Source organism: Aquila chrysaetos, chromosome 6, assembly GCF_900496995.4.
Source record: "Aquila chrysaetos chrysaetos chromosome 6, bAquChr1.4, whole genome shotgun sequence".
NCBI classification, from domain to species: Eukaryota; Metazoa; Chordata; class Aves; order Accipitriformes; family Accipitridae; genus Aquila; species Aquila chrysaetos.
In genome coordinates this window covers 37,342,245-37,409,285 of record NC_044009.1, presented here as the reverse complement: position 1 = coordinate 37,409,285, position 67,041 = coordinate 37,342,245, and the positions used below count along the sequence as shown (strand labels likewise).

The window sequence follows — 67,041 nt, the reverse complement described above, 5'->3', positions numbered from 1 at the left end:
TTTTGTCCCAGGCAGTGAATTACTGTGAGACTAGTGCCCTTCCTGCTTCTTTCCAAAGACTTGTCGATATGGAGGCAGTTAGATTAACGTGGATTCATATCTGAGTAGATTAGTCCATCCAAATTCATTCCCTGTATGGAAATGAGAACTCAGAAAAAAGAGAGAGGTTGAAGCAAATTCATGGGGCTAATCCACTTAGAAATGCAACTTTTCAATTAATTTGGTGAATTAGAAGGGACATCATGTTTGCTTATCTTAACTACTAAAGCATGATTTCTCTTCCAACAGGCAGCCACTTAATGATGAGGGAGGGTTTGTGGTTGTGTGTTTGATCAGGGTGAATTGCCAGGGGGTTCAAAAAGCTCCCTAAGCATCCTTTCACATAAACAGGTGAAGTGTGACTGCATGTGACCAAGCAGCCCAGAGGAACAAGGCTTGAGGGGCTCTTGTGGAGCCCTCTTGGTCACCCAGTTCCAATAACATTCAGTCTTCTTAATTTCTCATCATTACGTGGTAGCTGAAGTCTGCCAGAATGCATTAAAATAAAGAGAATGCCTGAGTTAGGCCAACAATGCCTTTGTCCCCATGTTAAAAAAATGCCCTTGCTTCTAGTGTGCTACAACATAAAACCTTCCCCCCAAAATAGAGCAGCTAAAATCCATTGTGGTTTTCATCCACTGAAATTAGGTATGCCATGGATGAATTTGACCTGGAGCCCTCTAAGGTAAAAAGTTTATGCCCAGGTGTGATCTGCCTATCCTAGGGCTCCTTTTCCAACCATTTCATCCAGCTGGAAATTTAACTTCACAACATTAAAAAGGCTAACTACTGAATTTGATAGTACATTCTGCCTGGCAAATAGGATAAAAACCCACCTCCCAGGCAACATGTTCCCTCAGGGCTTGGTTTATTACAAGTTCCTCCATCAGTAATGTATATTAAGACCAATGTATTTCAAGGTGCCTTTGACTATCTCCATATGTACGCCAAATTCTTTCTGCTCCTACAGTGATAAGGGAAGTGAATCAATTATTTCTACTACAAAATAACAGCAAACTGTCTCATTGTGATATAACACAAATACAGCTTAATTTATTCTACCCCGGTTATCTGAATCACCTGCAGTTGTGATTCTAACAACCCCAAATATCGTAAGTAAACTGAATGGCTTTGACAGTGTCAGTGCTGGGCATGAATCCAACAGCTCCTGGGGTAGTCAGCCTAAGGAAAGCATGCCTTTTACTCATTCTTTCTTTCTAAAACACATTACTTGTCTTAAACTATGGAAGTGTCAGCTTCTAATGTCTTTCACTATGATGTATTTAAATATATTGTAGCGAGCTGCTTTTATAATTACAGGCAATTGCTAGAATATCCTTCCATCATAAGGGAGAGTTTCCTTAACACTTTAACCATGTAAAAGTTGCATGCAGAATTAATAAACACAAGCAATTTTAACCTTCATTAATTTATTCAGATGAGCTCTCCTGTGACTTAAGAAATGAGCAGAAATAATTCCTAGTATCTGCATGTAGTAATAAAAAAGTGAAATATTTAATATAGTAAGCAGTATCATCCCAGGGCACATGTAGTCATTGCTAAATGACATCTCAGTTCTCACCAAATATGTATTGGTAGAGCTACCTTTAATGACTCAAAGCAGGTAATAATACTGACTCCTCTACAATGTGATTACACACTGATGAACTCTAATATTGAAACAGGCTCTAAGGCAAAAGTTTCATGTGGTGGTGGTGACTTCAGCCAGCCCCACAATTACAGCAGGATTGCTCAGAGGCTCCAAACCCACCCTAAAATCAAGTCTCTTGATGGCTAAATTTGCCATTTATTTCAATAGAAAATTATAAAAATTTGAATGTCTGCCTTGCCTAATACAAAAAACCCACAGAAATCAGCATTTGTCATCTTGATGACTCTCTTCCCTCCAAGGAATTCCTGCAAAAAATTACTGACAGGGAAAACTTGAAATTATTCTTCCCCTGCCCCTACATCTGACACTGTCATGTATCTGCTAGTGTCATGGGTTAGCATCAATTTATACAAATAAAACCCAAACTTAATCCCTTCTTCTTTCCTCTCAAATAGCAGCTCCCTCTTTCACACTGCTGCTTTGTATCCCAAAGCTGTACAAACTGGGAACTCACAAGAATTAAAAGCTTTAAAACAAGACATCCCATCCTCCATGTTGCAATGCTCCATTTTAAAAGTGCATTAAGGCTGATACTTCTCTAAAGATCCAAACTTCCATCCCTTCAGTCTGATTTCAATCTGCTTCCAGGTGCAGGCAAATAGGGATTTAAAATGGGATCCTCTCTTCCAGCTCAGAAAGAGCCTTGTTCGGCAGCTGAAGACTCTCCCCATCCTCTCCCGCAGTCCGGTTGGATGGATAAGGAACAAATCCTGTGCTTTGAGGATTAAATTGGACCATTAACCAGCACACGTGTGTGCCTGCATGCCTATGTGCATGATGCTGGGCGGGGGGGGGGGGGGGGGGGAGGATGAAGCAGGGAGGATGCTAACGGCTTATCCTTGTGCTTCCGCAGAGCAAATCCTTCACATATTGAGTTATCCTGGCTAGCTTGTCCAGAACAATCCCGCTGCATGAAAGCGCTTTCCAGGGATACTGAAAACACTGCTAGACTGCTAAGGGCTGCAAACAAAGATTTACTGCACAGAGAGAGGTGAGAGAGAGGGGAAAACTCTGAAATGAAGAGCATGGGAAGAACAAGATGGATGAGATTCTGCTTCTGCAATAACCCATTCTGAAATAGCCAAAACAAGACTTCTGGGCAAAATGTTGTTGTTTTGCTGTGTCCTATAACACAGTCTGCGTTTTCCCCCAGTTTCCAAGGTGCCGTTTCATTTTATTGGCATCTACTTTGTACTTACTACCTCTTCCTAAAACACTGGCTTTAACTTTTTTCCAAGCACTGTTTGATACTCTCTTGCTGGGCTCTTGCTTTCCCCAAAACAAGCATATCTGACGTGAAGTCTCTGGGCCTCTCCAGGAACCCAGGCGCTCTGGAGTTCAGTTGAGCCAAACTATTTCTATTAATTTTAAAAGCAATCAGGCCCTACACTGCTGACACTCCTCTAAAATGTAATAAAGAAATCATCTGTTTTAACAGATTTAACAACTAATCCAGAAAAGTTGCGAGAGTTATTTCAAGACTAGAAATATGTGTCAGGTTTTCAATTACTTAGCAGCGGGAAATATTTCACCTCCCATACTACTAGGCTGAGTGGCCCTCGCATCGCCTTCTTCAGAAATCCTTTGGCTAATCCATGGATTTAGAACTCATGAAAACATCATCCTAAGCAGAAACCCAGATTAATAGATTTTAAATGTAGGAAGAAATTTTTAAATCTACCTTCCAAAAAAAGTGCAATGTAAAAGTATATATATATGTATTTATTGTTTAATTTCTGCCATACGTGTATGCAGAAATTCCTCTGCAGTTTGGCGGTGCTTGCTGGGTGCACGCTACCTGATTCTGCAGGCTGCAGTGCTTCCTCTGTAGATGACTGGGATCATGTTGCCCTCCAGTGGCTGAACTGAAAAACGGGGAAAAAAAGCTCATTGCAGTATTTTTCTTCCGTCTTAGAAATGCATCCAAAGTCTGCATACCATGAAAGTGCAATGGCAAACACTAAGAAGTTATATCATGCCAACTTTTAATACATTCATATAAAATTAATCCCTCCCCCTTCCTTATAGGTATGCAATCTGAAGCAATCTTCAATCACAGGAGTTCATGCTATTCTTTCTCTGGCATGCCAAGCTTATATAGTGGGGCATGTGAAAGCATTTAATAAGAAGCCAATCCAGCATTTTGTTTTGCCCTTATATTTCAAAGTGTGGCCAAAACCCATTTGCACAGATTGTGCAAAGCAATCTCTCAATAATACATGCCACTGTAACATGTAAGTACTTCACATAAATTTTCTTTTTTTTTTTTTTTTTTGCAATAGCATGTGACATAAATGCTGATAAACTTATATGTGGCAACAAAGGCACAAGGATTTTAAAAGCTACAAATGTCTATGAAGTCTCAGTGCCCCTCTGAGATGCCTTGCAGCTGATTCTTCAGAACATTTAACATAATAAGGCATTTTCTGTGTTGAAAGTGAAGCTCCTTTCATGAACGCCTGTAAGTGCTCAGCACATACACAGATCTGACTATCTCAAACTGAGCACTAAGAAAATGTGATTCTCATAACCAGTGCCTACTGGTGAGAGACTTGGGTTCAAGTGATTTGTAAATCAGAACACAGGTGACCTGCTGAACAAACCCAGAGAATTTAATTCTTAAGATGTCATTCAGCTACCATAATCATAAGAATTTCCTCTTTTGCTCTATGTCTCCCAATTTTTGTAACAAATGAGGCAAGAGTCTTATGACTCCTTTAGTGCACAGCCCTAATTTTATCCCAATATGTATTGAAAGAGATTATGGCATTGCGGGACTAAAAAGTACCTGCTCCTGTAGTTGAACCTGTATCATAATATTTGGACACAAAGTACTTGGTTAAGGTTGCAAGAGAAACATTAATGTCAGAATTTCCTTGCATTTTGGAGCTGTACTTTTGCAACTTTAACGTTCTCTTTACTTCTTAAAGAAAAATACATTAAAGAAATAAAACGAAATTCCATTATATAGACTCCTCCTGACAGCCACATGGGTTTCAGCTGGGCTGAAACCTTTGGAAGTACAGCATATGCTTCTGCCTTTTTAGCTAATTAAATAATTGACAGCTGTGGAAGACTGTCCACTTACAAAGGTCACCTGCAATAAGGCAGCAACACAATTAACACCAGCAGCAAAAAGTGATTCAAGATAAAACAGGAAAAGTCAGAGCATGGTTAAACAGTGGAGATGTTTTCAAATCAGCTGAGTCAGGTGAATTTCATCCAAGGCAAATATAAAACTAGCTAAAGCAATCTCAGGAACAATAATGATTTTTGTTGTAATGATGGGTGAGATATAACATCCACTTTTAAAAAGGATTGAGGGAATGCAAAGATGTCAGGGAGTTATATGCTATTCCTGCTCCAGTTACTGGAAACTAGTGTAACAGATAATTAAACCATTTGTAAGTGCTCAGAAATTAGTAAGCAAAAGGAAAATAGGGGGGATTAAAGAAAAAATGGCGTTGAATCAACCCTTTTTGTTGTTGTGAGAGAGAAACAGGCTTTTTTTGATAGAAATTATTTACCTTGATCTTAATAAGGCTTTGATGCTGCTTTAAATGATGTTCTCATAAGCAGGCTAGGAAGCTATTGCATATTTTGATGTATGATAAAATAGCTGCAAAAGCAGCTACAACATTATATATAGAGCTGTGTCTAGTGGTTGTTCCCAGGGGTGGCCATCTCAGGCTAAGCACTGTTCCTTCATGACTTTGCTGAAGACAAAATGTGCTTATGAAATCTGGAAATGATACCAAACTGAGAGGGATGGCAAGCACAATGGCTGAGAAGATGAGAACTAAAAAACGATTGTTGGAAATTTCATAAATGATCTGAAAGAGAAAAAAAACAGGATGCAACTTTTTGGGCAAATGTGCCATTCTGTTCATCTGGAATAATGAACATCACGTGGAAGAACTACGTGGAAGAACTACTGGCTGGGCAGCAATCCTGTGGGACAGTATACGCCTGCTACAGAAGAGCGTGATTCTCGGTGTGACTCCATGGTAGTGTGAAAAAGGTAAATACCACGTGGGGAAAAGGGGTTGTAATGCAGAGTTGACTTGTGACTTCATGCTTTCCCTCTTTGTGGCGCTTAATAAGGCCTCTGCTGGTGTATTACAGCCAGTGGAAGTTTTTACTCTGCCTGAGAAAAGCACATTAACTGGATAGTCTGAAGAAGAGAAAGGGACTGGTCGGGGGAAAGAGGAGGCTGTAAATTCAGCAGCTGGCGTCGGGGTTAGTGAGGAGGAAAAGCAATAGTGACACTGTCTTTTGGAAGAGGAACTATGACCATGGGCCCTCAGAGTCTCTCAGCTCTGTGCAGAAGGATTTGTGGAGCCATTTCTGACGTATTCCGTCTCCTCTGTGGTGGTGTGGGACTATGAGTTGTGGGTGTGCTGCTTTGAAGTAGTTTGTGTATCAGCCATGATCCACCCATTGGCCACAGTTCTGGAGCCCCTGAGCTACAATGTGCCTGGTAGGACACACCCCGAGTCAATATACACTCATAACTCATTACCTCTCCTTACTATTTAGCTTTCTAATTTTCCTACCAAAACAATTTCTTGGTTTCCTAGTAGACTCATTTCCTTCCATTGCGTGAACTAAACAGAAAGTGGACTGAGCAGGTAGACCAACAGATGGGAACTGTGAAATCCTCAGATGGATTTTTTTTTTTAAATTTTTTAAGTTTATTAAAGGCACAGTTTTGTAATGTGCTAACTGTTTGTGAGTCATAGACAGCCAGAGGACAAGCCCTGTGGACTTACAGCTGATCCTTAAAGTCAAAGACCAGTTTCGCTTTAGAGAGTGAAACCAGTGTTTGAGTGTTTTCCCTGCAGGCATATCCCACAGAAGCACCTAAGCAAAGACTGTGTGTTAGGCTTGCATCTCTTGGGAAGGACCATCAGGAATGACTAAACTGACATAATAAATACTAGTGTTGGTCTGCACCACAGCTTTGGCATGCGCTTGCAAGCAGGTGTTTGGAAAGACCTCTCGGGAGAAGACAACTGTGCACACCTCCTGAAGCCCAATGCAGGAAGATGCTAGCAGATGTGCTTCTAAGCTCTGCTTTGCTTTGGGTGCCAATTTCCTGTGTACTTTGTCTTTCAGCTTGCTGCCAGGCTTGTACTGGTAGAAATACAAAGCCAATTGGTGTCACAGTGTCCTTGCCCTGCTTTGTTTATCTCTGTAGGAAATTCAGTTCATAATTCCTCAGTTTGCAGTTAGTGCCCCCTTCTATGTATGAATCCAGGTGAAGAATAGGTAATGATTGCAAAGTTAATTCTTCTGTGGAAAGTTCTGCTTCATGTATCTATTTCAATAAAACTATTGGGCTTGAATCCAGATGGCTACGGTATTCCTCTTTCCACCAGGCATTTATCCAAAGTTTTACCCTGTGGGCAATTGCTCTAAGAGGGAGAAAGGCCAAGTCATCTTTCTACTTTTACATCGAAACCATTCACATTTGCTCAGAGCTGCCATAAGCAGCTGGGTCCCAGCTGCAACTCCCTGGATAATACATTCCTTCTTGTAACAAATCAGGGAAGCCATTTTCCTTGTAAAGGCATCGAGCGAAGTTAAACACAAGGCAAGCCCCTCATTGCTGTTTCCCAAGAGCATGCTTATTTAATCCAGGCTTATTTTTTCAGGGGGAAGAAAAGTAACCAAAAAAGGAGTAAGCAGAGGAGTGAGAACCTCACTGGGACTAAAGTCTGACTCACTTTGTTGCAAAGGAGATTACAGCTGATCACCCTGGATGCTGAATCCTCTGAGATGTCACATATCTATTATTTATACCCAGAGACTGGCATTCTGTAAAATGGAAATGGCCAATTAATCACAAGCATCTTTTGGCTAGCATTTACAAGCAAAGATCTTCAAGTCTTAATCCAGGCTAACAAAGCCCCAGTGCCCCCAGATGGAGTTCATTAGTCAGATATGATGATTACCTATAAGGGAGCTCTGTGCAGACTTGCAAAGGAAATGGGGATTAAAGTTTGTTTCAGAAATGATTAGCCAGTTTTCCTTTGAATAGCGGAAATAGATCTGAGGAAATTTGGCAGCATGAAGGCACAAAAGGGGGAATGTTTGGGTTTATCGTTTGTGCATTTTGCTGAGAGAGTTATAAGACCCCATTTATGCCAGCCTGAGAGTTAATGTATAGAAAGATCATAGATGCAGTTTTATGGTTACAGGTGTCTTTTTATTCAGACTTTGTAAGGGAACAGGGTGCTGTACCTGGGTTGGGCACACCAACCTTCCTGCAAAGCAGAGGTTCCTAGTTCATACCCAAATTAGGTTTCCCTGAGTAATGTTTACAATTACTGCTCTAGCTATGACAGTTTGGACCAAAGCCTGGGATTCAGCTTTTATGTCAAATCTAGGATACAGAGAGGACTATGAAGGGGTTTGTGTCGATATTCTGTGCCAGCAGTCAGGGCTGGGGTTTTACTTCCCAACCCCGGCATAAAAATAAAATGTTCATTGATTATGATGCCTGGCAAAATGCTTTTCTGCTGGTGTGTAAAGCCCTTGCTGATGAAGTTGATCAATTCTTGTTTCTCCACTCTTCCCATGTGGGTGTGGGCGTGCATGTGCACATCTCTTGTCTTATGCATAGACTGCAAGCTATGTCGAAACCAGTTAGGGTGGGGGATTGCCTGATTGCTAGGCCAAAGGGGGGGCTTTGGTCTGTGCTGAGCACTCCTAGGGACTAAGATAACATCAGGAATAATAATAATAGTAAGCAGACCTGATTTCCTTGGCTGATTAATCTGAAATCTCCTTAGAGACATTCAGAAGACAACACACAGCTTTCTCTTGCAGTTCCTGACTGTTTTTTTTTTTTTATCTACAGGTTTCCCATAAAACGTTTGTCACATTGCTAAGCTGCTCTGTTCCTTTGATATGCAAAGCGCTTTGAAGAGAGAATCCCTCAATTACCAATATTCCCAAAGCATGGCAATGTAGTAAGGAGGGAAAGGGGATTTTTGTCTTCAGACATCACTCAATATAAAAAGGAAACACTTGTGTTTGCAGGGTCCGTCTTCTGGTACAAGGTTTTTGAAGTGTTCATGTGAGATTTACTCTTTTGTAGCTATACTAATATCACCACTTTGCACTCTGTTTTGAGAATAATTATGGATAATAATGTGGTTTTTGAGGTACACTGAGAATAGAAAGGACACTGGTAATGATATTCTCAAAGGATACAGGGAAAGTAACGCAGAACAAGAAGTACTCAATATATGTGATGAAATATTTGCCATTCTCTGTACATCTCTGCTGATGATTTAGTGTCTAACAGGTGCCAAGATATATGTGATATAGCATCTATTATAAAATCAGCAGGCTTCAGTTTCGTCAAAGACCCTGGATGTAATTTGGGTAAGAAATTCTCTCTATTATTAATGTTGGGAGAAAGCTAGCGTTGTGCCAATGTTTAAATAAATAAATCCTGTCCCACTGGTGATCCATGGGCAGAATGTGGCTTATTAGACCCTTCCATTCAGCCCAAAGCCCTGTCCTGGTGGCAAAGGGGAACGGCCGTTCTGTGGGACTCCTGCGTGCCAGGAGGAAGCTGTAGAGCCCTGGGCAGACGGGCCCTGTGGGGTGGGTGACAGATGGGGTGAGTCAGGAGGTGCTCAGGGGCAGGAGAGGACAGGAGGGCCTCTCCGGCCCCAGAGACTTGACCCGCTGCTGCCCCTCCTCAGAGACCTCAGCCAAGTCTACTCAAACCAGGCTTGTCCTTGGCTACACGCTGCTCACCCTATAGCCAAAATTGCAGCTACAGTCATGCCTGTGAGATGTGGCACTTTGCGGAGGGCTGGGGGGATGACCTGACGAGAAAGATGGCGGGGGGGGGGGGAGGGGGGGGGGGAAGGCACCCTACATCTCCCGCCCCTCTCACCCAGCTGGGCCATACCCGGCCCAGCTGCCCCCTGCGGCCTGCCCCGCGCCAGCCTCGGCCCGACTCGAGGCCGTGTCCCCCCCTTGCTGCTGGAGCCTGGGGACGGGGCAGTGCCCGGCCGGGCCCCTCTCATCCCCTCGGCGCCTTCCCCCCTCGCCCGCCTTTTGTCTCGGTCCCGCTCGCGCGGCCGCCCGCCGCTGGGTGGCGCCTGCCCTCCCGCGGAACGCGAGGCGCCGCCGCCGCCGTGTTCCGGGGTGGGGGACGGACGGACGGGGACACAGAGCGGACAGGGCGCGTCGCCGGCCGGAGCGCTTAGCGCGGCGCACCGCGTCCCGGAACGAGCGAGATGGCGCGCAGCAGCAAGGTGAGGGGAAAGGAGAGGGGGGTCTTCTAGTATCCCGACAGCCTTTGGGCACCCTCCTTCTCCCCCCCCCCCCCCCCCACTTCGTCTGCTGTTTCCCCCGGCCCGGTGTGGCGGGAACGTGCCTCAGGGGTGGGGTGCCACGGAGGAGGTGCTGCCCGCTTGGGCCTGGCCGCGGCTGAGCCCCGGGGGGGGGCCGTGACAACGGGTCCCTCCTCTGCGGGCCGGAGCCGCCTTTGCCCGCCTGCAACGCGAGGGCTGTTTCAGCTTTGGCCCTGGGCCCGTGGCGGTGGGTGTTTGCGCGGCCCCCGTCCTCGCTGTGGGGGGTTCTGAGGGCGCCTGGGGGTTGTTCCGGTAGTGCCTTTCTGTGAGCTGAACGTGGCCGGTCCGCTCATGCTCACCTGAGGGAAGGGGCTGTAACTGCCGTTAGGCGGCTTGTCTGTACCGCGGCCCGCGTGGGGCGGAACTGGCCCGGCTTGCCATCAGTGACCTGACTTCGGTGTTAGTAGCAAACGGCACGGCAGCCGCGGCTGCAAAATCCATCTCTGAAACCGAGTAACTCCTCCCTGTGCCGAGCTCCGAGTTGCTGCTGGTACAAACCAGTCTAATTCAAAGGGACTTCAGTATTCCTGTCTCGGGGGCAGCTGTGGTTTTAAGCACAGTGCAGCTACCACAGTAGTAATTGCCATTGCTTTTGCTAGAATAATAGTAGAAATGGTTTTGCCCTGTTAAAAATGCAGTTTGTTTGTCTGGTATGTTTAAGGAATCCTGTTGGTGAAGGCCACGTTAAGTTCTCTTCTGATACAGGGACGTTTAATATCTGTTAAACACAGGTTTTGTCTGTGCTGCAGGCTGAAGTGCTGCTGTAGCCATATCTCTCTCAGCTTTATTACAACTAGCTTCAGCACTAAGAGGTTAGAGATAAAGGCAGGCTCGTTCCATTTTCACCCTTATCAGTACTTGAGCAAAGCAGATTGATGTTAGCTCAGGTGTGGCAATGTTGTCCTACAACCACACATGCTGAGCATCTTAAAAGCATTGCTTAGTATACTGCACCTGAAAAAGGCAGTACTGGATGCTCAGAGGTGAGATGCACAGAAATTAATAACAAATGAAGAGACATATAGAGGGAGATTACCAAAAGAGAGACCTGCCCTTTTCCTGAAGCCGGGTTCCACATACCTGAATAGGCAGCAGGCTTGGAGTTTGCTGCCTTCCAGAAGAGCATGTTAGCACTTGACACTTGATTGTTTTTTCTTAAGCAAAACAGCAGTTCTTCACTTCTGCACTTGTTTGGTTTCTTTGCTGTCATCTTAGCAGCTGTGAAGAGCATTTTACCTGTTTTGGACAACAGGATTAATTCAGCTGCCAGCCATTGTGTGTCTTGAGGCAGTATAGCAACAAGCCGAGGGTCTGCAGTTGATGATGGTGGTATACTAATTCCTCAGGCTGGCAGATGAGCAGTAACAAGGCTCTTGTGAGAACCTAGTGCAGCCTCAGTTACTGCCTCTATTCCACTCTAAGCTTCTGCAGACCTAGCTGACTCAGAGACATTAATTCCTGGCTTCCCAGCAAGCCACCAGTGAAGGCAGAGTGAGGAATAGAGTGCTGAGACTAGTATAACCTGCTGGACATCTTGTGGAGCCCTGTTGCTCAGCCTTCTTTCTTTCTTGCTTTCTTCCTCTTGTCCTGTCCTGGGAGGATGCAGGGAGTTGAACCAGTGCTTGTTAAAATGACAGGGGAGGTGCACAATATATCCTGGGGAAAAAAGGAGAATAAGAAAATAGTTTTAGAGCTGCTAATACAGAGCATTAGACAGCTAATCTGGGCAAATTATTCTTATAAACTTGTGTGGTGGGTTGACCCTGGCTGGAGGTCAGGTGCCCACCAAAGCTGCTCTATCACTTCCCCCCCCTCAGCTGGACAGGGGAGAGAAAATATAATGAAAGGCTTGTGGGTCAAGGTAAAGATACGGAGAGATCACCCAACCAATTACTGTCACAGGAAAAACAGGCTTGACTTGGGGAAAATTAACTTAATTTATTGCCAATCAACCAGAGTAGGGTAATGAGAAATAAAAACAAATCTTAAAATACCTTCCCCCCACCCCTCCCTTCTTCCTGGGCACAGCTTCACTCCAGGATTCTCTACCTAGCCCCCCCAGTGGTGCAGGGGGATAGGGAATAGGGCTTGGGGTCAGTTCATCACACGTTGTCTCGGCTGCTCCTTCCTCCTCAGGGGCAGGACTCCTCACACTCTTCCCCTGCTCCAGCGTGGGGTCCCTCCCACGGGAGACAGTCCTCCATGAACTTCTGCAATGTGGGTCCTTCCCATGGGCTGCAGTTCTTCACGAACTTCTCCAGCACGGGTTCCTTCCATGGCATGCAGTCCTTCAGGAACAGACTGCTCCAGCGTGTGTCCCCTGTGGGGTCACAAGTCCTGCCAGAAAATCTGCTCCAGTGTGGGCTTCTCTCTCCATGGATCTGCAGGTCCTGCTAGGAGCCTGCTCCAGCGTGGGGTTCCCACGGGGTCACAGCCTCCTTCGAGCATCCACCTGCTCCAGCGTGGGGTCCTCCCCGGGCTGCAGGTGGATATCTGCTCCACCGTGGACCTCCCTGGGCTGCGGGGGGACAGCCTGCCTCACCATGGTCTTCCCTACAGGCTGCAGGGGAATCTTTGCTCTGGCGCCTGGAGCACCTCCTTCCCCTCCTTCTTCACTGACCTGGGGGTCTGCAGGGTTGTTTCTCTTAAATGTTCTCACTCCTCTCTCCGGCTGCTGTTTCTGTGCCTGCCACAACTTTTTTCCCCTTCTTAAATATGTTATGACGGAGGCACTACCACTGTTGCTGATGGGCTTGGCCTTGGCCAGCGGCGGGTCTGTCTTGCAGCCGGCTGGTATTGGCTCTGTCAGACATGGGGGAAGCTTCTAGCAGCTTCTCACTGAAGCCACCCCTGTAACCTGTCCCCCCCTACCAAAACCTTGCCACACAAACCCAATACAACTTGATATTAAGAATTATCTATTTGGGTGACAAAAAGAATCAGGTTCTTTTGGTTGATGTTTAAAAAGGTGTTTGGAGTTATTTGCATGGTCATATGCAAACGCGCTTAGACCGACACCTTTTCTTTCTGTTCATCCCTTTTGCTTTGCAAAAGCAGACTATGCATCTCATGTTGCTTGACAGTCTTCTGATTTATTGTCCACGTCCTTTTGGCAGCTTCACTTCTTAGAGAAGTGGATATATTTTGTGTTTGAAAACAAGGTGACTGGCTCCAACCTAGGTAATACCTAACTTTCCTGTGTTCTGGCAAACAATAATTTTTTGCAGGCAGTGTAATTTAAGCTACTGGCAGTCCACCAGGCAAGATTTTGATGCATATTTAAAGAACCTTGGTTTAATCAGTGACAATGAATTTGAGCTGGCCTTTTGTCAATGTCCTTGGAGATGCAGGGCATAATTTTGCTGAATTTCTCTTGTAGCTTCATTCAGCTGGATGGTAAAGTTACTCAGGTTAATCAAGATAAGTAGAGTCTGTGGAAGAACTTTAGAGGAACTTGGCAGCAGTTGAATGAGAGAAATTACAAGAAGCAATTTTATTTTATTTGTATACTTGTTTATAAATCAGTTAAGGGGAAGACTTGGGCAGTGTTATATATAGATCAGTTAAAGCAATGGTCAGAAATGCAGACACATATGCTAGCTTGTAGGATTTAAGCCCGTAAATTGAAAACAGAATTCATCCTTCTAAGGCATTAAAAGCATAGCTGTGTGCTGCAGACACTGGTGGTTGCTGCAGACACCTCCAGTAGCATAAATGTTCTGGCTCTCCCTGGAAGCTATAGGAGTGCTGTCATTTTTACTGTTCTTTGCTAAGACCAAAGAGTGGTCTCTACAGCTATTATGACCTACTGTGAAGAGTGGATGTAGCTGTAGAGTTTAGGGAACAAGTTTGTATCTCTACCTTGTGTTGTGCAGATATACTGTATTGTGTTATGCTTGTAAATGTCAACCAAAATATTTCTGTTTTATTTCCTAGTGTAGAAGAGCCCTTAGATCCCTAATAAGTTTGCAGGGTTGTATAGAAATTGCCCCTCTTGACAGATTATTGTGTAACATAGGATTTTTTGTATTTTCCACTGAGTTGCCTGGAACATGATACAGGATTAAATGATCCTCAGTTCAGTGGAGTTGTACTGGTGCTGTCCTCCACCATTGTCTCATATTAACAGTTACTGTAAAAGAAACCAGTAGCGATGTAGTTTGATTTTTAGGTTTTGTATGTACCCTTTCAAGTAATTATGCTTATATTGGCCCTTTTGCATTCTTATTCAGTATTGTCTTTCCTTTCTAGGCAGCCATAGTGCTGTGCCTAGATGTAGGCTTTACAATGAGCAGTTCTGCCCCTGGTGAGGAGTCTTCACTTGAACAAGCGAAGAAGATTATGATGAAATTTGTGCAGCGACAGGTATGTGTGACTTTACATGTGATAAAAAACTGTTAAAAAGGTAGAGGAAGCAATAATGTCTATGAAATATTTTCCTCATTTACTAATAATTGAAATAAATGAGAAATGAGTAAGAATTAGTCTGGTTTTATGCAGGAGTAACAGTGCTCTTTATTTCAGCTGTACTTTTGTGGATGAGATGTGGTGGTTGGATTGGTTGCTCTTTTTCTTCAGGGCAGTAGAAGCTTTTAGGGAAAACAAGTACTCTTCTCTTTCTGTAAAATGTTTCAACAGTGTTAAGATTTACCACACTGAAGACTCATTTCAAGGACTGAGTCAGCCAACTTTACTTGTTTTATCTTAGATATCTGCATGTCAGTCTGTTAGTTTAATTATATCTAAACCAGTGAACTTTCTGTAAGATTACATTTTTGTAGGATAGCACTTGAAAAGTAAATCCACTGTACTTGACATTGTTTCGAAATTAGTTAAGCTTGGTGCAGTCTGCCTAACATAGTTGTGTATGAATCTACCTGTGTTTTTATACCTGTTTTGTGTTTTCTCTGTTTCCAGGTTTTTGCTGAGAGTAAAGATGAGGTTGCTGTAATTTTGTTTGGCACTGATGGTACTAGGAATGACCTTGCCAGTGGGGATCAATACCAAAACATTACTGTACATAGGTCACTAATGCTACCAGATTTTGATCTGCTGGAAGACATTGAAGATGTGATTAAACCAGGCTCTGAAAAAGCAGACTGTATCCTTTCATTGTAGAGCACTTTTTGAACTGATTCAGCTACACAGAAGGCAGGAAGTTAGTGTTGTGAAATGGGCTCAGATTTGCCTCCAAAGTTTTAACTGCTATCAGAGTTCAGCTAATTTGTGGTTGTAAGTTTGTTCAAAAGCAGATTAGCTGCTTTTTGACGTTCTTTTAGGCTAGCAGATGGAGTCTTGGCCTTAGGGAATCATTGCTTTTATGAAGTGTTCTGTTAATTAAAGAGAACAAAGATAGCAATAATATAATTTTAGGCCTCAAATAAGGCATCTGACTTTAAAAATAGTGTTGCAAAACTTGGTTTATCCTTTTTCATCAAATAAAAATACTATTTACGAAATATGTCAGCAGAAGTACCAGGAGCCAGACAAAACAGAATAGAGGTTTATCAAATTGATTTCTATATAAAGGATTTCTAACATTGCCCAATGTCACTTGCTGGTTTGAATGTCGTTCATGTTTGAATGTATTCTGTTGTAAGGTGCATAAGGTGAAGAGTTTTAAAAGAAGGCACTTTGTGTGTTTCATTTACCTACTGTTCAACTTCCTGTGTTGTCTTCCCTCTTTCTGGCCGCAAAATGATTATTGTGACCTCTGTTCAGACAGTCAGAGCTGTTTCAGAGAAGTGTGCAGCCAGTCAACTGCATCTTAGCAGAAGCAGTCACGTTTCTTCTCTGATGGGTGGGCAGGTTTGTGTGCAGTGATAAAAATATGTTCCTAATGAAAATTGTGATGAGGAAGAAACTATCAAGAGATTGCCAGATGCAGATGTTTTGAAAGAAAACTCGCATCAGAAAATGGTATTGTGTATTGAAAGTGCAAGTAAATTTTGTTTGTGGATTCAAAGTAATGTTGTAATGATTAGGTTGCTCTTTCATTGGACTTGAGCCTCCTCATTGAGAGTTAGAAGATTGGGCCCTGAAGCAGTCTTTTTACTGTTCCATCAGGTAAATGGGGAAGAGACAAGATCACAAAACAGACAAGTTATATAGGAACCTCTTGCACAGTAGATATTTGAAGAGTACTTGTCTCAAAAAATTGTTCGCTTGTTAATTAAAATGCATGTTTGTCAGTGATTGGGAGGGGGTGAAAACAGAAGATTGTTTCATAGGAAAACCACTTTTGTGACATGATTTGTGTTCTAAATGAGATTTTTCTTAAATTTGCTTAGTCCTGGATGCAATTATTGTGTGTATGGACTTGCTTCAGAAGGAAACAATGTGAGTATGTAATACAAAGCCTTTTACAGAATTCTGACCTTGCACTTTGGAGCTGATCTGATTTCTTGTCAGTATTGTATTTCCAGTATTGTGTAAATATGGAAAATACTTTTATAAAAAAAACCCAAACATTAAAAACGAACACCACACTACAGGAGTCTGTCCCTGAAGAATCCCCAGGAGACACCTACCTTCTCCAGACAATCTTAAGAACTTTCTGATGCAGCTGGGAACTTTGCAGTAGATTCATGAGAATATTAATGCCATTATACAAGGCACAAAGACTTCACTTAGTGTTGCATTTCTTGTGATCTGTTTTCAGAAAACATTAATTCAGATGTTAAAACGCATAGAAAAGGGCTACCAAATTTATAAGGGTGATGGCATATCTTACAAAAAAAAAAGAAAACAAAACTAGAAAGGTGGGTTTGTTCAGCCTAGCAAATTAAAGGCTGTTGGAGATAAGGTCGCTGTTAGTAAATACACAGGCTGTGGGAGATAAACATGCACTAGGGAAAAGCACTGTTTAAGCTGAAAGAAAATGTTGGCACAAGTGTTACAAAGTTGTCAATGAATGTACTTTGACTGGAAATCTGATTGTTTCTAACACTGGGTGAACTGATGGTCCAGAAGAAGGAAGATAACCTTACTTCCTCTTAAAACAGAGATTGAACAAGTTGTTAAAAAGATTATATGATCTAATTGTGAATGCAGAAGACTAGACTTAGTGATGCAATTTGTATTTTTATGAATAAAGTCTAATCGGCACGGAAAGCTGTATCAATTTAACGGTTAAAACCGAGTTGTGAATTAAAATCAGTGTATTTATGGCAGTATAACCTTGAATACCTACAGAGCAACTGCTTTTGTTATCTTCTGGGTAAGTTGCTTGTATGCACCAAACCCTTTGGTACAGAGTTTACCTTCAGTTGAGAAAATAATGTCAGGTAAAAATTCAAGAAAAATCACCCTTATGCTTGAATATCCAGATAAAAACTGTATCAGTTTAACTGAATTTTGCTCTGTAGCTGGCAGAACTTTCTGATGTTTATTGGTACTACTTCTTAGCGTATTAAGTAGGCTTTAAAGTCCATCTTATCCAATGAATCTACTGAATTAGCTTACTAAAATGGCAGCCCCACCAGCAACAGTAATTTAAAATATGTTTTCCATTTTCACAAGGACAGACTTACAGCTGCAAAGGAAATATCCAGTATACTCAATAAACAGCCTAACATATTTTATTAGCATTTTATCTACGTTGGTGAAAATTGGCAGAATTCCATTCATTTGGGTGTAGTTAGTGATTTATACAGTCATAAGGCTAGAGTCCTCAATTTTAGGGAGTAGGAGTGAGTAGGGGGAATCACATAAAGATAAAAACTTGCCATAAATAATATGACCAATGATAGAATAACTTCTGTCAAGTAGGCTTGTTTGCTTATTTTTTTCTTTACAAGTATATTACTTTGGTAAAGTTTCAATTTTGTAAGGAAAGAATTAGAAAAAGGCCTTATAGATAATATTTCTGATATATGTAAATGTTCTTTCTGTATTTTAAGAGGCAAGAAATATGAGAAGAGACATATTGAACTGTTTACAGACCTTAGTAGTCCTGTCAGTGAGGATCAGCTGGAAATTATTATTGCTAACTTGAAAAAAACAGCAATTTCACTTCAGATTTTGTAAGTATGGAAGTGGCTGTTATACACTTTCTTAATAATGATCTTGAAGGAACTGGTGATCTGTTGGTGTATTGTTTCTATAGAGGTGTACCAGTATGTAATATGATTGTTTTAAGTACTTCTATCAATTACACATGCCATGAATTCCAGTTATGAACCAAGTCGCCTTGATTAAGTGATGTGCAAATACAGGTTAAGATGATGGCTTCTTCTCCAGTTAAGCTCATAGCTTAGAGGCAAAATCTAAAATGGGAGACAAAACATCTATATAAGCAGAGAAGTGGGAAACAATGAGCCAGAAATAGCCTCAGAAACAGTGCTTTTGTCACAGCAACAGCCTAGATCCTTTTAGGTAAGGGAGTTACTGGGAAGAAATGATGAGGTAGCATTGCAGATGTTTATAGCCTGATTCTGGTGTCAGTAGAAAAGCAAGTCTGAAGAGAAATGCTATATTCACAGTGATGGGCTGGGAAAATGGAAGCAATGTCTTAAGTGTTATGACAGGAATCCCTCGGCTATCTTGATATAGGTATAGGCATTGATCTGAAGAATCAATGGTGGTGCTGAGATCTGTATTAGTTGTTGCACATGATGGTAACACAGGAAGCTATAGGCCTTCTAGTAAGAGTTTATTTAACAGCAAAACTTTGTGTGAATGCTAATGTTTGCTGTTTATAACAAATAATTTCATAGGAGAAAGTTAAAGCTGCAGTTTTACTTCTGATTATTTTAGTATTTACTTTCACTTAGATCCAGCATTCTGTAAGGAGCAATGTTGTGAACTTGATAAATTCATTAAAGCCATTTGTGGACCCACCTGCAAGATAACAGAGGGCTTAGGTAGGAAAGCATGACTGAAAATCATGGGCTGATCCTCCACAAAAAAATTCTTTTTTGCCTGTGCTTGGGAGAGGCTCAATGTAAAAATGTCAGACTACTCCCAGGTTCTGTCTACACAGCAAAAGAAGGTACGCTTGCAGCATGCCTTGACATGCCCCTTCTAGCTTATTTGAGCCATTCTTGGCACTGGAGGCAGGGGAGACACGCCACCATGAACATGCTGCCAGCCACAGTACATCTTTCAGAGGCTTGGTATTTAGCCCCTGCTACCTTGTCTCCATACCTGTAGTTTGCTGTGCAGAGTAGCACAGATGCTACCACCGCAAGTTAATGTTGCAGTTTTATTCTGTGAGATTTCTGGTATGTCTTTACATTTTCTTTGTCTGTAACATAGCAAATGAAAAGCCCCATGGCTAATAGAAGCACTAGGGAAATGTTGCTGTTACAGTATTAGCTGCAGATTTACACCCTGTCTCTCAGCCATACGAGCAAACGATGCTTTGAGAAATACATGTACAAAGGTAAAATAGTCAGGATACTGGTTTAAAAATAATTTCTTGCTAAACCTCGTCCTTTTGTTATAACCAATGCTTCCATCTCTTATGCCCTGTTTATTGATTAGGTTGTAACTTGTGGTAGATAGTTGGTTTTCCTCCCTGTTATCAAGTCCCAAGCACATGCTGAGCACTGTGTAGCTTTGGGTATTACACAGTTCTCATCACAGGAGTCTCTAAGCACTGTATAATAAAAGTAGTCTAACTTTTATGTATCAGAGGTTTGAAGCTTTTTGCTCTTTTAACAGCTTTAAAATACAGTTTCTCTATTTGTCAGTGGATGCTGCTTCCTAAAAAGGTACCAAACACTTTGCTGAAGTTTGATCTTTAATTCTGCTGTATGTGACATTGTTGTGCATATTGTTAAGTCTCCTTATTATACGTTGCTCCACAGATAAGTTTAGTGAGGACCAATGAAGTGAAAGTAAGGTAGAGATCTGTAGGCTGCTTTTTTGAAAATGTAATACAATGCTAAAATTCTTTTACTTTGTGGAAATGTGGTAAAAGGCATCATGTGGTTTGTTCAAAATTGGATCAGATGAAAGATTTGAAAAATCTGCAGACATTGTCAGGGGCATAGAGTGGAGGATCTTACACATCTCTCTTTTCTCTGGTTATTATACTTAGTTAACTCTGTTATATTTTGAAGAGCAGCAAGATCATTTTATCTATAACCCCTGGCTAAATTTTAAAATCTGATTCTTGAAGTGCAGGAAAATGTGTCATCTTCAGTCAGAAATTCACCTAGTATTGTAAGCTATTAAAATCTCAAAGAGTAACATTTATTCCAGAAACACCTAATAGCCCCACTGCAGAGTAAGTCCCGTTTACTGGCATTTGGAGCTGGTACAGAATCACAGGCCTGGAATGGCCTTTAACAAGTCATCTAGAGCAATCTCCTGCTTCAGACTGGATCAGTTGTATGTATGTCATTGCTGAGTGGTGTTTGTCTAATCTTTTTATAAAGATTTCCAGTGATGGAGACTCTTCTATCTCCTCAGGCAGTTGGTTTTAGAGATTATGGTTTGAAATGCCTTTATCAGGTTTTTGAATATTTGACCTGACTCCGTGATGTGATTTGAGTGCAGGCTGAATATGAAGAACCAATTGTTCCCTTCCTCTCTGCAACAGCCTTTTATATTTAGGACTCTCTTGCCCTCTGACTCCCTTCTCTATGGGTTTTATTTTGTTCAATCTTTTTTCATAGATCTTGTTTTCTAATCAGCATTGTCTTTACTCCCTAATCCCTTCCTGTCTGTGGACATCTTTATTGACGTATGATGCCCAGAACTGATGCAGCACTCTGGTCAAGATGTTACCAATGCCAAGTAGACCTGAAATACTACTACCATGTGTTTTGCAAGCCATGTGGCTCTTTATACATCTGACTGCAGCTAGATAGAAGTCGTTAATCCTGATACAATTTTTGTTTTGGTTTTGGTTGGTTGCTTTAATTAAGAAGAAAGTAAAACTAACTGCTTCTGCTTGTGTTCGTAGTCTGCCATTTCCAATGGATGTTGATGATGGAGGTGGAGATGTCAGTGCCAGTGTACATTCTCATATGCACAGAAACTCTTTTCCAAAAAACAGTTTAACTGAGCAACAGAAGGAAGGCATTGATGTGGTGAGGAAACTGATGCATACTTTGGATGAAGGAGGAGGGCTGGAAGAAATTTACACTTTTAGGTAAACCTGGCTAATCCGCTTTATCGTACTGTAAATTTACTTTATGATTGCTTCCCCAAAAGATGAAATTAAGTAAGTAATCAGTCACTTGGCTTTCAATTTCACTGAAGTCTGAATTTTATAATGTATTGTACACTCAATCCCTTTCAAACAGCTTCTTCAGTGGCTTTAGAATAAGTAGAAGAGCTTACAGATTTCAGTGGAAAATGAATTTTCTGTATCTGTATTTAAAGAAGAAAATCAGTTTTCTCCCATCTTTAGTGTTGGTGGATTTTGGAGGGAATGTTTCTATAAATGAGATTTCAAAACCATGTTTTGGAAAGAGTTGGAATTTGTGACATACTGCAGGTAGAACATTTGCATTTAATGCTAGCCTTTGTTTCTTGGTTGCAGACTTCTTTTAGCTCACTAGTTTATCAAACTCCCACAAATGTTTTGAGTAATGTTATTGGTTTGAATCCTGCTTTTTAATCACAGACTACTGTGCCGTTGTGCCAAACAATATACTTTTTTTAGCAGCATTCCTAATGAAGGAATTGTAAGATGGTTTTTCACTTCATGTTTCCCCAATGAAAGAATAAAAATGTATGTGTGTGTCTGAAAAACTGTAGCTAATGATATATCCAAGACTTTTCCACATAGGTGTTGTCTCAGTTGGGAAAGAAGCAAAATGCATCTATGCACCTTATAAAAAGTCTGGTGTTATTGTCTTGGTAGTTCTACTCTACAATTATGAAGTGTGATCTTTTAGGCAACGTTTTTCAGGAAGCTTAGTAGACCATAGCTGTAATGTGATTATCAAGTGTAATTTTTAGATGAGGTTGGTACCTGTAGGTTTGCATGCTGTTATTTGTCATTTTATTTGTGGGGTTTTCTTCCTGCACCCTGCCCAACTGATCTGCTTTGCACCTCAGCAGCCAGTTAAACTGTCACTTGAGCATTAGTGTGGTTTAGTGAAGAAATACGTATCATTGTGTGTGTATTCCTTACTAGTCAACAGAGCAGTCTCAGTCTCTAGAAAAAAGCAGGCTTTGTCATTGCATCAAAAGACTGCACAGAAAAGCAGTATCTTTCTGGGCCCATTTATCCTTTAGGATAATCCATACGCATGAAGCTATATGTGGCTTGGCGCCTGCTTTATATGGGTTTTTTATTGCAGGTTCTTGCTACTGTATAAGCTGTCTTTGTGCCATGCTTTCAGGGGAAATCCAAAATCTTTGGATAAATAGGCATTTGGCAAATAAATTAAAGCTTTAGTTGTTTAAGTTGTATAAGGATACGTGGGGGTTTAGGTGCAGTTAAGTTGCTTATCAAGCTTTAAGAAGTCAGCCTTGCAAATTTGTCATGATAACTTACCAACTCAGATACACTCTGTTTTTCTATATCCGTTATTCCTGCTGGTAAAAATATTTCAACTCTTGTGAAAATAAATTAGTCATGCCAGGAAAGCAAGTGAGAAAATTTTGTTGTATTTTTGGGGGGTTGATATTCCAACTATCGGACAGGAGATACTTCTGCTGCCTCTGGGTTTTAGGGGAAAGGATTGGAGAGCAGAGGAGGAGAGACATGTTTTTAAAATACAAGTTGAAATGTGCATTTACTAGGGTTCTATTGGCTGAGTCTTCTTTGATAACAGGAAGCGTTTGTCTTCTATACATATAAGAAATTAAAGGATAGAGTTAATAAATTAAGCTTAAATGACAATTTTAGGCATTTGACACTTAGGTATTTGATTTTCACGTTCATTCTTGAATGTAGCTGTTGCAGTACTTTTAATGATATAGTAAGAGGTTCTTTTTAAAAATCCTATATTAACGTGTCTATTGCCAGAAAGAATAATTTGTCTTCCCTTCCTTCCTTTCCCCAAGGGAAAAAAAGATTAAAAAAGGAAATACAATGTTTATCTCATTATAAAAATTCCAGTGCATTTTCTCCTTTCATTTTGCTTCCATTAGAATTTTCAAAAAAACCCTGCTCATCCTAAGAAACTTGAAAAGTAGAATACCAATTTGAATTCTGTATTACTGGTTTTAGGAGTTGATCTTAATTTCTGCCAGACAAGTGCTTTAATCAAGAAAGAGGTAGTTTTGGGTTTTATCATCATGTGAAAAAGGTGAGGTCAATACTGTTTTATCTTTGCTTCATCGAGTGCTTTCTCTGCATTAGAATTTTACAGCAAAATAGCCAATACAGTTTGTTTTAGGTGAAAGCTGTTCTGGGTGCAAGCCTATTTGATTCCACAATAAAATATTATAAATTACTTTTACTGTGAATTTTTAATTTTTGAACTCCCTTGCTTAAAGTTGTGCAATTAAGTTAACACTTTTTAGTATAAAATCATTACCGTTCCTTTTTTTTGCATTTTATGAACTTGTGTGTATGCTGTTTAGGCTAGAAATACTCGAAGTAACTTGTTTCAGTCTAACAGAATGCCCTGAAAATAATGAGTTCATTAGTACTGTATAAAAAAAAAAACAGTGTCAAAAGTTAATTACCACACAAACAAAATACGGTTAATTGAAACTGGATTCTTTATTTCTTCACCTCCACTGCAGAAAACATTTTACCACTTAGAGAGCCTTTTCTAATTTGGGTTGTTCAGCTAGCTACATGCCCTAATTGGGTGAGTACAGATAAATGTAAAATGCTTAATAAGCAATTGTGTAGTTTCATCACAAGACCTAACATAACCATGTCTTTAAGCCCTAATGTCACACCATCATAAAGGCTTGAGATGGGAATAATCTACTGTACTACCTCTTTTTTTCATTCTCTTTTCTGACAATAGTTAATGACCAGATTATTCATACAGTTTATTTACTAATGCTTTATGCAGTCTAAGCTGAAACAATTGGACTCCTGCATCTCCTTGAAAAGAGTGTATTGTCTGTAATATTTTATTACAGTTCACCAGAGTTCATTTCTGTTTTTCTGATTCCTTCATTTAGAGAGAGCCTGGAGCGTCTTTCAATGTTTAAGAAAATAGAAAGAAGACCTATGGCTTGGCCCTGCCAGCTCACTATTGGTTCTAATTTGTCTATAAGGATTGTGGCCTACAAATCAGTAAGTTCATAAATCGTATGTTTTAGTGTGTTTTGGCAGCAAGTTAGGTGCAGCTGCATGTTTTTTTCCTTAAAGCTAAGAAAATAAAAGCTAAAACAGCATCCAAAATAATTACGGTAGAGATTTTGTGTGCGTAGAAGCCAGTACTTCTAAAACTGTGGTTCCCACAGCAACTCTAACTTCACCATATTGTACACATATGTTAAAGAATTAAAATCCATGATGTACAGAAATAGAACTAATTGCTATCTACATTGTGACACTTAATGGTATTGAAGTTGACGAATCTGATTTAAGAATGCTGCGATTGTGTGAAGCTTTCCATTCAGCATCAGTGATAAGTCTGCAGCTCAATGAGACTTAATATATATTTCTTAAGCCCTAGGCACGAGAGGAATTATGCACATGTGTATGTAAAATGGTGGGCGTAAATGTTTTACCAGCTATTGTGTTGAATTGCATCTATTGTTATTTCAGACTTGGGGAAAAAAGCTTGTTTGCTTTATACTGTTTGGCAGAGCATGTGCACAGTCTGTTTCCCTTACAGTTTATATGGGTCCTTCACACAGTGCTAGGAAGAAGTAAGTGTATTTAAACACAGGAAATGTGCAAAATTCCAGTTATTGGATAATTAATAGGTAACTATATAGTGTGGCAGCATTGATGGATCTTGTGAGATGGAGATTAGTTGGTTTCTTATTTGAACCCAAGACTAAGAGTCTGGCCAGTATTGCAAGGTTTCAGGAAGATGTATTATGAAGTTGAAATATATCTAATTTCTGAGAGATAGGCATACTAGCATTGAAAGAGATCTCTGCTGGCAGCTTTCTATTTATACTTATCTTTTTTTTTTTTTTTTTTTTAAAGTAGGATATTGTGCCAGACCTGTACAAATATGCAGTAAGAGTCCACTCCCAAAGGTGTTTACACACAAAATAAATTAAGCTTGGGAGAGTAAGCAACATGAACCGAGTGACTAGCCTGAGGTCATACAGCAGTTGGATCAGAGCTAGGAATAGACTTGTGATATCTACTGACATAATCTATTCTGTCTTTTCTGCCCAGTTCTCCATTTTTCTTCTCATTCTCATCAAAACCATCAATTTCACTTAAGTAGAGAGAAAAGAAAGCATTTTTCTTTCCCTGTATTTGGGAAACATTCACTCATTGCAGATACTTATTCCTTCTTTTCCCTCCCAGTCCCGTAATGCAACTGGGATCTTTTTCTGCCTTTTGGGGAAGTTGCAGTAATATAGGGTATTTTTATCCTGTAGTGTAGTAAGCCTGATGAAAAACTTGGGCAAACAAGCTGAATGAGCATTGAGTCTTCTCCTATCTTTAACATGTATCTTAATGCTCCATCAGAAGCATTTATGTAGGTGGAGGAAGTAAAATACATAGCAAGCAAGTTACATGTTATCCTGTGACTAAAAGACTTCCACAAATGACTTAGCCCATGACTTTAAAGAATAACCAAGACAAGTATGCAGTCAATATGATATAGTTCAGGTGTTAGGTCTCGTGCAGATGAAACAGTGTGCTGAAAGCACTGTGGTAGCAGTTAGAGATGCATGTTTGGGGCTGTCATTATTAGTCCCTTATTGGCAAAATAATGCAGCACTTGGTCTAAGAATTTTTTGCATGTTCTGGTAAGCACTCTGGATCCCGCTGAAATGTTAAATGTTCCTTTTCTTTGAATTCTGATATGAAGGTCACAGAAGAGAAGGTGAAAAAAATTTGGACAGTTGTGGATGCTAAAACCCTCAGAAAAGATGATGTGCAAAAAGAAACTGTTTACTGCTTGAATGATGATGACGAGACAGAGGTTCAGAAAGATGATACTATTCAAGGTATGACTTCTTTATGTGCACCCTGAAGACAAACCAAAGACAATGGATTGTAGTCTTAAATCACCTAAGTGCCTTTTAGTTTTATGCTTTGAAGCCTAGCTGTGATCTTAGAATGTAAATTCTGTAAGCTGATGGAAGACTGTTATGTGAGACTCTTTGTCTTCACATATTTTAAAAATTCTTACTTTTGCCAGTAATAGGAATAATAATAATACCACCAGGTGGAACTTGGAAGGCACTACAGCTTCCTAAATTATTCTGTGGAGGATGATACCTCAGCTCTGCAATGAGTAGTGGTGCTACCTCTATCCTGTTTTCATATGTTCAGTTGTATTGATAACATGAATACTTTCATAACACTGCTTTTTTCTAGATAAGCAACTGCTCCAGGTATTCTGCAATTGGGAAGATGAAACCATTAACGGAAGGTTTAGTGTTCAAGAGTCTATTAGCTTTGCTGTTTAAATTCCATAACAGGTTCTATCTGAAGTAGTGGTATGCAGAATACTTCTTTTATAACCTTCAGCTTCATTCTGAGTGGATTAAATTCCTTAGAAGACTAAAGGCTCTGGAAACAGTATGAAAGTCTACTTTTTAAAAATGGAGTTAAGCAAATATGTTTAATTTTTGGCAATATAGATACATTTTGTTACTAATTTTTTCTTTCCTTTGTTGTTTCAATCCCACACAAGTAGGGCGAGTGTATTAACTATAAAGGGCAGAACTATTCAGTAACAGTATAGAAAGTCCTGTCAAATGAATAAAAAAATTGTAAAATTAAGATAAATACTGTATTTTTTTTTATTTAACCTCTTTCAGTTGTAGCAATCATAGGTGTTTTGTAGCAGTAGGAGATGAAAATGTCCCAATAACAACATGATTTTCTTGGTTTCTTTAAGCAGAAATGATAGTTAAAAGCTAGTAGTCTGTTTATGTTTATAACTTCAAAACTTCTAGTAAAATAAAAAAATCCACTCTTTATAGTGAAGTATTTGTACCGTTCTCTGCTGATGTTCTGACTGCCTAAGTTGGTGAGTGGTTGCGGGGTGCTAGTAAAAAGAAGTGATAAACAGTTCAATGTGAACAAAAGAGACCAAAAATTTCTCTATCAATGGTGTGATATTTCTTACAGTTAAAGAGCTGCTGATGCCTCATGGACTTTTGTGGGCCTTTTGAGAAATGTCATAATTAGACAATATTTTGCATTTGAAGCACCTATACTGAAATTTCTTTCATTCTGCCTGTGTGTGTTTTTCAGCTTCCAGGGAAATGTATCTGCATATAGGTTTTTCATCCAGGGATTTATCTCTGTTCCTTCTGTTTTCTTCGCACCTGAGGATATCATCCTGTGATGGGTTGACCCTGGCTGGTTGCCAGGTGCCCACCAAAGCTGTTCTATCACTCCCCCTCCTCTGTGACCGTAAAATAAAGTGATGATGTTACAGGGAGGGTATTAGAGCTTGAGATGGGCAAGTAAATAGTTGGAACAGATGATACCTCTGAGAAACTAACAGCTTCCTATTTTGTGGAGCTATCCCTGTAATGTAAGGCATGGGAAGTAAAACCCAGAAATATATAGAAAGACCACTTCAGCGTACAAGAGTGTTTTGGTTTTCCATTGTGTGTGAGGGTGTAACTCACTTCCACTGTTAACACATGTTGTTCTGTGAATCGTTCCTGGTGTCATTTCCTGTCCATGATTTGTGGTATGTTTGGGTTTTTTTGTATTATGTTTGCAGGGATTGTTGCAGTCTATTTGCTGAAATCTATTCTGATTTGCTTAAATCTATTTTGTGAGCATAATTTTGTTGGGCAAGATGTTCAGTTCCCTTATTTTCTTTGCCGCTCACTATGAGGGTAGCTGTGTTACATAAAGTGATGTACAAGGAGTGCAACTGCTGTTCGTGAAGTACAAAGCGTGTCTATGGGGTGTGTGGGTTTTTTTGTTAACAGGGAAAGTAATTTGATGAGCATGTGTGGAGTGTAGCTGTGGGGCATGCATGCATTGTTAAAATATTCAGAGAGCTAATTTCAGTGTTAGAATTGTAGGCCCATATGCTTACCAGATGCTATTCTCTTGTTCTCCAGGGTTTCGCTATGGGAGTGATATAGTTCCTTTTTCTAAGGAAGATGAAGAGCAAATGAAATACAAAACAGAAGGAAAATGTTTTTCTGTTTTGGGATTCAGCAGATCCTCGCAGGTACAGTACTAAACTTCTTCCCATTATACTTCCTGGGTTGTTCAAGACAATTGATTTCAGTTTGAATTCACTAAAGTTGTGGGTGGTGTACTGGATTCCAGTATTGCGAATGGGGCATCTGCAGTCAGGTATACAGGGGTGACTTATTTGCTGACTCTAGTGCATGTAAACAGTATGTAGCCTTGTAAAGGAGAGAAGCTCATAAATGTGGCCATTGGGTCCTCAAGTGAAGCCAGAGCCACTGAACTCAGATCTCTGCAAAGTGGAGGCAGAGGTGTTGTAGTCTCATTTTATCTCACGAACTTAAATAGTGATGCCAGATCTGCAACAGAAGATGGTGTCTCTTCTGTTCAGGTCATGCAGAAGCCTTTTCGGGCTTTGTCCAGCCACAAGTGTGTTCTTTTTAACAGAAGAAGCCTCTCCCTCAACATTAAAGAAATGTTAAAGAAAGCCTGAGAACTGACTGCATTAGTTCTCATTTCCATAAAGATTAGTTTGTGAACTGTGACTCGCTTCTTGTTTCTGCTATAACAAGAACTAAATGTAGCAAAGACTTCATAAAGCTTAGATGAAGATAACATCATTCAAAAACTCTCCATATTTCAATGAGATGCTTGGTGTTTGTATGCACTTACCTGTACTTGTGGTATTAACTTTGCCATTGGTTTTACCTGGAAGTTGTAAGAAACTTACATTGAGCAAGTACCTTAAAAGCTATCCAGCACAAGGTGACTTTCTGCAGAAAATCCAGGACTTAAGCATTAGGAAAGCCTTAGGCAAAGGCTTAACAAAACCCTTCTTGAAGCAGGACACATAAGGAGAAAGTACAGAGATGTGAGCGCCAGTAATTGCTAGAAATATTATAGAATCATAGAATTTTTCAGTTTGGAAAAGACCTTTAAGATCATCGAGTCCAACCGTCAACCCAACACCACCATGCCCACTAAACCATGTCCTGAAAAGCTTTATTTATTTTTTCTATTAAGCTGCTCCCACTCTTTCTTCTCCAGGATATTGCACAGGGTGACTGAAACTTTACTCTTCTTGGAGTTCACTGCACCCAGTCCCCTTCACCACTCAAAACTGAAATGAAATCATAGGGCAGCTCTGTGCCTTCTGTTCTGAAAGCTCCCAGCCCTCCTGCTCTTCTCTGAAATGTCTCGCTGCCTGAACAAAACAGAATGATTGACAAAGGTTGAGGAATTGTTACCTTTACCAGGAATGAAAGATGCTAATGAAAGAGGAAGTATCTGTGGGAGTTTGCTCCCAAATGGATGTAACTAAACCTATTTTTACTTTACAGTACAGGTGGCACAGAGACCCCTGCATGTTGCTAGATATGCCCTTAGACTACTGCAGTGTAGTGGTCCAAAGCATATTATTAACTGAGGAGCCAGGAAGTTATGTTGATTTATTGAAATGAGAAGCCAGCCTAAATGAGAACTGTAACCTGGTTGCTCCTTGAGGACATTGGGAACTTAAACTTAAGTAACACAGGAGCTTGTGTACGAAAGTGATTGATCGAGGCAACATACCACACTTGAGCTTATACACCCTAAATTGACCAGGGCAGAGAGATGTTAGGGAGTGCTAAATCCTGTACCAGAAACTGGATCTAACAAGTGAAATGTTGTGTCTGAACCCAATGTTTCAATGAGACAATTTCTTGCATCTTTTAATGCGTTATTAGCCTACAGCCGGGTCTTACTTTCTTCACTTAATTCTGTAAGATGTATTTCACCATGTGCAGTGTTTTCTTATGCTGGAGGCTGGCCTCCTATTTTGACTTGAAGTCTGACTTTTATTGAAAACAGAAACTAAGAGGAAAACAGATGAGAAGAATCATGCTTTTGTAAGTGTGCTGTTATTTCACGTGGAATTTTTTTCCACCATTGGTCAGACAGTGTCGTAATACCTTCAAATACGTTGTAGGAATATAATTAATTGTAGGAATATTTTTGATTCACATAAATATGCCTCAAAGAATTAACAAATTGGTTTTATATTTTTTCAATGCACAAAATATTTATTGCTTTTGGTAATTTTTATGATGTGCTTCTTTTGTCTGTGGATTTCATAATGAATAGGAATTACATCTTAAATACAGTGTGCTCTGGCCTGTAACTAGGAGTGTGAGTAATTATGCCCAGTAGTAGCTGCATAAACCTCAGTGGAACAAAATTATTCGGGTTTGATTGCAGGATTAGAATTACACTGTATAGAGAATGATATCAGGAAGTTTTCAACTACAGCTGGAATTTTAAAGACCCATGCTTTCCTTATGTTTTGGCTCTTAAGTTTTATTGCTTGGAATCATAATACTGACACTATTCAAATGTATGTTTTATATTAAATTGTTTCTCTAAAAACTTTGGAGAAAAGATAATTTATTATTAACTAGAGAAACTGGAACAGCTCCAAATACATAATTAAAGAAGGAATATAACCACCTTATATTATTTTTCTGAGTTATTCACATCCCTCAGGAAAGAAGATCAGAGGCCGCTTAAACTTTGATTTTTAATTTATAAGCAACGCCATGTAAATCAAGAAATAATACTTGAAAATATTACAAAGGGATCTTTTTTTTTTTTTCCCAAACAAAAAAAGGTGTAGTGATACACACATCTAGTTATTTATACTATACCAAACATAAAATTTCCTGAGCTTTTAAAGACAGAACAGCAAAGAATGATTGCAGGTAGAATAATCTGACTTGAAGAATCGTGCTGTAATACATTAAATAGATCTGCTCTGGTGCAAGTTGTCACTGACTTCAACAGCATTGTGGTAATTTGATAAATAATGAAACTGCAGGTTAATTTGGAGAGAGTGTAATTTGAAGAGATTTTTCTTTAACAAAGAAAGGTCATTTTAACCAGTGTTCATAGTAGCGTGCAGTCTTTGTGACAGGTTTTCCACTATTGCAGTGTTTCTCTGGGTGTGCCTCAGCCTCCGTAGCTCCAGCTATTCCAGCAATGCACCTTGATGAAACTGTTCTGGGTTTGTGGGGTTTTGGGGGGGGGAAAGGCAGGGGGGCGGGTGTCAGCCATGTTCATGAACAGCATAAACTCTGCTAACAGAAGTGCTTCTTTGCCAGCACAGCTGTAGATACTCTAGGTTGTGGTTGAAGTAGCTTTATTAATTAAGGATGTGACTTTTTTCAGCTCCTTTTTGACGTATCTTTGCTTGGAAAATTTAATAGCATAGGTGCGACGTCAGTTAGGTTTAGGTCTTTTAACTACGTAACCACACTGACTTTTGGTGACTGCAGTATTATTCAGACTGGTAACAGCTGCAAGTACCATAGTCTTTAATTCCTGGCCACCAATAGGAAGGTATGAGAATATCCTGCTGAATATGGCTGAATATCCATATTGAGTGATAAATGGAGATATGAAGCATATACAGGGCTTTAACTTCTATGTGTAGTAATTAAATTTTGTGGCTTCTCACTTGAGTAATGTAAGTTGTTTCATAATTTAACTGGTCTAGTTGCATTAATGACATTTTCTTTAGATCAGTCTAACTCCTGACCATTTGAATCTGTAGATCCAGCAGCATTACTACATGGGCAACCAGGTTCTGAAGGTCTTTGCATCGAAAGATGATGAGGTAAGGTGAACTGAAGTTTAATGCTGAAAGTGCTTTGCTGTGGAACAGAATAGTAGTGGTGCTTGAGATTGTCCTGTCTTTCCATGTTAATAAAACAACTATTTTTAATGCAGCTTACAGATGTCTTGTTCCATTGCCCATTAGGATGAAAAGAAGTTGGATTAGACCTCAAATGAATACCATATCTCATGAATAATGAGAAACTGTTAAATACTATGTTTGTGCAAGGGTATGGGGAACCTGGAATTGGTGCTTAAGTCTATTCTCATGCAGAGCCACAGTGTGCCCTGTCACTGTGTTACTTAGAACAGACCCCCAAATTATTTTAAATATTAGAGGTAAAAAACTCACTGTAATGCTCTGATGTTTTCCTTTAAGGGTCTGACTTCCCTCCCTTTTTCTCTCTCATGTAATACTTCTGAGAGCTCTTCACACCTACTGGAAAAGGTAGAGTGCGCTGGATCTAAAGTTTTCTCAGCTTTGAACAGATCCACTATCATGATGAGATTTGACCTTTCTGCTTCTTCATTTTTTGAATATGAAAAATGCTTGTGTTGAAGTTATAGCTGAAATGGGAACTAGTCTTGACTAAATCAATGCTGTGGAATTTACCATGAAAGACGTATTTCAGCAGACTAATGAGAACTTGCATGACTAGACTTTTCTTCTCTCTCCCCTCCCCCCCAAGAATGCAGCAGTTGCGTTTTCTGCCCTTGTTCATGCATTGGATGAGTTGAAAGCGGTAGCTATAGTGCGTTATGCTTATGATAGAAGATGCAACCCGCAAATCGGAGTAGCTTTTCCCTATATTAAGGATGCATACGAGGTAATTTTTCACTCTTGCCTTTCTGCAGAGGGCCTCCGTATTGATGCTTTACAAATACTAATTAATAAATGATCATGTTTGAACCATATGAATTTGCAGTGTTGTGTAATACCAATATGACTTTTCAGAGTGATTTTAGGAAATAGTACCCAGTCTTAGGACAAGGAGGTAATAAATAGTTTTAAGAAAATTCCCTAGAAAAAAATACATGGAAAAATAATGCCATATGTTTCTATTAGTATTCTCTATATTACAGTTTTAAATAATACTGATTTATATTTCAATAACATAGTAATAATTTCATTTTGTTATCCTGGAAGTCTCAATTTTTTTGGTATCTAGAAACAGTGTAACCACAGTTATGTAATAAGTTACTACTGCTTTCTTTCTGTGTTACTACCTGCCTCTCTGCATACAATCTAAAGTTGCACTAGATTCTTTCATTTTCTTAAACTATGGATTTATCTCCAGGATGCTTGGTAGTGCAAAATTTGAACTTGATAGTTGGCATGGCATTTCAAGCGTGTCCAACTATGCTGTTGTCTTTGGGTTTCCAAGTCAGCTGGTACTGAGGGGAGGAGCTCACAGCATTTAAAGCTGTTGTTTAAATTCATATGGAGAATTAGGAAGACAGTAGCACGTTTATTTACTTGAAAAGGTTACTTTAAAAAACTGAAAAAAGAAAAAAATGAAGTCTGTTTCTTAGGAAAAACAAAAAAAAGAAAAAGTTCTGTACACAGCAGAATCATATTTGAAACAATTTTTTTTTAAATTCTGAGAGACCCAGAAGCAGCACTGCATATCAGAATTTTTGCAGCATATGTTTCCACTGATCTTACTTATGAGAGACTATTGAAAGAGCTAAGTATGTGTAGCATGGCTAAGCAATGACGAAGGTGGGGGTGGACATAGCAATCTTCAGACTTTTGAAGGGTATAAACATAAAGAATGGAAAAGAATTATTTAGGGTGGTATGAACTGGAGGAGGTATTTGAATAAAGAAAAAATTAGGCTGAGAATGTTAAAAAAACAAAACCAACTTTTGACTTGGAAACACAGTAAGCTATGATAAAACCTCCCAAAGCGCCAATATATGGATTATTTAAAGCTTGGCTGGTTGGAACTCTGCACAAGAAAAAGGGATTGGATGACCTGGGAGGTCTTTATTCCAACAGCAGAAAAATTAGGAGTGTAGCCATCGCTATATTATAAAATAATTCTGTGTTTTATTCTGCTTAAAGCTGTGTTGCTCTTTAAGTACTTTAAGTATTTTGATACATACAGATATTAGATCTTTGGATTTTTCTTATGTGTTTGTATTGCCCTGATAGGGCACTCTGGGATACTTCAGATTTTTTTTCTTCAGGCTCAGTTTTTCTTTCTTCTTTCGTCTTGCCCAGTGTCTCATCTATGTGCAACTACCCTACATGGAAGACTTAAGACAGTACATATTTTCGTCCTTGAAAAACAACAAAAAATGCATTCCTACAGGTAAGATAGTCCCTTGCTGGGCAACTGGACAAAGTAACCTACTTGTCTTCCTTTAAGACACTAAAAGAGTTAGAATATTTGGCTTTCCAATGAAAACATCAGCTTTGTCATTATTTTGGCGTAGGAAAAAAAAGCCCAGGCCTTTGGGAATACATTATGGTGATGTCATCTTGAAGTGTAAAGCCTGTATCAAAACTTTGCCAGCTTAGTTGTAGTCTGAGCAGACTTGAGGTTTGCACGCAGTCTTTTGAAACTGTCCTGTTAAATGACTTCTGGCTCAGGTTATGGGATTATTAGTCTGACAGGATCTCTGTGATAGAGATCTGAGATTTAGTCCTCCATATCCTTTGATCTTTGAACTCATTTGTGAGACTAAATGGCCAAACCTTGTGGGAGTTACAAGATGTGATTAGCTAGCTAGAATTAGAATAGAGGCATCAGCTCTGTTTGTACAAAGCTGGTCCTGTAGCCCGTTGCAGTATGGCCTGTTAATATAATGTACAAAGGCAAAGACTGTTTTTGCTGTGGTGTGTTGATTTTTAAAGCATGGACTTACTGGTGTCCAGATTCAGATGGAGGGCGTCTCTGGAGAGCCCATGCAGCCATACAAAACTTGACTCACTATTCTGAGAATTTTGCACAGCAGTGAGCATAAATGGATGTAGTTTAAAATCCACTCCCACTTCTTTAATTTGTTATGAGATCCATTGAATGGGCATCTGCACATCAGGGTATATAAAGCATGCTGAGTTGTTTCTGAAGCAGTTTCTATTTTCTTGCCTGTAACCAGCAGTTTGAGAACAAATCCAAAACCTGTCTTACCAAAGCAATAGTGGACTATTGTGAACTGTGTTAATTTGCAATCATAACTTTTAAAATTTATATGACACCATTTAGTTTTTCAAACCAGCTGTTGTTCTTATTTTCTAAGTGGCCTATAAACCTTCTGTTGCAAATAAAAACATCTTGAAAAAGAAGAAAAATGGAAGCAAAAAGGCAGCAATAATGGAGTTCTTGGGGGAAAATAAAAGGCTTTATGACTTTACATTGTAGTCCTTAAATAAAGCAGGGAGTTTATTACTGTGTCCGTTATCCATATTCTTTATTGGCATATCTATATCTGCAGTGTATTCTGTGGCATGTAATGACTTGGTCAAAATCTCACATTGGAAAGTGAATCTTCATTTATAAATTGTTTCAAGAAATGCATCCATCTGCAAATGTATTTAATTTTTCTTTGTATGTAATTGCTGTCTTAGCGGATCAGTTATCTGCTGTTGACTCTTTGATTGATTCTATGAATTTGGTTTATGAAGATGATGACGGAGAAACTTTTGAGGACCTGTTTAAGCCCAGCAAAATCCCAAACCCTCATTTTCAGAGGTTGTATCAGGTGAGATGAACTATATGATATTTTTAAAAACTTCCTCTGTTAAGACTTTTCACTTTTCTGTCTTTCCCTAATTTACACTGAAAAGATCTGCATTGTAAAGATGGGAATATAAATTCTTTTGCATTTAAGTATGCGGTAGCCCATGATTTCTGTATTGTCCCCGACATAGATTTTTTTTCTTAAAATTTCCAGTTTCTAGGAAGCAAGGGAATTTACACCTATGCAGAGGTATCTGCAACAGCATCAGTGATATTCATGGGCACCTAGACTAGACAAGTTAAAACTTGTTTGGGTATCTCAAGACTGTATTGCAGCTATCATGGTGCAGACATAGACTCAGTCTTCAGCTTCTGGGTAAAGAGAGAAATTGACTGAAAATCAGGGATCTCTTCAGCTTCTCATTCTGTATCTCATCAAATCTTGAACAGAGTCACTTTTCTGTGCATTGTTGCATCTAGCAGTGGTTCCAAAACAGATCAGTCTGAGGTGAATGTGATCTGTAGTAAATGATTAACATTGTTGACATTTAAAATATTCCATTTGGGTGTCTGAGCTGATGCATTTTACAGGCGAGCAGAACAGTTCACACTTCTTGCAGTTATTGTATCAAGCTGTCTACATTTTGATTTACATTCCTTTCGTATCATGAAGATTTTCATTGCAACTGTGAGGATGAGAGATTTAATTATACATTGAAATTCAAGTGTTCAAAAAATGACACAGCAAATTCAAAAATAATCATAGAATTGTAGAATGGTTTGGGTTGGAAGGGACCTTAAAGATCATCTAATTCCAACCCCCCTGCCATGGGCAGGGATACCTTCCACTAGACCAGGTTGCTCAAAGCCCCATCCAACCTGGCATTGAACACTTCCAGGGATGGGGGCATCCACACCTACTCTGGGCAACCTGTTCCAGTGCCTCACCACCCTCACAGTAAAGAATTTCTTCCTTACATCTAATGTAAATCTATGCTCTTTCAGTTTAAAACCGTTACCCCTCGTCCTGTCACTGCACTCCCTGTTAAAGAGTCCCTTCCCATCTTTTCTGTAGACCCCCTTTAAGTACTGGAAGGCTGCTCTGAGGTCTCCCCAGAGCCTTCTCTTCTCCAGGCTGAACAACCTCAATTCTCTCAGCCTATTCTCATTGGGGAGGTGCTCCAGCCACCTGATCATCTTTGTGGCCCTCCTCTGTACCTGCTTAAGCAGGTCCGTGTCTTTCTTTTGCTGGGGACCCCAGAGCTGAACGCAGTACTGCAGGTGAGGTCTCATGAAAGCAGAGTATAGGGGGAGAATCACCTCCCTTGACCTGCTAGCCACACTTCTTTTGATGCAGCGCAGGATGCGATTGGCTTTCTGGGCTGCAAGTGCACGTTGCTGGCTCAGATTCAGTGTTTCATCCACTAATACCCCCAAGTCCTTCTCCTCAGGGCTGCTTCTCAATCCACTCATCACCCACCCTGTAATTGTGCTTGGGATTGCCCCGACCCACATGCAGGACCTTGCACTTGGCCTTGTTGAGCTTCATGAGGTTCACACGGGCCCACCTCTCAAGACTGTCAAGGTCTCTCTGGATGGCAACCCTTCCCTCCAGTGTGTCGACCGCACCACACAGCTTGGTGTTGTGGTCAAACTTGCTGAGGGTGCACTCGATTCCACTGTCCATGTTGCTAACAAAAATGTTAAACAGCGCCGGTCCGAATACCAGCCCTTGAGGAACGCAACTCATCACTGGTCTCCACTCCAACACTGAGCTGTTGATGGCAACTCTTTGAGTGCGACCATCCAGCTAATTCCTTATCCACCAAGTGGTCCATCTGTCAAATCCATGTCTCTCCAATTTAGAGACAAGGATGTTGTGCGGGACAGTGTCAAATGCTTTGCACAAGTCCAGGTAGATGATGTCCACTGCTTTTTCCTTATCCACCAATGCTGTAACCCTGTCGTAGAAGGCCACCAAGTTTGTCAGGCACGATTTGCCCTTAGTGAAGCCATGTTGGCTGTCAGCAATCATCTCTTTATTTTCCAGGTGCCCTAGCATAGTTTCCAGGAGGATCCGCTTCGTGATCTTGCCAGGCACAGAGATGAGACTAACTGGCCTGCAGTTCCCCGGATCTTCCTTTATTTCCTTTTTAAAAATGGGGGTTATCTTTCCCCTTTTCCAGTCAGCGGGCACTTCCCTGGACTGCCACAACTTCTCACATATGATGGATAGTGGCTTTGCTGCTTCATCTGCCAGTTCCTTCAGGATCCGTGGATGCATCTCATCACGTCCCATGGACTTGTGCACCTTCAGGTTCCTTAGATGGTCTTGAACCTGATCTTCTCCTATGGTGGGCAGTTCTTCATTCTCTGAGTCCCTGCCTTTGCCTTCTGTGACTTGGGCAGTGTGGTTGGAGCACTTGCCAGTGAAGACTGAGGCAAAAAAGTCATTGGAAGGAAAATTACATTGCAATTTATACAGCTGCAGAATTGTGTTGTATACAGAACCACGGAGATATCTTGAGTGCATGACTCCACTCTGAAAATTGACCAAAAATGGTATTATATCAACCATGTTCATCATATCTCAACAATTCCAACTGAAATTTTTTCAGTTTACAAGTAGGAAGATGATGCTTTTTTAAATTAAGAAAACTTATCCTAGCTTCCAAAAGCCGTGCTACCTCAGTATTGTCAAAAGAACCAAAGGATCTGAAGGTCATATATATGTTTCAGGAACACATATAAGCCCACTGTCTTCAAATCCTGCACTGACTGACACCTGAAGAACTTGGTGTTCCCTACAAATTCTGCCAGTCATATTGACAAGACAGTGTGTAACTGAATGCAGTATTTGGTCAGTAGAAGGTTATTGCTGGGAAAGAGCTTAAAATGGGTTGACTTCTGCGTGACTCATATTTTAGGAAGGATTGTAAAGCTTGGGTATTACAAAACAAATATGTTTTTGCTTGTAAACAAAACACATAGGGGATAGAATTTTCTCTGTTATGTTGCTAGATACAATTTTGCATTCTTTTGGTTCAGTGGATGTCACCTACCAATGAAAGATGTTTGTTTAGGTCTGCCATTTGTCTTCTGAAACAGTATGATGGTGTTGTCCCAGCAGTTGAGTCAAATGCTGCTAGAAGAGAGTAACTGCATATCTCGCCAATTTCTTTAGAGGGTAATAGGGTTTTGGAAGGGTGAATGCTACTGATGGAAAAAGTATTTATTGACTGTTTCAATGTACTAGGCAGTATAGAGTTCCTGTCCACAGTGCTTGCTGTTTATAAAACCCTAAATTACCAGTCCTTTTAGTGTTTTCTTTTGGCCACGCACAGCCCCATTTTTTTGTCTTGGTTACAAAACTGCTATTAATCTGTATAAGTTGCAGAAATAATTTTTGCTGCAAACATGTTCCAGATTCTTAATATTTTTCTCTTAGGCTAAGAAGCACTGCTGGTTCTTTAAGAACTATGAAGGAAAATTATACATCATCTTTTGAATGTAGCCAGTAAATTGGTTGGGCTGAACAGGACCTATAAATGGTTTGGAAAAATAACTCTGAAGAAAGGATGAACTCCTCCTTCATTTCCTTGCTCTGTTGCCTCATGAAGATATTTGGAATGATAAGTGACACAAGAGCCAGAATTTAAACAGAAACATCAAGCTAAATTATATCTCTGGAGGTAGTGGTAGGCATCAGGAAATGACAGAGTGGGTGGAAAGGAGTTGCTAATGCTTGCTGGAGTGGAAGATGAGGAATATCCTATATCCAGAGTTTCAACTTTTATTCCTTGCTTCCAGAAAAGCCTAAGTGAACTTCCATAGCTTTTGTGGTGGCAGACTTCCAATGTTGTTGCTTAAGTTGTTCCTCTTAAATACAGGGATTTGAAGCACCTAAGACATTTGGAGAATGCAGTGCATTTTATTTGATAGCTAAATAAACAAATTGTGCAGTAATGATTGTTCTGTACTGGGGGAGGAAGGTTTGCAGGGACAGTGGCCTGCAGCATCGCATAGTTCATGGGATCCAGCTGCAGAGTCTGCATCTAAATATGCTGTAGTGGCTCTTGTTAGACCACGTGTAAGCGACCTTAGAGGACTGAGCTCATTTATAAGAGGTTGGACTGTATGGTTATGTTCTTTCAAAAAGCAGAGCAGCAGGGGGACAGGAGGTCACTCACGGAAGTCTGTAGGGGCTTTCAGCAACAAGTAATCTTATCTTTGGTTGAATGTAGTGGATCTGTTGGAAGGTCATGTTGAAATAGTCACAAACTAGGTGTAAACGGAAGTCTAAGACACTTGTGTTGGGATTCAGTTCACACAGGTTTAACCACAGCTAGCTAACTAGTGAAAGCTGAGTGGTCCAAGTCTATTCCATAGTCCGTGAAAAAAGAACCTTGGGAAAGTAATTGATCCTTCTTGTTTCAGAGATCCAAAGTACATGATAGTTGTGGTTGTGTAGAGTGAGTAGGTGACTGATAGAGACTAGATGCTTATCTTTTAGATAGCTGAATCTGCCTCCCGTGTTCTAAGGCTTTAAATACCCTCAGGTTCCTGTAGTATTTATAGATTTGCTAAAATACGTTCTTACAAAAGTGTGTTCCTAGATGCTGTGTGGAAGGGAACAAGGCAGGATGCTTTCTTGCAGTAAATTTCTGTCTATTCATGTATTTATGCTGTTGCTTATCATGGAATTAATAAAGTGGGCTTTTCACATAATTACATCCATTGACCAGTATCTTAGTGTGACCCCTGTTCCTGAAAGCTGGCTACATCTCTAGGCTGGAAATGTAAGGAAATTAGGAAGAACAAGGAGGAGCTAGTACATTGCTGACAACATGCATGAGTAGAACAGTGAGTCTGGAAGCCAGTGGCAGCATGGATTGCTTTCTGGCCAGTGAAGGTCGAGTGGTTCTTGCTGGGCACAGAAGGAAGAGGAAGCAAGGTTAAAAGGGACTGTTTGGGATTGGAAACTCCAGGTTAAGTCTGTTCAACTTCATCTCCATTTAGTACCTGAGTTTTGATGGTACCTGCCATCAGGTTTCAGAGGTTGTCATTGTTCTGGTTTAACCGCAGCCAGCAACTAAGCACCATGCAGCCACTCGCTCACTCCCCGTCCCACCCAGTGGGATGGGGGAGAGAATCAGGGGAAAAATAAGTAAAACTTGTGGGCTGAGATAAAAACAGTTTAATAGAACAGAAAGGAAGAAAATAATAATGATAATAATAATTAAATGACAATAATAAAAGAACTGGAATATACAAAACAAGTGATGCATAATGCAATTGCTCACCACTTGCCGACTGATGCCCAGTTAGTCCCCGAGCAGCGATCCCCTCCATCCCTGGCCAACTACCCCTGGCCCGTTTATATACCGGGCATGACGTCACATGGTATGGAATACCCCTTTGGCCAGTTTGGGTCAGCTGTCCTGGCCGTGTCCACTCCCAACTTCTTGTGCCCCTCCAGCCTTCTTGCTGGCTGGGCGTGAGAAACTGAAAAACCCTTGACTTAGTTGTTGCTAAGCAGTGTTTAGACTAAAAACATCAGTGTGTCATCAACATTATTCTCATACTAAATCCAAAACATAACACTATACCAGCTACTAGAAAGAAAATTAACTCTATCCCAGCCCAAACCAGGACAGTCATCTACCCTAAAAACAGGAACAAGTGGAGGCTGTGGCTACTCAGTCTGCTCAGCTCTTGTAGCTCCACATGTAGAGATTTCAGATGCAAAAGCCTGAAAAACACATTCACAACAGGGGACTTAGGTTTTTTGCTTTGTGAGTTTAATTCAATTTCCTAATGTTCTTTTAATATTGTTTTTTTGTATCACAAGAGCCATTACTGCAGCTTCCAGCAACATTTTTACTCTCTTTCAAAATAATTATGCCTGAAATCATTACAAGTGTTTCCAAATCAGTAGCCTTGTATGACTGCCTCCTTTTGAAAGTATGCTCTAATATGGATTGGAATCTTAATGGCAGCATGAAAGCACATCAGTATCGATGTGTAGCATATGGTCTGGATTTTCTTTTATTGGCAGCTTTTCAGCATGAACAGAGGGGTTTGTTTGCTTTGGTTTTGTTTTTTAAATTAATGTCATGTCTGACAGCCAACAGGAGAGCAAATCTCTGCTGTATTCCTAGTTTACTGAGTAGTTACCTTCACACTTCTGTCTAATTCTGTCTAACCCAGTACAACAGGCTTGGAAAAATTATTCTCCCATGTACATCATGTGTTTTTATGTATGTGTGTGCATGCACTGGTATCTGTGTATATATATATGTACATACACATACATCTCTACTGCTATTCCACACTTCACAACATTTTAGAGATACCTACTTTGTTTTTAAAATTCTCAGTGGAACTTCTGTAGCCTGCCTCATTAACCTCATCTCTCTCCCTCTGCTTAGCTCCCTGACTGCGTGCACTTTCTTTACACTTTGGTGAAAAAGCCTTCTCCTCTGTAGCTCCTACCATCTGTTCCAACTTTGATGTACATCTGTCAAGCCCCTTCATTCCCACACTCTTTTCAAAGCTAATTTGCAAACATACCTATATTCTGTGCCTCACCTGTGCACCTTTAACTTCTCTCTTTCCATTTGCTCTTAAACTGGTGAAAATTTCTCTTGTATGCATACTGAGTTTTATTGACCAAGAAGAAATATTTTCTTTGAGGGACAATAAACTGTGACAATAACTGGAATACATGGTTGGGATATATATCTCGTTGCCTAATTTTGGAATGTATAGAAGTCTCTCCTATGTGACTTTTGTAATAGAACTGTGTTTTAAAGGTAAAGTACAGTTAAAAAGCTGAATAGATGCAGATGGCTGTTTTATTCCTGGGATTTTCCCAATAATTTTCATAGAACTTATTCCAGTGAGTGTGGGAACACTCATCTGCATCAGTATTCTTGTTTAATATCATTATTAATCTCCTTAAACAGCTGACCGTGTGACTTTCAATCCTCTTGTGAGCTGGAATATTTGTCAGCAATATGACGGTAGTTTCTTAATATGGAAGACATTTTGCAGGTACCATATGATGTTAGACATACAGGCATTATATTAAAGGCACATGAGCAAAGAAAAACTTTTAGTTTAAATTGTTTCTTGCAGTGTTTGCAGCATAAGGCTTTTCACCCCAATGAGCCATTGCCGCCAATTGAACCGCACCTTCTAGAGATGCTGGAGATGCCCTGTGTGGTTAAAGAAAGGTGTCAGGCTCCTCTTGAAAAAGTAAAAGCACTTTTCCCCCTAAAGGAAGTTGGCAAGAAAAAAGAAGAGAAGACTGCTCAAGACATCTTCAAAGACAAGTAGGTTGGAGATGTATTATGAATTTTTCTGAAACTTTTTTTTACACTTCAAATTGTTTTTGCTGGATGAAGCAGGCTTAGAGTCTTTTGAACGTAAGATCAATGAGTTACACACTGAAAAAATAATGATGTGTGGAGAATATTGTGGTACCACAGTATGTCTGGGGTATTTTGTTGAGTAGTGGTGGTCTTACTATTATGGGGCAAGATACACCAGAACCAGTCTGTAGCTTCTTTATGTCTGTATTTGTTGTCACAGAATCACAGAATCCATCAGGCTGGAAGGGACCTCAGCAGGTTTCTTGTTTAACCTGCTGCTCAAATCAGGGTCATCTATGAGATCTAAACAGGTAACTCAGGGCTTCAACCAGTCTGGTCTTGAAAACATCCAGGGCTGGAGACTGCACATGCTCACTGGGCAACCTGTTGCATTACTTACTGCCTCCTGGTCAAACAGTTTGTCCTACTGGTAGTTATAAAATAGTTCAAATAAGAATAACAGAAGGTCTAATTTAGTATAAAATAAATGCTGCAGAGCTTTAAATTAGCTGTAAAGATGAGTGTTCCTTCTCAGCATGCTCAATTTATGTTGTTCTGTAGCTTTCATTTTGAATACCAAATCAAAAGAAAAGCAGCTTCATTGTTATCTGCTGTGCAATAAATGTGGATGTCTCGAAAAATCAAACTGTATGGACTCTTCCTGGAACATCTGTTGTCTGAACCGTTTTTAAGATAAAATTATTTTTTTATGTTACTACATATATTGTGTTTACTTTATTTGTGCTGCAAATATGAAGAATAAATGCTTAATTGCTACTGCATTGGTACTGTCACACCAGCCAAATCAATTTGCTCAAACAAAAATCTGCTTTTTAGAGCTTAATTTATTGAATGCCTACAATATAACTAGTGGGTCCCCTAGGATGTTGGAGAGTTCTCAGTTAGCTCCTTCTCCCTCCCTTTTGTCATTTTTAGCTTAGTCCTTTCAGTGCAAGGAATAATGTCTTTGAGGCATTTTGAGGCCTTGCTTAGGTGAGCTGTTATATATCCTTTACCTTGAGTTGGCTAGAGCCTCCTCAGTGTGTTATCTTTGGGAAGACATGAGATGGGACTTCTCACATTACTGCTCTGGAATAGTGACCACATTTCTATATACAGACTGGGAAACACCTTGCTTTTTATTTTGTTCATTGCTGTGTGTGCCTGTCTTGCCTTGGTGTGTCTGTGAATTCATACTGATTAAATTCTCTTGTCCTTGCTCTGTGCCCCAGTTTCTCTGTGTGTTGCATATACGTACATTTATATGTGTATTTTAAAAAGTGATAGAACCAGTTAAAAAAAAAAAAAACAAAAAAAAACTTGGGTTCAAACAAGCTAGGGAGAGAATTTAAACAAAAAACAGTGACCCATTACTGGTAGTTGCTTAAAAACATATCACTCCAAAGGCATCAAGTTGACAAGCAAGAAGGAAAATTTATTTTGTTTTAAAACTGGTTTCCTTTAGAGGGGTGATGAAAGCAGCTGTAAAAATAATTGAGATAAATTGGTGTGGGGCATTAAAATTATTTAAAAAAAATCTGTAAAGGAGGCAAAAAGATACAGACTCAACTATGCAAAGAAGAATGAATGGTAATAGGATTTTAAAAAATTGCAAAAAAAATGGTATTGCTGTAGTATTGAATGAGAACAGTAGTATTATTACTAAACAGATGTGTTAACTGTAATGTTTTATTCTGTGTTTGGGGAAAAGCTGAGTGGTATAATAAAATCACTTGATAAAGAAAAGTACATCACTGCAACAATGACTAAGAAAAATGTTAAACAACAAATAATATTCAACTTATTAAAATTATCAGATCTAGGTAATTTGTGCTAAAGTGTTTTGAAAAAGTTGGCTAGAAGCTCTCTTAACCATTATTTTTTGTTTTCTAAAACCGATTTGTTTGTCTATCATCATATTGACCAGATTAATGTCTACTAAGGCAGCATAAATGTAGGCATGATATCTTAATACAGATTTTAATATTCAGTATTTGTTTGTTTCACTTTTGCTAAGCTCTGCGTAGTTTAAAAAAATCAGTAAAATAGAAAGCATTTTACTTTTTCCTTCTTAGGTTGGCTTTGGAGAGGCTGTTACCTCATCCAGCTTTGCAGTATGTGAGAGGCTTCTATATAAATGTAGAAGTGGGTGTTTTAAATTAATCTTCTATTTTATTAATTTTTCTGAAATAGTAGTTGCATGTTTTACAGTTTAAAAATACTGCTAATCAGTGCATTACAAGTAACAGATTCTAAATGTCAGATCCTTGGCTGGTATAAATGGGTATTGATTCATTAGTTTCTGCAGTACTCTAACAAACTCTACTGGTTAATGACAGCTATAGATTTGGTCCTAGGCAGTTAAATGCAGCATCATCATTTATGTTCTCCTCCTTCCTCTAATCTCAAAGCATTTTGAATCAGTAAAAATAATGCAGGAGGAAAAAGATTTCAAGACATTGCAACTGATTGCAAAACACCTTTGGAGAAAAATATTCTAAAAGAGAATTTTTGTTGTTCTTTGCACCTTTCATCAAACCACATCAATATGCAAGAATTTTGATTCACGTAGAAATTCTAAACTCACTGGTTTTAGATAACTATCAGTTTCTCCATTTTATGGACAGGCATATTGGCTGTCAAGCAACTTGTTCAAGGTCAGCCAGAAGGTCAGCAGAGTTGAGAATGAAGCAAGGTATCCTATCCTTGTCCTGAGGCATAACTAAAGTCATCATTTCTCCTAGAGTGATAAGTAAGGTTATGTTGGATGACAGGAGTTGCTGAGATGGGATTTCATTTCAGTAGTGACAAAATTAAGTAAAGGACAGAGAAGACTACTGAAACAAAGTGGGATAAACACTGATTGTAAAGTAGGGGAGGAGTGTGCTATAGAAAGTAAAAAGGAAGACTGTACAAGTTCTTTCTAACAGTTGATTGCTTCTGTAACGTGCAGTGCAGTTTTTTAAAATCAGTTCTAACCTTGTAGAATGCAAAGTGGCACCTAGTCCAGGATCTCTGGCTTTGTCCCTACATTGTCAAGCAGTTTCTTCTTTTCACTGCAGTAGTAGAATTTTTAAGAAAAACTTCCTACTTTGTTTTGAGATTCCTTGAACGCAAATACTGCCGTTTAGATCGCTGAGTAGCTTTCAGTCATTCTTAAACTGAAATCGATTCTTCTGTGTCAGTAGCCTGTCACATTAAGTGACATAGAACACAGTGTCTGATTTTTTTTCCCGTTTTGTGATTACCTGGATTTTCCTCTGTTGCCAAGATGTGCTCTAAAGTTTGCACATTAGATGTTACAATTAAGTTCCTAGTTTGAATGTACACCTTGGTATATGTTACCTGTGAGGATAAAGTTAGAAAGTAGCCTAAAATCAGAATTACCTTTTTAAAAATAACAAATAATCTTTTGAAAGCATTTTGAGATGTAGCTTAAAATGTTGTAAAAGAGTTCTTACGTGCTTAAATGGGGTTTGTCTAGCAGGTTTTGACTGCTGTAAGTGGTGGAGAATATGGGTCACTAAACTCAAAAGCCACTGTGTAAAGAGGTTTGTAGTAGCTATCAATTCCAAGACAGGAACTAGCAGGTAATTTTTGAAGAGTAAATGAATTTCTCTCTTAAATGTTAAGTTTTCCTTCCCACTTCATGTTTAGAATGAATCTGGTGAGAATAGCAAATGTGATGTAATACACTGTAAATCAGTAAATCATATGCTGTAAATTATCAAGGTTAACTCAATATACAGGTTCCAAGTAAAGTGACTGAAGAGATTATGTATTTAGAAAGGTAGAGAAGATGTGTATATAAGCATGAATAAGCATGAATAATCTCGCATCTTCAACAAGCGGTGCCCTTGTTTTATGCTAAGATTAATTTTGATCTCTGTTTCTACTGTCTGCTTTGTGCAGCCTGTGGGGAAAAATGAGGCATGGTTTAGTGTTAATTTTGGAGCAGTTATATAATGAAGTTTTGTTCGGTGTTCGGTGTGTATTTCATTAATTTACTGACTCCCTGTTTAGTAGGCAGGACAGTTTAAGTGTTTATGTTAATTTTTTTCCTTCTCATTTGCAGCAGTGAAGATGGACCCAACCCTAAGAAACCAAAAATTGAAGATGAGGAAGGTAGCTTTAGCATCATAAAACTTGCTGAAGGCAATGTCACCTCTGTAAGCATATTTTTACAAATCTGATTTTTAAAGGGGAAGATAAATTTCTCAGAGTGTATTATAGTGAATATACAGAATTCCTGATAAAAGGAGGGTTTCTAGCTGAAACATGACTGAAATACTGTCTACTTGTAGATTTGAGACTCTCTGCTAGAGATTGTAAAGACAACTTTCTCTGCCCTTAGGCGTATGTTAGCACAAGTTTCCATCAGTCTTCTATATTTTAGGACAAAATTCTCCCCCAATGTCTAGAACTCTAAAGGGCAAGCCTGAGGATCTGAAGAAAACAGAATCTCAGAACTGGGGTTCAGTGGTTGAATTTTGTTCTTGCTCCCTTTCATATCACCTGCAACATAGAAGTTGTCTCTGTATATTTAATCAGGGGTATTGCTGTGATTTTTAGAGATTGTTCTCTGCTTTAGTTGGGGTTCTGAATCACAAATTTGGCTTAATCTTGCTGCTAGGTCTAACTTAATTCCAGATGTTGTGTACATGGGTAGATGAAGCCTGTATCATAACCGTGCGCTTTCCTTTATTTGATTTTTCATATTACAGGAAAAAAAGTGATTTAATATTGAGATAACTTCACTTGTTTTCAAATGTGCTATCCTTTAAGGTTGGTTTTTAAAATGCACAATTGAGATTTAAAAAAAGATTTAAAATCTAAAAAGACTTAAATATTCTGTACTCCTAACATAAATTTCTGATATTTCCTGAAAAGTGACATTGCCAGATTTAAAAGAAACATAAAGACACCAAGCAAGCTTATTGAAAGATCTGTGAATTATTTTGACAGCAAAGCATAAAAATTTCAAATAAACTTAGGAGAATTTTGATTCCTGAAAGGAAATTTTAAGCAATGTAATTTTTTTTTTTTCTAAACTTACTGCATCCGTTTTTCAGTAAGTGTTTATTTATATTTGACCTGGTTTTAGTTCCTTTGTAAGGTTTCTGCACCTGTATGCCTATTTAGAGCTTCAGCTTTAAGATATCAGACTGGACCAGAAAGGGTAGATGAATTGAGTGCAAGCTTTTAATTTTGAGCTTCCTATTGGAGTGGCAAGCCAATGATTCTGTACCCACATGCCTGGGAGCTCCCATTCCTCATTAAGCGTCTGTCAAGATTAGTGAGAGGTCTGTGCTACAGAAAGTCTCAAAGCTGAACTAGCAGATAACCTGAATTACTGTGCTTCTGACCTCTAAACCCCAGAGAACATGGTTGGCTTAACAGTGCAGCATAGTAAGTTCATCTTGCTCATGTCATAACTAACCTTTGTTAGGAGTACTGCACATTAACACACATTGCAAGACTTGCATTTTATGAGTCTGCATGCAGAGAAGTGTAGAGCTTCTGTTTCCATTTTAAAATAAACAGAAACTTAAAGATTTTTGTTGCCTTGCAAGAAGAAAGAGATGGATATTGGCAGATGATTGTATCATTTTTGGACCTTTTGTAGGTTGGTAGCGTTAACCCAGCAGAAGATTTCCGAATTCTGGTGAGGCAGAAAAACGCTGACTTCAAAGACGGTAAATGACTTTCATCTATCTTAATTATATTTACTAGCATCTTCAGGGTTCAGTAAATGCAATCCGTTTGTCTAAACATAAGTTTCTAGTGCTATGTGAGATGCTCTGGAGTTTACTGCTTAGCTTCTAGTGCCACTCAGCAAAGAAAGGTGTCACTCGATTCCCGTGTCAATATTTGCCTTCCCCATTTGAAAGTCTCAGATATCCATGTTTGTGTAAGATGGCACTAGACAGCTACATTGAGGCATCTGAGCAACTCCTCAGGTGTTTTTAACAGAAGATCCCTTGGTACTGACTGCGTCATTCAAACTGGGTATCAGCTTTCATCTAGCTTCACAGGATCTTTCTGTGTTGGCTGCATGTGGTGTGAGAAACTTGTCTTCTGCAGTCTACTTACTCTGTTCCATGAAGAAATAAGAATCTGATGCCTGAGATTTAAATCATGCAAAGAACATTTCTTACTGCTTGTGGTAAGCAAAATAAAGGTGAATTTAGGGTGTAAAGAGCAGGTAGTATGTGACTCTTAAAGATGAGATGAAGCTCTTTGTGCACTGAATCTATTCTCAGTGTACAGCAAAACAGGGTTTTGATGCAGAGGCGAGGAAGAATACAAAGCACAGGTCAGCCACTGTCTTGCACGCCATAAGTCTGAAAATGCAATGGAATTATCATTTGTTTGTATGGTATCTCCCTACTGGAATAGCTCTACAGAGAACTATGTAATCCAAAGGTATCTTAAAAAGAATGCACAAGATGGATGGGGTCCTTTTTTCTTTTAAAGGGTGATTTGAAGGTTGTGGCAAGATAAACCTCATCTGCCGAATAGCCACTAATGTAACATTTCTTTTCAAAGAAAAAGATTTGCAGAGATGCTGAGGTGAGGTGCTAGGTATTTCAACATGGCTATTGGTCCTTTTAGACATAGTTCAAGGAGGGTGTTGAGTGGTATATTGATTTGTGATACAGTCTGTTAAAGCCTACTTAGCTATTTCTCTCCAGAATTTCCAGCTCTATAAGCTACCTAGCCAGCTTTTTACATGGATTTTGCATTAGATGCAGAAGAAATTGTTTATTGAAAAACTATTTGGAATTGTGTTCTCAAATCTCAGCTATATTAAGATGCAGTAAAAAAACATTGTACAATATATTAGAATACAGAAACTGTGAAACAGTTGACTACTTCGTTACGGTAATTAATTTTATCATGTAGGAAAGCTTTAAGGCACAAACAAGTATAGTGATTACCCTTGAAGATGGTTTAACTAAAGAGAGCTTAAATATGTCCACTTGGTAGCTGTGCTGGAGATAACTGCAGTACATGTTTGGATGGCTTCTGAAATTTTCAGCAATCTGCGTTTATTTTTTGTGTGATTTGCTCTGTAATTATAAGGGGTAGTTAGACAGAATGTAGCGCAGTCACCCATTTAAAGGAGAGATAGAAGCCACTATAAATAAAAACATGCTCTGCATATTACTTTTTTCTTCTGCATAATCCTTTTTCTGCTTTAGAGCCTTTTAGGTAGCTTAATACAGAAAACATTACAGGCATGTTTTTAATGGCTTGCTGTATTGCATTCTGGTTATGTAAATAGTAAATTCTACCTTAAAACTATTCAGTGATTCTAAGGGGTTTTTTTAGTATAATTTTATATCATATTTAATGATGAAACTTTTTTTTTTTCCTCCTCTGCTAGAACATGTGAAATGTAAAAAGTCTTTGCAGGAAACAATAATCTGTGGCATTCAAATAGTTTATTGGGGAAAAAAAAATAAATTACATTTTATGTGTGAGGATACAGACAGGAGAACTACTAGGTTGCATTCTGTTTTGCTTCTTTCTTGTATAAAAAGAGCATCCAGTGTAGTCTTCCAAACTGAACAGAGCCTACATTCTCATTTTAAAACAAAATAGCAACAGAGTCCCTCCACAGGGAGGAGAAAGACCTTTCAACTGTTTGATTGGGGGTGGGTTTTTTTGGTAGATAGAGAAGTTGTAGCAGTAGGAAGAGTTGTACTTTAAATACTGACAGTACAGTGGCTTTTTGATTAAGCTGCAGGTTAATGGCACACATCCCCTTCAGTCCACAGCAAGTCTCTCACCAAAATTGTAAAGTTATCAATACCAAAGTATGGCAAGAGGAATTTTTTTTTTTTTCCCCACCAAACAGCTTGTAGGAAGTCCTAATTGTTTATTTACCATTGAAAATGAGTACCAATGCATCTCCTGCAGTGGCCTCACTGGGATTTGATGATCTGGGTTTGTGCTATTCATAGGAGAAGCCTAAGTGCAAGTTAGACACCCTGTGTCTGATACTGCATCCCACAGTGGACCAGAGCAGAAGAAACGACACATTCACTCTGAGAACCGGGTCACTAATGTATAAATACATATTTTTAGAAAATCTAAGAGTTTCAAATTGGCAAGGGTCTTAGGGATAGGTTTTCTGAGACTAGCAGCTCAATTCCTGAAACAGTAATCAACTTTGGTTTTAATTGACATCTGTGTAGTTTACTACAGTAGGGACCCACTTATGGCTTATGTGATGAGTTGTGTGTGATGGTGTCAGCTTGCTGGTTAATGTTGATTGCTCATGTAACTAGTATTGTGTTTCCCCACCAGATATCTTTACTTTCTTATTTGCATTCATGGCCAGGGAGATGTCATTTTATGCAGGTCTTATTTTGAGCAGGTTACAAGTGCACAGTCATCATGAAGAGCAGTCTTCTGATAACAGCTTCTGACATTTTTGTCAATGAATGCAAATAAAATAGATTAGTTTGCCTGAGTAGAATCTAATTGTTACTCCCAAGGGTGTATAATGAGTTTCTTCATTGCTGTGGCTGCAAAGATTCTCAAATGCAGTGAGTGCTTGCCATCTTTATAATGCCAAAGGAGTAGCCACATGACTACCAGTTCATTCTGTTGGACTATTTACAGGTTTCCATCCATGTCTGCATTTCGGGAGAGCAGAAGGTGTCTGATATGCTGTGTTGTATTTTCATAGGCTTCTGTAGAAGATAGGATGTCTTAATGGGGAGTAAAAAAAGATATTGACACATGCATAGTGTTTTCTTTGGTTTGTAAATTTTCTGGGCAAGTTTATAGGCTGGATTTCATTGCATCTTACAGGACTCCTACCCGAGAACATGATGTCTGAAGTCCTATAGTTGAAAGAGCTTTTTTTTATTTTACTGATTGTCAGCAAAGAGAGAAATCTGCAATGACAACTGTACAGTTTATGGACATAAGAAAAAATGTCCATAGACAAATTGTACCAAACTGTCATTTTTATATTTATAACAAGTTTGTTAATATTTTTATTCCTAGGCATTTCTAGAAAAATAAAGTTAAAAGAGTCAGTAATTGCATGTATAGATTTCAGCAAATATTCCATTGTGCCTGAGGTGTCACACTTTTCCCATGGCTTGTAGATAGCTTCTTAAGTAAAATGTAAAACACTGGTTTTGCACTGGATGCTTTGTATGCATAAAAGAATTGTGTATAAGAGATTTGCAGTGGGAATTCATTAGGCAGTTGCAACAAGAATGATATTTTATTGCAAGATTTTCTGTAGAAATGTGTATAGTTAACTACCTTTTTAGACCTAAGATAGTTTTTTAAAAAACTGGTATTTACTTTCAGTTTTTGTTAGCATATGTCTTTGCAGTTCATCTGCGTTTTTATCTTACTGGATGTTTTTGTGTATTTCGGAGACTGTTCATGCTCTACTGCTAGGTAGGCCAAATGCAATGGCTGGTTTGATGAAAATGATTCAGTCATTAGAAGAGTATTTGCAAACCAAATACTTGAGTATATAAAATCACTTTGAAGTTTTCTGTACGTCTGCTTCACAGAGAAGATGAAGCCAGATTTGTCTTTGAAGGGCATAGCGATCGGGTGAGACGCAAAGCTCTGAGTTGCAACAAACAGAATTTGAATTAGATGTTATGGGGAAAAAAAATAATAAAAATCACGATTGTGGTAGTCAAACACAGAAAGAGGGGCCCAGAGAACTTGGAGACTCTCCATCTTTGGAGCTACTCGGAACTCAAGTCCGTGGAGCAGTGAGCCACCTAATCCACAGTGACCCTGGTTTGAGCGGGGATTTGGGCCATATGTCCTTCAGACATCCAGCCTAAATTATTCTGATCCATACCCACAGGCCATTTGGAGGCACCATTTCAAAATTGAACAGCACCTCATAGGACACTGCAGCAGTTCAGCAGTCTTGATCTTCAAATTCTTATTTCTTGGCTTAAAAATGAAGGAAATCCTTAAAAATTAGGACACTTTTCAGTTTAAAATCTTTCTTCTTTTCAGTTACAAAAAGATCATACCTACAGAGCAGTAGTTTAAAATTAATTATCACGTGGTTTAACTGATTTGTCAGTGACTCTTACTTTAAGCGCTGTCCATGAATACAAATCATTACCACCACCAGTGATAAATCAAAAGATTGATAATAGCAGGATTCTTCTGTCTACAGAAGGAACTATTTTTTTAACCTGATTAATTTTTTTAAGGGAGGAAAAAAAACACCAAGGAATTGAACTTGGACTATAATACAGTTTTAGCTACTATTATTCTGTAATCATGTTGGCACAGTAATCCAGAACAAGGACTGAACTGAACAAACATGAAAATATAACTACACTTTTGTACTGTAACTATTCAGAGATAACAAGTTAATATAATTGTTCACGGCATATTTCACAAGAAATAACAGCACTGGTGAATGTATTTTAGAGTAGGGAATGTATCTGAATGCCAGTGTGGAAGGGGTTACATTCTGTTAGAACTAAAAGATGTTCTCTTCAGAGATTTTTTTTTTTTTTTTTTTTTGCCTGTTCTCCAGCCTTTAATCACTATATTTTGTTATCTAACCATTCAGGTACAGTAAAAGGAGGAAGCAGAAGATTAAAATTTCTTGGGATGTTCTGCAGAACATGCTGGAATTCCAGTTTATGCAAAATGTAGAAGTTTGTTAGTTTACTTCCTTAAATGTGTGTGTGGTATGAGGGAACTTGGGAGAGAAGAAAAAAAGTTGTTGTTACACAGTAGTAGCTACACAGTAGTAGCCTGTCAGTTTGTAACTCCAGGACCTGCTCTTCAAAACCCCAGTGCCTGAGATTTGTCTGGGACATATCAGAGTTAATGCTGATATTCCCAGCTTAGTTAAATAGACACCTTTATGCAGAACGTACCTTTCTCCAAAACCAGGGAGATCTATTTTTTGCAGCACCCAAAACCAAAGATTCATACTAATGGAAAGGCAGGTAATGGGCAGCAGGAAATAAACAAAGTTCTCAGACCTACAAGTGTAAAGGAACGGAGTCCACTTTGGAGAACTTCCAGTTATAATCCTTATCTACCGTCTCTGGTATTGTCTTTGGCCCCCTGATGTAATTTGGTAGTCTAATCAAAACACAAGAATTTTATCTATTTTAGATTCATCAGTCATTGGCCTATCATTTAAGGGAGACCCAATGGACAGACCCAACTTTAGCCAAGCTGTTTCAAGATGTTAGAAGAATCTGACTTAAAATATTGTTGCCATGTAACCTGTTCCTTGCATATATTATGGTCTTTCAGTGCCTAGTAAAACGTTGAAGAGTTTTTTTGGTTCCCTACAACAGATTTCAAAAGGAGGCAGCTCACAGTCAGTAGCAAGAAAAAGTCTTTTCTTCTGATGCCTGCCAGTGCAATCAAATGGAAAGGGATTTTTAAAAAAATTAAATGCAAAAGAAGTAGACTGTCTGATAATTTCAAACAGTATGCTGGAATCATTCTGACAATAAAGACTTTTATTGCACCCTCGTAGTGCCTGGGGTTTTAATTTAACACATCAATGAAAAGGCAGCATTTAAAAAAAACGCCACCACCACTGAAAACACCAGCAGGACTTGCTTTTATTAGTGCAATTCATAAGAAATTAGAACATTTAATGAGAAAATCGTTAACCATGAAAAAAATGGACTGACTTAACTTGGAGAGCTTAAGTAGTGAGTCTTAAATTTAGTTTGTCAGCTACTGGTAAAATAAATAGAGTGAGCTGATCCCTTCTGGAGCAGTAGGCACTTCAGCACATTTTCTTCTGTGATAGGTGCTGTTGGACAGAACCATTACACACCTCCTTTTCTAGAAACTCCGTAGAGTCAAAAGCTAGTGGGAGAATATCAGACATGTCTCATTTCACTCTTCAGAGATGCTGTCCCTCAGATTCAGTTGAATTAGGCCTCTTATAGAACATAAATATAACAGCTAGCACTGCGTATGCTTACAGTGAGCAGAGTGGAATACAGTAGTTAAACATGTCTGCTTCTTGGTGTATTCGTTTATCCTTGTCTCTTCCATCACTCTGGCAGATGATTTTCTATGTTGTTTCTGTGGCTGAAATACTTGCAGTGACGTCTATGCCCGTAACATCTGAATATAAGAAGGGCTATAGGTCAGACTAAAGGTTCTGCTAATCCAGTAACCTGTCTTTAACAGTACAAGAACAGGACAGGCAGATGCTGTGACTTGCCCAGAATGCTTTCCTGCAGTTTCTTCCTCAATGGCAACATCATCTTTAATCTCCCTTGATAGAGTTCCTCTTTTAAGAATTCTAAGAATTTGTTCAAGTATTTTTTTTAAGCTGTTCAAACTTCTAGCATCCCACAGCAGCCTGTGGTAAAGAGGTTAACTGGTTCTGTTTGAAGAGGTACTTCTTTTTTCATTTGCTCTTAACACAATTCTTTGCTCTTGTTTTGAGAGAGGTAGTGGACTATCACTCCCTATTCATCCTTTTCACAATGCTTCTGAGTTTATAGATCACTGCTGTATCCTCCTCATGCTTGTCTTTTCCCAGGCTGAGGTGTCTGCCAGATGGTAAAATCAGACAGTTCCTCACCTGTAATTAAACATAAAGAAAATAAAGTACTAAAATCCAGCAGAATTTAGTTGGGCTTGCAGAGCTCTTGGTGACGTTTTCCACTTGTCATGTTTGCAGTGTTTTATAGCTACCTACCTTTTAGGAGCTCAACAGTGAGGATGAAACTGGTGTTCCCCTTCTTGTTGGTACAAGTCTCATTGTTTGCCTCTGCTTTTCTCTGTCAGGCATGCACAGTTTTTAACACTTATCTTCATAATCATAAACAGCATTGCCCAGCTGAAAAATCATCAAACTACCTGTACAGAGACAAGATATACTGTAATGTCAACAACAAGGTAGTCTTTTAACTGCAATCACCCTACAGATGTTGTTTTGGCATTATTACACCTTCATTGTAAATTTAACGCTTTTATTGAAATATGCATGTATTTCAAAGGATGCTTAGGGGGGGTATGCTTGCATTGTAGAACATAACCTCCCTCAGCTTTAGGATCCCAAATGTTCTGGTTTTACTTTCTATCAAGCAAGCTAGGCCAGTGCTTTTTTTCTTGGCTTTCAGGGAAAGACTTTTGCCTTGGCCATGCTTGGGTTTCTTCCTAGTATATCTAGCTTTTCCAGAAAGGCTGAAGTAATTGTCAGTAGCTTAGATAACAATTATCAACTTGAGTAGCTTCAGGTGGTGTAGGTATGATTAACTCTTTAGATGCCTGTGGAATAGAAAGATGTAAAGGAAAAATTTTTTTTTGCCTTGCAAGTGTGCATTCTTTGATTTATTTATTTCTTCTTGTCTTTCAGTGAGTCAGCAGTTGATAAACCGCATTGATCAGTTCCTGGAAAATAAAGGTTCACAGTATTACATGAAAGGGATTAGCTGTATCAGAGTTTTCAGAGAGGAGGCCATGAAGGTAATGTTAATATGTGAAAACTCTCATCTCTTTCAAATTAAAGACATAATGAGACTGTTTGCTGTATTAGAAACTTGAGAATTTATTACTACAGCAAAAAGAATTGATTTGTAGATTAAAATCTGTTATGCTGTTTGAAAGTTTAGAAATATATTTGCATTTTATGTTTCTTTACTGGAATTCTTACTGGAATGGTGACTAGCTTCCCTGGTCTTATTTGCTGTTTTTTTGTTTTCTTTTAAACATAAAACCAGAAGGCCTATGACCTGATGCTTGTAAAAGAAATATAAGCAATCCTACAAATTTCTTCTTCAGTAAAGCTAGTTACAAGAAAGTCTTTCTAGCTTTCTGAAAGGCAGTTTTTGTGGCTCACCTTTCCTTAGAACTCTTGGTTTTAGTAGAGATAAAAACCAAAATCTGTAGTGACTTTTGTGTTCGCCATGTTAGATGACTTCATGAAGAATTAAGTTGGCAGTGCTCTTTAGTATTTTTAATATTTCTTGTTTATCATTGCTGTTATTTTTTTCAGCTGTTCAAGGTGCAGTGCTTTAATGATTTTCTGCAGGCCCTGAAATCAAAGGTGGAAGATAAAGCCTTAGCTGATTTCTGGGAGGTCCTGATACAAGGTATGATGGCATTTAAAAAAAAAACCGAAAAAAATTCTAGTTGTATTACCCATTATGTAAGAGAAAACTTAGTTAGCAATGGGACACTAACCCCAGAGCAGCATTTTGATATGGTTCATTCCTGCAGCCTGTTTAAAAAAATAAAAAAAACTTTCACGTTGCAGCTTCCTTTTTTGCACTAATAGTTTCATATCAGCAATATTCATAATGCCTTGCCAAGTCTTGTTGAAATGGTAAATTAATTGTGGAAGAAGAGAGACAAATTAAATGTTACAGGGTTGGGAGAAGAAGATACAAGTTCAGCTGAATTTCAAAATAAATGGAAAAAACTCATGCAGCAGAGATATAAAAAGATTCTTCCAAATTAAGCTTCAAAAAAGGCACAGATAGCATTGAAATATGTCACGGATCATTTTGTATTTAAGCAACCTGAAGGACAGAATATGTGGTAATATGACACCTACCTATGATTAAACTGAGAGATACAAGGCAGTGCAATTCTAAAAGTCATTCAGAGACTACGCAAGTGATAAATAAAGGAACGTTTTCACAAATACAAAACATGGTGGACTAAAAAAAATCTTTCACGTCATACTCTTGTTTTTAATTGGAACCAGTGCTAAGAAAATCTGTTAAATGTCCAGCTGTATCTCTTAAGGCTGCATGCTATAAAATGCAATTATATGCTTTTGTATAGCACCTTTCAAAATTATGAACTCCAGACACTCTGTAATGTCTACTTCATCCAACTGTTTCAAAATACAAGATGGGAATTTGTTTAGCAACCCAAAACAACAGCACAAGACAGCACTGAAAGAATATTATATTCAGTAGTATCATAGGGGACCTTCTCTGAAGAAATTTGAAGAAAGAAACCATCAGACTTTGAAAGTAGGAAACTTGGATCTTCCAAAGCCAGGCTAGAATAATTTTTAGTTTGTACAAGCCAGAGTTTTTGACAAACTGGAGTATATTTTTGAGAAAAAAAATAATTACAAATAAAAACAGGGTTGGTATTTTCATACAAAATAGATTATCTTCTTGTGAGAAGATGATAAAATCATGGTGCTTTATGCATAATCTAGCTGCTCTCACTAGGTAGATGAAATTGCTTTTCACTTGCTGCTACCAAAAGCAGAAGTCCTGTTTTCCCTGCTTCTTGTCACATGATCCATCCCCTCTTTTCTGTCAAATGTGGCATGCATTGGGCCTTGTCATGAGTGACTGCAATCACCAAAAGAGGATGGATGTGAGTTAATGAGTTAGCGGCTCAGGAGCGAGGCAGATTTGTTGGACAAGTTCACTTCTCATGAAACCCTGCCATGTAGTTCTATGGGCACATTAATGTGGCATTACACTTGTGCTGCTTCTGAAACCTTTATGAATCTACTGTTCTTTGCCCTCACACCCACAGCTTCTTTATTCAGGCACAAGCATTCGTGTAGCCAAGTGATGAGCTAGACTGGGGTAAAAAGTAATTGAGATTTTTTCTGGGGGAGGGGGTGTTGTGGGCAGGGGTGTCACTGTACAGGATGGTGGTGCTGGCACAATCAAGGAGCAAAGCAGGGGCAGGACCAGCACTTTGGTAGTCAGACTGCAGGTAGTCACAGCATAAGTGTTTTGTATGTTAGGAGTTAATTTTCCTAAGGACCTAAGAGCATGCTGTGAATGACTAAAAGTGTAATTTCTAATAGATTTTCAGCATTTCATCTGTGATCTATGATTTCAGTCTCTCATTAGTTTGATTGTCATAATATTAGCAGTTTCCTAAATGGATACTTCCACAAGCTTATGAATATGCTCATTAATTTATTTTTATATCATAGTTTATATCATAGTTGACTCATTTATGCAAGTCACATTTTGAGCAATATTTTTTTATTTTTGCTGGTGATGATGACACATTCAGAAGTTGGAATTTGGAAGACTTTTTTTCATTTCTAACATTAAGTGCATTTTTGGAAAGCCTTCTAATGATATTTTTATATGTCTTATTTTTTTTAGACAGAATTTCTTTGATCACTAAAGATGAAACAGAGGAAAGTTCGGTGACTACTGAAGAGGCTGAAAAGGTAACGTTTTTTTAATGAGAATCTATTTGTATAGAGTCCTTGTTGTGGAACAGAAGATACTTTCTTACGTGGGTAAATCTTTAGGTGAATGAAATAGGATCCATATGAAGGAAGAAGAGTGTTCTTTTGCCACACAACTGAAATTGCCTCAGTTCAGAACAAAAATAATTTGCTAGCATGTACCACAGCATTTTACTTTAATTGGTCTTTAGAAAGTAGCATGTATTGACATTGTTACCTGAAAATGTCCTCTACGAAGAATAGGAGCTTCAGGAACTCAGTGTAGTGGAACAACTATAGACTATTTATATATGCAGGATGACTATTTGAACTTCATAGAAAGAACTGTGATCTCATTGTTAGCACACAAGTTCAAAAATCAGGATACTTTTTTGTCTAAAGGTGTTGTGAACTTTAGCAATATAAAGTTATTATGGCTAGTTTTCACCATATATGAGACAGTATCAGTATTTTCCACTTTACGCAGTTCTTGTGGATTCATGCACATCATAGATGATGCTGGTAGTATTATTGGTGATCATATTAGATCCTTTTGGAAATGAAAGTTTTGGAGTATTTGCAGGTATTATTTCTACAGAAATATATCACTTCAGTAACTGCAGTGATGAAAGGAGGATGTCACAGTTACAAAGCAGTGAATTCGAACAGGCAGAATGGTGCCTTCTGTTTGAAAGCAAGCAGAATTCAGAGTTGCTGTCAAAAATTGTATTGGTGTGGAGAGGGTAAAACAGGCATTCTTGTATCAGGCTGCTAGCCATGATTTTAAATAGTTTAGGAGAAAGAAGGTCCTTGTATTACAGACCCCTGAAGGTAAACCCGTAGCTAAAATCACCAAGTACTTTGCAGAGAAGCAGCTTTTCTAAAAGATGCTACATTGATTTTTGCAACTTCCAGGCCTTACATTAGCAATAACCAGAAGGGGATGGAAGTAGGTTCTCCATGAGTGAATTAATGAGTGGATAAAAGGTTGTATTTTAGAAACTGCTTTTTTCATCTGTAACAATTTACCTCAAGGTGAAGAAGGCACAGAAATGTCATGAAAATGAAAAGCTAACAAACTAAGAGTCCATGTACATGTGCAGAGTACAAATGACAGAATATGATGGTTTTTTAGACATGAAGGATCTACTGGCTGTTTCTCATCACACATAATTGTATAGAGCAACTTTTTTCCCCAGTGGTGGTTTTAAAGAGTATCAGTTTTTGTTATATATTCCAAATGCTGTGAATTTACTTGGAAACTTCCGAAGACAATGGTTTTCTTGAGAACTTCGCTTTCTAGCTTGAAATTACCATTGATGCTGAAAATGTACTAATGCTGTGTGAAATAGCCACTATTCCTAAAGGAAATCTCTACTAGCCACGAAGACCTTACAGCATACTGTTGTCTTAACTGTGAGCTTGTGGTAGCTAAAAAATACTGGGCCTGCGTAGGAATGCAGCAGAAATTATGGAGTACCAAGGACTAGATTTACAGCTGCCAAGCTAAGCTGGATCAAAGCATTTGTAGGCTGACTTCAAAATTACTTTTCTGTTTAACGTCATCCTACAGTCAGCCAGGTGTTGCAATACAGGAAATTCTTTTGTGATTGATTGAAGGTCCTACCACAGCCATAACTTCCCTTTAAAATAGGGGAATAAGAGAGATTGCATGAAATCAGCTCTGCAACAGAGTTCTCTAACATGGCAGTTAACTTTCAGAATAAATGGGTTGCATCTTTTTGCTAACTAGGCAGTTGGCAGTCCCAGTTATTCACTAGATAACCACCTCCCCCCACGCTCTCCAGACCCAAACCGAGAACCCTGATTTGCCGTTGTCTGTTGAGGGTTCATATGACTTTTTACTTAAGAAACTGGAAGACTGTTTATTCTTGGAGTAAGATCTGCAGGAATAGAAAATTTTATCTTGAGGTTATGGGACTGACCTAAAATCTAATCCTCCTTCGTCCACTTAAACCCTACCACAGTTTTCCTGTGTGATACAAAGCCAGCATTTTCCTAGGTCTATAGTAGATTGCAAAAATGGTTCATTTGTTTTATATACTGAAGGTGATACACTTCACTAAAGGGTTATATTGCATCTTTTAAAATAACACAATAGAGTAAGATGCAAGTTTTCTTCACCTGTGTAATAGATCACCTGCAAGCATGTAGGTCAAGAGATTGGCTGTCAGTGTGGTCCTATGTGACACAAAAGCCTTTTCTCTTACGTGCAGATCGCTAGCTGATAGCAGTTTCAGGACTGTTTTGGATATAAGACTTCAGGTTTAGAGGGTTGCTGTTTGAAGGAGAAAGGAAAACTTACAAGGCCAATTATTAGAAAGGTAACATGTAAAAATTTTCTTTTTCTTTTTGGATGAGCTAGGTTATCCATGCATATTTTCTTATCACTGAGAAAAATGATTTTAGGTAGGGTTTTTTTTTCTGTAATAGTGGAGATACTCATTTTAGAGCATGATGATGATAGGTTAAAAGAGCAGAAGTGTCAAGTGCTTTTTCTGGTTGCTTTGGGGAAGATAATGGATTTCAGCACAACTATTATATGTAATTTGCTTTTGCATAAATGTAAAACGGGTTTTGGAAAAAAAACAACTTTGTTCAGCATTTGATGGAAACTTCAGGTTTCAGTTTTTTGCAAATCTTCATCATACATTTCTTTAGCTTTTAGCTTTCTTTACCTAATTTAGTGTGGGAAAGCTAATTTTGAAAACTTTGAAAAATGTGCTACTTTCAGAAATACCATTTGACTCTTAATTAACTGTGTAAAATGAAATTTGATCTGGCACAAAAAGCCTTTCAGAGCTGACAATGTCATTAGTTTTTAGTTTCATAGTTTGTGCTTTATATTACTACTAGATTGAGAACTTTTCCAGCAAAAAAAGATACACAGACGTATGGCATCTTGAAATTCTAATTCCTTCTGGCCCTGTCACCTTCTCTTTTTTTTTTTTTTTTCACAGCTACAATATCTGTATGATAAGTTGAATTCAGAATGTTAAAATTTGAGTGTTGTCTGTGGAGTAAGCTTTCTACATTCCTCTTGGATGTTGCCGATTAGGATGTAGGAAAGGCCTGAACTTTGGGTATTGAGACAACTAGGCAGAGGTTGTCTACATCCTCTGTGTTTGGTGTTAACCAAAAGCAATGTATTTGCTTTTCATCCTAGTGGATAACTGGTACTTTCCCACAAATGGGATGCAGCAGGTAACTTCTTAGTGTTTTACTCCTTGTCTAAAGCTGTCACTATTGCTCTAGAGAAGGATCAGAACACTTTATTTATGTAAAATAATATTTAAGCTTTTTACAGTACATGTGTATTGTCTCAGAGATTGGTGGTGCTCTGGTAGGGATCCCATGGCCTTTTACACAACCTCCTTGGCTGTTACAGTTGAAGTCCTCAGGTAAACAGTAGCTTACTTTCAAGAGCCAGCTGTTTGCACAAAAGAGTTACATAAACTCTAAGCAGGTATTTATAGCCTGTTTAATGTGGTTATTTTCTAACTAGCTGTTCTCTTTCATCATCTAGAGTTACAGCAAAGTTGTTTCTGAATTAAGGATGATGGAACTCAAAGTTATGGAATGTGGCTTTTCTTCCTCCTCAGTTTTCACAGCCATCTTTTTATCTGGGGCAGGCTTGTTCCCGGCTCTGTATACTTGTTCTGGTACATTTTAATAAGAAAAAGAAAATTTATGATTTTATAGTAAGGATATTTGTAAAGGGACCGTAACTAAAACTTGTAGACAACTGGATACTTTTTAAGTAAGAGTCAAATATTTGTATTTTTTTTTCTATCTTTCTAGCTAAATTTTTTTTTTCCACTATGTTAGGCTAAGAGAAAAGTCATTCAGAGGTGGTTGTACTCCCGATATTGTCTGTATGTTTGATTTCATTTGTTATAGTATCTGAGCAACTTACCTTTATCTTCTGTTTATGGATGCCATGCTTTAAGTGAAGGGCGTATGGTAAGTTGTATCAGCAGCTATGGCAATAGAATTTTACATAATGAATTTTCTATTTTTAAAGACTGGCATTCTAACCATCTTGCATGTTTGAAGTTTTTTTTTAAATTCATGTCTTTGTTCATTTGTTAAATGTTAATGGAATTAAATGGGAAACTTCTAAGTTCCACACAGAACTAGAATATCATACTTAAGAAATTTGCTAAACAAGCCATTGGTCAGCTTACGTATGTATTCATACCAGGGGGGAGCAATTTGCTGTCCTTTAGCATTTTGTATCTACACACAGTATTACTTTAAAAATTATCTTTTTTAAGAACATAAACATGGCCATATTGTAATGAACAAAATGTCCATCTAGCCCAGAATCCCATGTTTGACAGTGGACAATAACAGATGGGTAGGGAAAAGTGTACAGTCCCAGGCTCCAGCCACTGATGTCTCAAGTACTTTCTGTGCTTGAGGTTGTTTCTGTGGACTTAGTAGACTTCGAAAGATTTCTTTTCTATGAACTTTGCCCATCTCCCTGTGAGACTAGGGACTAATATTTGCAGCATCCTTATTAGAGGGTGTTCTACAGCTTAACCACATGTTGTCTGAAGAACCATATCCTTTTGTTTGTTTTTCAACACACTTCACCATAAAATCCTTTAAAAGCAAGTCTTATGAAATTTCCTGTAGTTTAAGATTATTTTTCAGGGTGAAAACCAGAACAAAATTCCTTCATAATTTTTAATTATAGGTGGATTTGTTTTGATATACAAAGGAGACATTCTGTTAATTTAATATTAAGGGTCTGAGTTTTGTCAGTATCATATACATACATTTGTATTTTCAGTTCTTGGCTCCGAAAGAAAAGAAAAATGAAACTCTGCCTCCCGCAGATGAAGGTGGTGATGTTGATGACTTGGTGAGTACTGTAAAGACATGATGTGGCTTTAGAATTAAACTGTAACTGAAAGGTGCAGTGAGAGAGAGAGAGTGCTGCTTAAAGCAGTAGATTAGAGTGCATGGCTTAGAAAACACCTTAGGAATTGAGTCAGAAAAGAGCCACATGGAATTACTTATTTGCTGTTGTAAAACATAACCAGGTGTGTAATTTAATGATGGCAAATACTGTTATGTAGTAACACAGGTGTTTACATAGGTTAAACATGTCCTCTAGTGTGTTTCAAAGGAGCCAGTGAGGCTGCTCATTTGATAGCAGATTGTTATAATTTACTATAATAGCATTTAACAAAGCTTGTAGATCTAGAACAGCTATTTATGTGGGTTGAAAACTAAAAATAATTTTAAAAAACATGTTTTAATCTTCTCAGTTAACCTTCTCTATATAAGCTTACTGAAATTCAAGAATTTCAAGAGGGTTTTTAATAAATATTTTAGCCATTTTTTACAGGCTGAGTCATTACAAATCTGTCTCCAAGGCTTAAGCTGATGGTGTAGATAGTTTTAAAGAAGCTTCAATAGCAGGCAGATTTCTACTTTTGGACTATACTTTTTTAAATCTATAAATTGCACATATGATTATGTGAAGATGAGATTTTTAGGTTTGTTTTTGTACTTTATAGCAGCTTAGTATTAAGTTTTGTGCAGTCCATTTCTGTTACACGATAAGAATTTCTGAATTTTTTTTTGTTTTCTGAGCGCTAAACACATGTAAGAAATAACTTGAATTCAATGCTGCTTTTTCCAAATCTGTTTCTTCTGTTTGCAGCTGGACATGATGTGACTGGGCGATATATGGTGACTATACAAGCAAAGTTTTGAAAGAGATCTCCCTGTGAGATGGGGCACAGAACAGGATGCTAATGGGAAGACAGAATATCCATCTTTATTTTCTTGAATGAGAGCAGAAGTCCAAGAGACATTTCCAGTTGGTATAAATGTCATCCGACTTTTCAAAACTAGAACAGAAGATTGAAATAATCTGAATGATACCATTGTGATGATACCATTAAAGCATCTCTTTTTTTTTTTTTTTTCTTTAGCACACTGAATCTAGCTTATCCTTGGTATTGCTTTCAGCTAAACACTACTAAATTTAATGAGAATCTGCACTGGTATCTGAAATTCTTGTTACATTGCCTGGGAAGGAATACAGAAATGTCACAGTGAGGTTACCATGTAATGCTGAATCTTTAGTGGAGGTAACTCCATAGTGTTATTGTTACAGAAGGGAAAAAGTCTCTATTTTCATGCTTTTTTCCTATTAAAAAAACAGAGCAAAAAACCCCACAAAGGCTTATGGGAAAAAATTCTAGGCCAGGGAGTCACAAAGTAATAGTTTGAAATACACAACAGAATCAAAGCACACAGCAAAGCCAAGTGTGCTGATTTTGCCATACTGTACCCAAATCAGTAATTATGGTCATCTCTGTGCTACAGGTTCTCTATCCTGTCAGGTCAGCAGCAGCTCAACAGTCTCTGCCCTTTTCTATTATACATTTTGCTGTTTCATATGCTGGGATTTCTGATTTTTTTTAGACTTTTAACTAGTATGGTTACTGTAGATACTCCTGGTGCTAAAAGGATGAATGAATCAGTTGTATCCCCATTTCATACACTGCAGGTAACTGCTAACACAGAGCAGAAGAATCCATGAAAGCGGTACACTGACACCTGTGATAGATAACTGATAATAGTGAACATTGGTAACCAAAATGGACTACTGTCTACACAGAGCAATCCAAAGTAGTCAAATACTGCCTAGAAAGAGATACTCAAATTTGATTACAGATCTGGAGAGACACTAATGACACCTTCACAGATGTTTTTTTGTTACAACCAGATTCATCCCTGTAAAAGCTGTTCTTTCATTATTGCAAATGTATAAACATACTGTGCAAAATGGTATTAAGATTATAAAAGAGAAAAAAAATCATGAGCTGTAGTTAAAAATATTTCGGAATATCTGCACTTTATACTGAACAACGGCTCCGGTATGGGAAATAGCAATTGCTTTTTGCCCCTACCTCCCTACACAGCAACCTGCTCTTACATCCTATCCTGACTGAGTTCATGCAGACTTTGAAAGGGTTTCTCAAATGCAGATGGCAGGGAGTAAATGATCTTTCCAGAGCTTTAGAGCATTTGTGTCACCAGAAGATATCTTTCTGAACTGTAAATAAGAAAAATGTGGTCAGTCCATTGTTTTGAATGTCTTTTAAGGCCAATTTATAGAGTATAACACTGGCTGGGTTTTTTTTACATTTTATTAATTTGTTTGATTAATAAAATATTTAAAAATTTGCTTTTGTCTTCTTCAGAACCATGTCTGCTAAAATCAGATGATTAACTACTTATGCAGTACCTAAGAGAGACTATCAAAACCCCCTTTTCTGGGCATACAGTGTAAACACTGAATATCAAAATCCCTCTACAGAAGCCAAGTGTAATTACTTGTTCTGTTCTTTACAAACTCTAAACTTCACAACACCCCAATGAAATAATTTTTACCATTTTGCAGAGATTATGAGAAGTCTTGGTCAAGACCGGAAAGGATATAGAATTACTTTGCAAATCAAAACAAGGATTAGGGCTTTCTGTTTCTTTTGAACCAGTTGACCACATTTTTAGAGAGTATTACTTCCATCAAGCAATAAACATTTAGTTCATGGAGTATTATTTCATAGATCTTCTTGTTACCTCTACAGCATATTTAGGCTCAGTATGGTAACTGAGTTGCTAGTACTGAAGAGGGGAATGAGAATTTATGACTCATAGTTAAAACAAGTGAAAACAAATTCTTAGAAGGCAAGCAAAGTGTCTTTCATGCTGCCTAGCCTTCTGAGTATCAGTCATAAGAAGCTGTGATATGTCTTACTGAGAGTCTATCAAATAGCAATCTGATTTTACACTTGTTCTTTGGCAAAGGGCCAGCTTTCAGGTTCTTAT

At 38.7% G+C, this 67,041-nt stretch overlaps 1 protein-coding gene across 3 annotated transcripts; it reads left to right on the top strand.

Annotated features, from left to right (window-relative positions):
* Positions 1-9,876: 9,876 nt before the first annotated feature.
* On the top strand, positions 9,877-66,395 carry XRCC5 (X-ray repair cross complementing 5). 3 transcript variants are annotated; one of them, XM_030018182.2, is made up of 21 exons: positions 9,877-9,993; positions 14,344-14,457; positions 15,010-15,193; positions 16,383-16,431; positions 17,994-18,116; positions 21,008-21,196; positions 24,145-24,259; positions 25,971-26,109; positions 28,198-28,310; positions 31,863-31,925; positions 32,614-32,751; positions 34,152-34,242; positions 35,502-35,635; positions 42,754-42,950; positions 47,065-47,158; positions 48,616-48,685; positions 56,356-56,465; positions 56,995-57,091; positions 59,096-59,163; positions 63,983-64,054; positions 64,862-66,395. In XM_030018182.2, the coding sequence occupies exons 1-21, from the start codon at positions 9,976-9,978 to the stop codon at positions 64,874-64,876; spliced, it is 2,193 nt and encodes a 730-aa protein (XP_029874042.1). In that variant the 5' UTR covers positions 9,877-9,975; the 3' UTR covers positions 64,877-66,395. The 3 variants fall into 3 exon arrangements, with proteins under 3 accessions (XP_029874042.1, XP_040980326.1, XP_029874043.1); XM_041124392.1 differs by lacking the exons at positions 48,616-48,685; positions 56,356-56,465; positions 56,995-57,091; ... (1 more) ...; positions 63,983-64,054; positions 64,862-66,395 and adding an exon at positions 48,132-48,496; XM_030018183.2 differs by lacking the exons at positions 48,616-48,685; positions 56,356-56,465; positions 56,995-57,091; ... (1 more) ...; positions 63,983-64,054; positions 64,862-66,395 and adding an exon at positions 47,386-47,940.
* The last annotated feature ends 646 nt before the right edge of the window (positions 66,396-67,041 follow it).

What these genes read in the sequence shown, in the direction of transcription:
- XRCC5 (XM_030018182.2), top strand. An exon ending in TGAAATTTGTGCAGCGACAG is followed by an intron (nt 14,458 to 15,009) that starts GTATGTGTGACT and finishes CTCTGTTTCCAG; the next exon opens with GTTTTTGCTGAGAGTAAAGA. An exon ending in GCAATTTCACTTCAGATTTT is followed by an intron (nt 18,117 to 21,007) that starts GTAAGTATGGAA and finishes TTGTGTTCGTAG; the next exon opens with TCTGCCATTTCCAATGGATG.